Genomic DNA, 72,089 nt, shown 5'->3' on the forward strand with positions numbered 1-72,089 from the left:
AATGGAAAGTGGTTTTGAGCTGGTGCCGGTTGGAACGATAATCAAGAGTACAACAATATCATCTCTAATAGAAAAGCATCAAAAAGTTGGAAATTTCCCTCTATATTATGATATGAACTGGGGAAAATTGGTAACAAGAACTTTTGGAGCATCCCAGTGATTTTCATTAAACTGGACTGGATGCAGAGTTTGACCTTCAGAACGACAAAATTTTACATCGAAACTCTGCACCATTTTCAGAGAGGATGATGTCTGGATGTAAAGACACATTGTGGTTTCAAGGTAATTGGATAAACTGATAAACAACTTTTTGAAAATAATTGAACTTTTCCTATTGGATTGAATTTTTCCCCATGACGCGATTCAGAATTTTCTCTTCAGAATTTTAATTGTCTCTGTGGTTAGAATGCATCATTGTTGGAACGGTGCAATTTTTATCAACCCTTCTTCAAGCTATTAAACATATTGACTGAATACTTCATTGGAAAAAGGTCCTAAGAAACAAAACTAGGAACTGGTAACAAAGTAAGGAAGTTTTAATCAGAATCCAGCTTGCAACAAGTCGTAAACAAGTTACATATTTTCAAATGCAAACGAATCTTTGTTAATCCACAAAAACTGGTTAAAAATGAATCTCATCAAAATACCTCTTAATCTGAGAATAATTGCTTTAACTATTTGGGAAATTATCCACATCATTTGAAAGCTAATTTTATCTCAATATATTATGCACTGTTATATTTTCGATATTTTAGGAAAAAATTCATTCGGGTTTTCCATTCCATTGAGGTAGTTCAGCTAGAAGATTAAATGTGATGATGGGAGTAGGCAACTTTTGGTACTGGCTTTCATTATCTTAAAATCGATTATTCGAAATCAAGAGGTTATCAACATTCATAGTATCTGACATTCAATGGTTGGACGACCGTGAAAAGTGTTAAAGATATGTTTTGGGTAATCATCAAACCGTCAATTTTCATTTCAATATGGTTAGCAACAAGTGCTTATATTATTCAAAAGGTAACTTATCTTTTACAGTTAGAAATTTAAGGGACATTGATAAGGCTGGGTGATTTTGATACAGAGGGTCTGAAGTATAAGATGAATATTTTTGTCTAAGGCTTTATCAGGTTCTTTTGTCATCAATTTTTCAATAACTGTATTTCTTATAGGGAACACAGTGTGCCAGCAAAGTTTTGTTGGAGAACAATAAAATCGAAGTCGTTGCAAGATTCTGCAGAACCAATACTGGGGATTACACGCTAGATGTAACCAACGTAGCAAATTCGAGCTCTTCATCGTTGTTTACACCATTCAAAGGTGCAAAGTTTTCGAAAACGAAGGGCAACATTAAGTTCAATATTGAAATGTCATCTCCACATCAATGGCATTTTACCGATTTGGGACGTATTTCTAGAAGTATAAATCTGTATACAAGTTGTTTTGAGAATCCTTATATGACAAGGTGTGAATTATCCAGAAGAAATTGCCCAACCAATCAAACACATTATACAGATGATATAGTTTTCGAGGAAGATGATGGCAATGATAAGCTTTCTTTGGATTGTTTTCAATCAAGTTCTACTTCGTCTAATCGGAGTGCTCCACAAGGTCTTTCAACATATCCGAAATGTTGCCCTAAAGACAAAAACATCATTTGTCATGGATGCTCGCGTACTAAAGATAAAAACGTCAAAGTAACAATCTGTCCGAAAGGTTTCACTTGTTTTGGCAGAATCTCGCCAACAAGAAGGACTCGAAAATCAACTTTCATAACCAAGGATAGATCGATACAGATAAATTTCAAATCGAAATTATTGCTTTATAGAAAGAGAAGAAGTTCTGAAGCATACAATACAGAACAAGAACTTATTGATCTATACCATTTGAGGATAATGCAAAAGTGTTTTGATATTATTGCTAGAGAGTTTGCAAATTTAAATTTTTAACATAGCCAGCTCGAAGTTTATATGTGCATAATGCGACTTTTTATCATATTTTTTATGAAAGATTATTGTATTAACAATAATAATGTCTTATTAAATCCTAAGTTGACAGGCCCTGCGGAAGCGTGGAGGCTATGGAGGCTGAAGCCTCCCCACTCTTTTGAGCAAAATAGACTTTTTCTCCAATTCATAGCGAATTCTATCGCATTCTATCCCACCTCCACTTTTAGGGTGGTTCCTCAAGGCCTGGTTGAAAATTTTTCGATCACGCTTCTGATTTCGGTTGGTTAAGCACTCTATTGATGAATAAAAGCATCACATCAACAAAATATCATATCCTTAAAGATTTTTAGGGTTCTTTCCAATTATAGCACCATTATAATGAAATAACTAGAAAGGATTCCAAAACCAATTTTGAACAGCCTTCGCAGGGTCCTGATTATCACTTTTATGATCATATTGATTGTTGTAAGAAAAATAAGCAAATCACCAACCAATCGAGACGGACAGCTCTCTACTTAAGATAGATCTTTTCATAAATTACATCACGAACATCACTAGCCTCGGATTCAAACAATTACCATGGTGACCATGTCCCTTGATAAATTAAATGATCTTTTTATGAATAGAAAGTAGTTGTAATAAAATCTGCTGGGAGTTAATCACCATGGAAAGGTCTATTCTGGAAGAATATTACGTAATTGAAGAGCATGGTGATTTGCAGCACAATCAATAGTATCAGGATTAAAATTCAATCGTAAACATAAACATCAGAAATTAGAACAGAGTGTGGTGCGTGTAGAACATTGAGTTTCAAGCCAGAAGAGCTAGAGGCAAGACTCCTTGATGGGAAATGAAAATTTCTTTCTTCAATTTCTCTTGCCTGAGAAGGGTTAAAGTTTCGCCTCTAGCTCTTCGGGCTTGAAACTCAATGGTGTAGAATGGATGATCTGTTATGAGATTATTTTATTTTTGCTCGTACGGGAATATTTTTGTATTTCTGTATCAATCTGAATCGATTCTTCACCCAACGCCCATTTTTGGTGTAAACAAGGTAAAGTGAAGCAAAAAACATCGAACATAGTTTGAAAACAACACACCCTTGTGTTTGTTATTCTACAAGGGCGTAGCTATTTATATCCACCCACCTATTTTTCATTGCAATAGTTAGTAAGTAAGAAGAAGTAAGAAAAATCAATAATTGATACAGAAATATTTTGTATTGACACTCATACACTTCTTTTGAATTAAAGACAATATGATCAGATGAAGATTTCCCTGGTTGTGATAAATGGAAGGATTTGAAATTGAAAATCTTGCCAAGAGTTGATATGGAGAAGGTGTAAGAGATACTGTGGGCATAATTTTTTTTGATTTCTTCGAAATACAACCTGTCAATGCAATTATTATAAACAAAAATTTTTACTCTGACTGGCTGCAATAAAATTAAGCAACAGTTTATGGTGCATATTTTTAATTTTCAAAATTTTGGAAACATCTCTGTGTCACAGATCTGGTGGGACTTCTTCCATGGGAAAATTTGGACAAAAGTTAGTTCGTCCCCGGTGGGAAAATACCTGATGGGGGAAAACTTCGTCGGGGAAAATTTTCGTCGGGAAAAATTTTCGTCGGGGAAAAATATTCGTCACTTGCTGGTAGTTGGTAAACGCATTAAGACCGGGGAGATTTTCGTCAGGGTAAAATATTCGTCATTTGGCCAAAATTTCGTCACTTTTCCCCGACGAAGTTTTCCCCGATAAGGTATCCTACAATTTCAGCCCCACTTGGAAATCGGTTTTTGTTTGCATCCCTATTCGAAATTCAGTGTTTAAAAATTGCACTCCAAACCCATCCCCACTAGATTTTTTAAAATTCTTACCCCCATTGGGATTTCAATAGGATTCTTTATCACCTCTGAGGTGAAACGTTCCACCGGGGCTGTGAGACAGGGGTGTTTTTTTCTAGGGACGATCAAATTTCTATTCAGGGATTTCGATAAAAGTTTTTGGGAAAAGGCTGGCTTGTGAGATAAGGGTGTTTGAAAAGAAAGACAATGAAGAATACGGATACGGTTAGAACAAGGGTAGGGTTAGAAGGATGGTATCTTTCGTCCCCGGTAGAAAAAAACTCTGGAATTTTAGCCCTACTGGGAAATTGTCTTTCATTTCATCCCCATTCAAAATTCAATGTTTAAAAATTATACTCCAAAACAATCCCCACTGGATTTTTTAAGCTTGGAACAATAGAATATTTATCCTCATTGGAATTTCAATAGGAATTTTCATTCTCATTGAGGAAAAAAGTTTCACCGGGGCTCTAATACAGGGGTGTTTTCATGCATTGATTGATTACGTATAATAATATTTGTATAAAGTTGTAGTAAGAGATACGAGCTTGAAGAAAAGAAGTTTTATACTCGTGAAACTGAAAAAGGAAAATGATCAAGACACCGGGGGGAAAGGAATGTTGTAACATGATAAAGCATTTTAAATGAGCATCCGAGTTATCTCCTAAGTTAGCATGGATAAATTCAAACGAGACGAAAAAGGAGAACAAATATTTTTTCTAAATGGAACAGAAATTAAGACCGACTAAATACAAAGGGAGTAGTTTTCCCTACCCATAAAAATTCAAAAGTATTTGTTTTTCTCCTCCCCTACTGCTTGTTCCATTTACTTAGTTGTAATAATTCTATTACGATGTCGATTTCATTTTTATTCTTTTCATCTTTTCATTTTGATGTGTTTTTTGTGTCTTAATTTAGTTCAAAGCAAAGGTCTTTCGAAATCTCATGGAATGGGATAGAAATAATCCCACGTACCAACCACCAAGTTTTGGGTATATGGCTTACAATTAAAATAATGTTTTATGCTTTTCTGTTTCCTATCCCGTCTTTTATACACGTTTTTTTATAAGAGCAAACTTTATAAGAGCACGAGGCTTCGATGGCCAAGATATTAAAAACAAGTAAGCAACATTTTAAGGCTTTGGAGAAAATTTCTTAAAGGATTTCCGATTTCTTAAAGGATTGAACACAAATACTCCCAATGGTGAAATTGAGAACTTTTTAACCTTTACCACCCCTTTTGTCCAGAACTTTTATTCCCAGCACGTCTTGTGTTTTTTTGTCGAAATAACAGTTTTACGCTTTCTGTCATAACTTTTGATATATTAAACCGATTCACAAAAGTAAGCCCATTCTGGAAAGTCCAACTATCCTGCTTTCCAAAAATGTTTAAGAACATTTTTAGCCTTAAAACTCAAAAAGTAAAGAACGTCGTTATGCTTCAAAAATTTTGGATATTCTTATAAAAAAATGTGTATTTCCCATCCGTTATTAGTGCTAGGGAAAATATATTTAAAAATTCATTTCCTTCTACCATAAGGCTTGCTGGTCAGGTTACTTAATTTCTTTGCTATGAAAAAGTAAATGTCGATCATATGTTTGGATTTTCGTTAAAAGCTTAAGCCATTATCGCTAATGAACCAACAGTTTATTCGCTGTCAAATTTACTCATTTTTCATTATATGTTTTTCTAAAAAGTCCTTTTCAAGCTTTCGCTGTTCTTTATATAGCAATTTCAATTAAATAAGTTAAAACATATTAAGTAAGCCAGAAATGACAGCAGGATGCTTTGAGACTTCTTCAAAGCCAAAGGCCATCAATTCAAGTTTAATGTTCATTTTTTTTCATCAGTTTTTCTTTTGCTTCCTTTGGTATCGACTGGGCTTATAAAATGAAATTTGGTTTCCAGCTCGATAGGGAATTCTATGCGGATATAAAATGTTGAAGCAGTTTTAAAAGCATCCGGTTTTAAATTTTAGGAAGGGGACACACCCTATTTTTTATTAATGATATGTCTTGGTGATGGAAAGGATATGACCAGACTGTTTTTATGATAGTGTAAGCACGAAATTACTATATTGAGAAATCGAGAAAGTTTTCCAAGAATTTTTAAACATATTTGGATCCGATGAATGACTTTAATACACTCTTCCAGAGAAAAAGGATCAATTTAATTTATATTTTGTCCGTTTATTTACATCTCAAAAGTTTTACATTAATGCTTTATTCATTTTATAGTAGACTTGTTTGGCTGACCCTCGTGTTGTTGATCGTTCAGAAGTTCAGTTCAAGTGAAGTCAGGCTGGTGCTATTTTGGATTCTAACCATCTTAGACATTTTTACCTTCAACCTATTCCGTTTTTACAAAAATTGGATTTAGGATAGGCACTAGTGGGCTATAATTTCGTGGATCAGGGTCTGGAGGGATGGTAAGGACTTCCCAGACGTGCGCTACTTAACAGTCGGTTTTTTATGTTCCACCAGTGCACCGTAAGGGTATGTTTTGACCAATGCTGCACTATAAGGGTATATTTCTACCCGTACCAATAATATAATATACTATTGTCTAAATAACTCAAATAGGCTAAAACCAACTATCCGCTAATTTGAACATATCCCTGACTGCCGATAGATATGAAATAGAACGTTATTGTTTCCTGCTAAAACGCCAGTGGCCGTGGTTCTTATATATAGATCAGCCCCAAAATTTAGCCTTTGGTACAATCATGGTCAAAATTCATACAGAATTTAGCTTATTTCCTCTTTTTTCGAAATTTGGAGCTCGGACGAGAAAGTTGCTTTTGGGCTAATTGATAAATTTATTCGAGTATTTCAATTTGGGAGGGGTTTATTGACCTCCAGACCATATTCTCAGAAGTTTCAAATTCTTGCTTTAAAACACAAATACTAGATTTAAATCTTTAGTGGCTTTTTCACTTGTTGTTCATTTTTAAAATCTTTGTTTTTAAATCTGTTGAAAATCTGCTGTTTTGATAACATAGAGGCCTTTTCTATAAGAATAGACTTTATAAGAATGTCCATGGTGAAAATGGCCAAATATTAAGAATAATGCTAAGAATATCATCATCACGGAATTTTGCTACTCAAGCTAAGAATGCCATTTTTAGAGCATTTTCAATTATGAATTGTCAATTACCCCCAAGTAAGGGGTATGCTTTTATGCTTGAGACGTAATGTACTAAATATTAAATCTAGTCTGAATTAGGATCCTAACCTAAGAATGCTGTAAGAATATTTTAGGATGATTTTCTCCAAAAAGTTAAGAATATCCATGATGAAATGGATTTACACCATTCTTATAAAAATAAGACCGTGTAATAAACAGGAATTTTGTAATGCAGATAAACACATTACCACTCCCTTTTGCTACCAGAATGTAGTTAAAAATGAGATTTAGCCTTGCACAGTGATAGTTATACTATTTTGCTTGATTTCCTGCAAAAGAGATCGTCCAACCTTTGACATGCATATTGGACTGGAGATTGAAAACTTTTTCGGTTTAACTTTTCCCAAAGGTCTTAAAACAATATTGGCGATTTGGTAAAGATTCTTCAGCCAGTTAAGGATATGTGGGGATTTATAAAAAATATAATTTTATAGTTTTATGAAAGTTTCTTAATTAATTGGAATCATAGACATATCCCCAACGAACTCTAACTTATATCGTCTACAATTTAATCAACTTTCATTAATATTTAAATCTTCTCAAAATTAAAAAGTACCATACAACCTTGTTAAGTACTTGAAATTGAGCCTTCAAAAGAAACTATGGTGGTTTGAGTGTTCATCTATCTAAAATCCAAGTTTACGTCAAAAATGAGAAAATTAGAATTAAGAGCTCATGAAAATTAAGCCTTTTTTGAGTCTACCCCAGTGAGTAACATCACTAGAAATTCACCTCACTGGCAAAATTTTGTAAGTTGGGAAGATGCAGCGAAAATGCAGCAAAACTATCGGATGAAGAATAAAAGGATTATCATGATGAGAATATTAGTAGCGACAGAACATTTGTTTCGTCAGAATAAGTCTTCGAAATAAATATTTTCTCCATCCTTTTTTCTCCATTCGTACGGGATGAGCTGGAGTTTTTATAAGATACTTCACTAATTGGTCATTTGAAGTAATAGAGATGACGCGTTCTTTAGAAAAAGTAACAAAATTATTTTTACTACATGTTAACGACCAACCAAATCGAATAAGAGCTTGTAAAAACTCCAGCTTGTCCCATTGTTATGCTTACTTTTTTCCCATCGAAGAAAAAAAGTATATTATTGTTTTTGGGGCCATTTTTCAGTTACCTAGTAACTAAGGAATAAGGAATAAGGTGAAGATTTTCTTTTTTTCATTCTATCTTAAAAGCCCTTCTTACACCAGCCCTTACTTAGCGCCAACCTCTTTTACGCCAGCCCTTATTACACTAAAGCTTCAGTTTTTCCCATTTTTAGGGCGGCTCCAATTTTATTCCAATCCTTTACAGGCCTTTACGCCGTCCCCTTATTGCGCATGCAACGAAAAATAACGCCAATAAGCACCGGCGTATAAAGGGCCGATAAGGTCCATCTGACTTTCCAACCGTGTACGTTATATATAAACGTTGCTCCTTTTCGGCTGGGTGGTGGCGACATTTCATTTATTGAAAATATTTGAATAACGCATTTTTCAATTATGTAATCAGACGTATGTTTTTTCCAAATACAATCTGATAAGCTTTTATTTTTTGGTGGAATCGTTTTCATTTTAAAAGAAGAAGTTTGTATTTTAAAAATTTGTACGGACTTTTCAAGACTTTGATATTCATCTAGCCGTACTCCATTTATTTCTCAATGTTTTTAGATTAAATTACTGGTCTTTTCTACGCTAAATTTGTAAATTTGTTTTATTTGTCGGTTGTCAATTGTAAGGTGTTGGTTTTGGAATTCTTGGTTTTTTAGTTTGTCATTTTTGTTGATTTTTAGTTTCGCCACTGCGTTGATTTATCGGCTTGCCACTTTTGTCATTGAAGTTCTTGAGGTTTGAATGTTATTAACTTGAGCTTAACATGTGTTATTTTGTTAGCTTTTTTAGATAAATAAGAAACTACGAACGTAATTCTAACTGCTCTTATTATAATTTAGTTTGTAGTAGAAATATGATATTAGCCAGGTCAAAAGGATTGAGCTCAATGTCCCTTTTTCAAGGTTCGGAAATATCTTCCAGAGACGCAAATTTAGTTTTTTATCCTTTCTTCCACCTTTCGAGGTGGATTTTGAAAAATCATAAATGCTTACATTTGACAAAAACCAAATTTTTATATAGGGTCTAAATGATCGTCATCAGCGGCACGTCCCTGTGGGCCGTCAATTCCCCTCCTTTCCGGAGGTTTAGAATGTAGCTTGCAGAAAATTTTGACTAAAAATACTCCTCTTTCATTCGCAGTGTAGACATAATAAAAACAACAAAACAATGCGTTCTTTGCTGGCAGTGCTGTGTTTATCATTCATTGTTTGTGAGGCAGCATCTATTGTCAAAAAAGGTAACAATTTCTTTTACAACTAAGTAGAAAAACAATCTCACAAAAATTCCCAGGATCACTCAAATTTTTAGGATCAGACAATATTTGCTTCTTTACAAAATCATTGCTCTAAAAGTTATTTACAAAATATTGGAATGCTGGTCATTTCTGAGCATCAGATGCAATTAGATACTGTGAAAAAGTTAATTATATCTCGAACATTTCTTTCGCAGATGCTTCTGTTAAGAAAGAAGTTCAACCAGAAGAAGATATAGAACCGGCCGTTATTTACACCGAAGCTGTTGTGGATGAGAACGGAAATGTTCTCGAAAAAGACACGATCATCAAAGGTTCTAAAGGACGAATGTTCATCAACAAAGATACATACGACAAGGAGACTAGAAAGCGCAGTACCGATACTCTAGTCCAAGGGTCTGACGGCAAAGCCTCGATTTATAGTACTGACATCAATGGAAAGAAGGAGCTTGTTTTGGTTGAAGAACCAGACGGTAGCATTGATGCTGTCGACGAGAAAGAACTTGAAGAGGCTCTGGAAGAGGAGGAGGAAGAGGAAGAAGCAGGAATGAAAAAGAAACGTGAAAAATCTGGCCCTGGAATCCTTCTAAGAGGTCCTGGATCACGATTTATGTTCGGTCGAAAGCGTGAAGGCCCTGGAATTCTTTTACGAGGCCCAGGATCAAGATTCCTGTTTGGTAGAATGGTTGAAGGTGAAGATAAAACCAAGAAAGAGGCTGGTCCTGGAATTTTACTTCGTGGTCCAGGTAGTCGGTTTTTGTTTGGCCGTGACCAAAAGGAAAAGAAAGAAAAATCAAATGAAGAATCAAGCAAAGAAAAGAAAGAAGCAGGACCCGGAATCTTACTGAGGGGCCCTGGAAGTCGGTTCTTATTCGGCAGAGATGCAAAAGAGAGCCAAAAGAAAGAAGCAGGCCCTGGAATTTTGTTACGTGGTCCAGGAAGCCGTTTTTTATTTGGTCGGGATGCCAGTAAAGACACTACTAATGCTGAATTAAAAACACTGATCAAAAAAGCTTTATCAGAAGCTAAGGAGAAACAATCAAAATCGACAACAAAGAAGAGTGAATAGATCTTTTGTACTTATTATATCGTGATAATGTGTGAAATTAAGTTTCGAGTACCCATGTCCGTCACCAGGTAGCCCAAAGTTTTAAGTTTATTAAAGTCTATTCACGATAAGTGTGCACTCTTTTTTCATTTACCTATAACTTTTGAAGGAATTCTTCAATCTTTACAAATTTGGTATCATTGGAAAGATATTAGTGAGTGGAACAATTTGAAATAAAAAATCTTTAAATAAATTCTAAAAACAAAGATGAAAATGAAGAAGAAAAAAATGAAGATCTTGTAGAAAGGTGCTATAACTATCATTTTCACTGAAGTGAATCCTTGATTATCGAACATTATCACTGTGAAAAAATTTCTCAAAAATAATCATTCAATCAATAGATATCAAGCAAAGTTATAAGCTGATTGACGTCTAAAAACGCTGTTTTCTGCTGTTTTTTGGGGTCAACCACTTATTAACTTTGTATCATAACTATATATTGAATAAATATTTTAGTAAAATTTTTTTACAGTGATGATCTCCTAAGATCAAAGAATCTCTCCAGTGAAAATGAAAGTTATAGCACTTTTCTACAAGATCTTCATTTTTTTCTTCTTCATTTTCATCTTCGTTTTTAGAATTTTTTTAAAGATTTTTTTATTTCAAATTGTTCCACTCACAAATATCTCTCCAACGATACCAAACTTTTAAAGATTGAAGAATTCCTTCAAAAGTTATAGGTAAAAGAAAAAAGAGTGCACACTTATCGTGAACAGACTTTAGAAATACGCTAAGCTCTCCTCGCCAATGGATTGAAACTGCTCCGTTAAACCTTTATTCGAATTTGAAAAAAACAAACACATTTTTTAGAAACTCTAATTGGTATATCAGCAGATAATAAAATTTTGAATAACGAGCAAATTTTCCTCCAACTGTGGTATTTCACCCCTCCAGTTCAACCCTCAATCAAAAACTTTTCTTCAGGCTTCTGAAATAGGGATGTAAATTTATGTTGAAGGCAATCGAATTCGTCTCCGGGTAAGGTTCAAAATTTTCAATAGAACTTAGACAGTGAAAAAAAAACAACGTGAGAATTTAAGTTTTTTGAATCGACCATGTCTTAATGAAAAGACTAGTATCTGAGTTGATAAAATTTCTAGACTGGCTCTTTTAAGCTAAAATTCCTATTCCCTACATTATCGGCCTTTAGAACGCCTGTCCTGGTTAAACGCAAGTCGTTCTCGCACCGGTCTTTATTCCAAAACGAGTGAACATAATCAATAAAGACGGGCCGACAAAATTTATGCACACTTATTGAGTTCAGAAAGTGTCTTATTTTATTTCTTTGTCACTTAGTTTCAGAAACCCAAGTAAAGGAGAAACTTTTTGTTCCTTTCTACTTCACTGACTATATCCAGTAGTGTCACTATATTTAATTATCATCACTACTTAATTTTATGTACATAAATAAAGAATTATTTTAACCAAGAAAAATTGTATTTCATAAGATGTTGAAAATTCGTGCCGTTGCATATTACCTTACTCAGTTTTAAGAACCCTAAGATTGTGGAACTCGAAGCAGGAGAGATTTTCTTCGTCTAGAGAAGGAAATTAAAGGTCTAACTGAATAAAAACAGCCTTCCAAATCCAAGCAACAACGAATTTTCTTAAATAGGATGATATTCCAGGTTCTTACTTGCATTTGAGATGAGCGTGGAAGAGCGGGAAAGAGATACCTTTATAATGAATGTTAACCTAAAATCAGGTTTATCTCAGTTGGTTTGGCAATACAAGGGTGAATCATGGTACAAGTTTGAGCCCTAGTGGCTGCTACCGAAATCTCACTAACGTTCTTCTTGTAAAATGATTAAGGAGAATAGCGTATCTCAACGGTTTCTCAAAGAAATCGGCGACGAGATTTACAATAGCGAGGGTTTATTTTGACCGTAAAGTGCGATACCGTAGGCCTGTACATAACTTGCCAAAACAAACCATGCAAGTAAAATCTTATGTACAGGCCTACGATATCGTGAACGGTCTAAATAAACACTTGCTTAACCTCGCTATTAGTTAAGTCAGTTACCATGATTCAGTAAGCAGCCCAAGAAGGTTGTCTAATACCCATATCAATAATAAATTAACCTTAGATCAGATTGTGATTGTTTTCTGCCCACCACGCTGAAGCTCTATAGGGATGGGTGAAAACATAACAATCTGACGAATATACAATCTCGATTTCGGAAGGACCGCGCTCGTTTCAAAGGACTGAGAATGAAAACAATGTTGCGTGATTGTGTTTGAAAATAGGGCGCCATATCAGGAAAATTTAATTTTTGACTTTCTGGTGCACAACAAGATTCTTGTTGTAAAAATCTTTGCGCGAGGACCATTTTCCTTAGATGCTTAATTTTCAAATACCTTCAGAACTTTACCGTGCGCGTAAGAAAATTATGACCAGCTGTTATCAGGTTATGATAACTTACATTTATAGTTAGCACAAGCTACAACCTGGCCTAGGCAAAAAAAATAGTACCCTTCCAGTAGAAACAAGGAATTTCTCATCCCCATCACCATTCGGCTCATAATTTTTAGTAAACCCTCATACCGGTCATTAAAACAGCGATGTCATTTAGTTTAGCAAATAAATATTTTTTATTATATTTTAAAACAAATACATTTTTTCTTTTTCCACCGACTCGTAATATCACGAGCCAAGAAATAATCATGAAAAAATTAATGTTGTCTTCTTCAAATTTTGTTTTTTTTAAAGAGTTAACTAAAAAGTTCCAGCATGATTCCTAAAAGAATTTGAGTCTAATGATTTTTATAAAAGGAATTATCTCAGTGCTCAGTGAAATAAATTTCTAAATCCTCAAGGGCCAACATATCAGATCTTAAAAATAATTCATGTAACATATTTTACTTCCAAAGCCATACCAAGTATTGTAAAACAGTAAAGAAATTGATCTACATACTCTATACTATCCAACATTGAACGCCGATCGATTTTTCTTATGACATTAGGCAGAATAATTATTGTAAATCTTTTATCCAAAATCTATTCGCAATGGAATACGTGCAAAAGAATTAAAGACAATAGAATGATTAAAGATTCCATTCTATAATCCATTATTTTGAAAAAGCTAAATTACCTCTCCCAAAAGGATATGATTAAAGAAATCATTTCATAGAATTGGTTGTAAAAAATATCGAAAGAGAAAGACAGGAAAATCAACATTTGAATACACTTGGGAATACAATAAGCAGTATTGTTTGCTATATAAAAATGTTAAAAACTTTTAAGAGATATTAAGGTTGTGTGTACAGAGTGGAGTGGAGTTAAGAAATTAGAAGGGAGAAAACTGACTGCACTAGAACAATTTTTTTGCGAAAAGAAACATTTCTACAAAACATTTAACATTGCATTTATTGGCTCCTGTATTTGTCGCTGCTACTTTTAAATCTGATTTAAATCAAAATTCGAATCAGACATCAAACAAGTTTGAAGCAACCTTCGCAATCATATTATGGTAAGAACTTTTTTTTCACGATCTTGACATCTATAACGTTGTTTTGAGACATGCCAATAATGCAAATCTTAAACCATTCTCGTTCTTTTGAGTTTTGACAGTTTAGTTCATTTTACACTTGGTGGTTTTTGGCAACGGGAGGAAATTATGAGCTAGTTTTTGTCAGGTTTTTAAATGTTATCGAGTAACGGCTCGCAAAGTAAATGGGTAGGAAGATTTCGTTTTTTGAAATTTTTTACGATGGTGAAATCTCAGGGTGCAGGTTTTTTATAAGAACAAAAAACTATATAAAATCATTAGACTTCGAAGCACAAATTATTCAGAACAAGTTTTAGAGCTTCTTTGTAAAATACCTCCACCAATGGTGAAATTGGGAACATTTTAAAAACAATTTTAGATCATTAGTTAAGAACATCTTGAAGGCTTCAACAACTTTGAATGTACTTTTAAAAATGTGTCTTTTTCTTACATTGGACGATATTTCTTAGTGGGGCGTGGATCCTAACGTGCGTGTTTTCGTTAAGCTCTAGGACGGTAATACATTTCCGGGTGGGTGTTGATAGTCTACTAGTAAAAAAAATTATGATAAAAATAGTCGCCCAAATTTAATGCTGAGAGTTTGATCACGTTAAATAGTGCATTACAATCAAGGCCATAATATTTGAGAAAAAAGGGAGAAATTCCCCAGGAAGTTTTGAAAACACAATCAATTTTTAAGTAATTAAAGTAGGTTCGAAGAGTAGAGTTTTAACGCTAGACTTAGGAATAGTCCAATAAGGCTCAGAAATAGTCTTGAAGTCTGCCAACCCATCCCAAATGGAAATATTCGATTGGATTAAAGAGTCCAAAATTGACTTTCTCGCCGGAACTTTAAATCTTGAAAAACGTTAAAATAACCCAAATTCTCAATATTACAAACCATGATTGTAGTTATTTCTTTTGAAGAGAACATTTTCCGAGAAGATTTTTATCACCGCATTTTCTGGTATATTATTTTGGATTGGTGTTCAAAATGATTGCTTGATTGATAGTTTACATAAATTATGAATAGAATTTACGGTAAAGAATATTCGCCGGCTAAAAGTAACGGAATTCAAGGCAAATGCTGACATTTTTACTGAAAATTATTATTGCAGTTGTATAGCATCTGATCGCTCTCAATAGAACTTTTTTTTCTCCACAATAGAGTTCATCAGATGATTTGTACAGTGATCTTGTCAACGGTGATCTATGTCATCGGTTGAGTCGCTTGTTGGATCCTCTTGCTGGCCAAAAAGACAACAGTAAGTTCTGATTCCTTTATTGAAAAATATGTAGTCTTTTTAATAACCCTGTCTCACTGATCTATTGAGAATCGTTTAGAAAGTTGGGTCAAATAACTACTCATTCATTAAGAATGAGAGTTCAACAGCGGGTTCAATCAAAAACAATTTTTGGGGTATTGTTCAGGCATCTCTTTCCAAAAGTAGGATGAATTTTAATGTATACGTTCCAACAACTTCGTACGAGAAGCAAAATATAAGAAACCTTTATAATCTTATCAAGGTTGAAATAGAAACGACCCCTGTATCATTGGGTTACCAAATATATTCTTACAACTTACAACCCTTTCACATCAAATCTAAGGACCAGTAGTTAAGCTATTGATATTAAATAATGTTTCAAGGAAAACCAAGTCATTTATTTCACTGGTTTTCATTTCTAATATTCACACTTCTTCGTTGTAGAATCACCACCTTATCCTCAATATCGTCGAGGTTCTAGTTCCAGTCCACCAGAGTATCAACCGCAACCAAGCAACGTTGCAGTACATGATGTTTTCAGCTCCAAGACAACTCCACTAAAACGTGACATGTCCCCACTTTTGAAAACCGTACCACATCAAAAAGCTGACATCTCTCCACCGCCCCACTCACGCCTACTTTCTAACTCTTTCTCAAACCGCTCACCGCCTCAAGATCACTCACCACCGCCCTTCTCCAACAACAGCAGTCTAAACTCATCAAGCCTCAATTCTTCAGGGAACACATCTAGCCTCAATTCAAGCTTCAATTCTAGCCTTAATTCAAGTCATAACAGTAGTGGCGCCAGTAGTCAGGGCGCTGTTGACCGCCGCCCACCCCCGAGCATCATTCAACATAACCATAACAACGTTAACATAGAAACATTACCTTATGGCACGCAACAACAGCACAATTCCTACTCTTCCATCTACCAATCACCTCCTCTCTCCAGACCGGCAAGTCCCAAACGCAACTTGGAATTCGAGAATCTGTCAATGGCTCAACTTTCATCTCTGGCTCCGGTAAGAAAATCTATCTTAGTTTTTTCACGAGTTCCTTGGTTGGGCTTCTTGAAAAAGACTTTGTAAGTAAAAAGTTGCACTTCGTATAATGGGGTTTTAGAGGTTACCAAATCTACTTTTCTGACATTTTCAAGCGGAAGCCTTAAGTAAAATAAGGAACAAGTGGATAGGTCCTCCTGTATTCTAATTGCCAAGTGACAGGCATTTTGATTGTTCTTTTTCACGAACAAAACAATTTCTGAAAGCTTTCAAAACAGGGATAACGCTAGTCCTGTAGTTATTTTTTTTAAACTTGACATCTTAAAAACTCCTAACCAAATTCCATCTTTTTCTTTCAATAGTATGGATGTTACAATGCACCGACTCCTCTTTCTTATCCTCATCAATTTGCACCTTCTCCATTGACCCCAACACCACCGGCCACACCCGATTGCGGCCTCTTGTCGCCGATCTCTTCTAACAATGAAATGGACATGGCACGACGAAGTCTTCATTTGTCACCTTTGACTGGCCCCATTTCGCCGACTGGTCCACCACCAGGATACACACCAGCTGATTATGGTGAGATTCCAATTGCAAGCATTTTATTACATAACTTGTATTAAAATGATATTCCAATATCTTGTATCGAACTCCTATATCGATAGAACTGTACACTTTGTAAAGGTAGGCTACTTTGACGGTTAGCTGAATTAATGGAATACAAAATACCTTGTCTTTTAGATTTTTCAAAAGTGTATGAAGCGTTCAAATGACAGTTGCTAATTTCTTAATGCGTTTATAGATCTATATTATCTTTTGACCTTCCTTCGATATTCCAAAGGTATGGACAATGTGTTGATGGATCCTCGTTGGGCAACAATGAATCAATATTTGGGTGATTCTAGAGAAATCATGGAATTGGAGAGAAGAGCCCAAATGCAGATCAGTAAGTCAACCCTTCTTTTTCATACTTCTAAGTCTTACATTGTTATTGGTGACAAACGAGCTACTTTTGTTGAATTAGCTCTTTCTTTGCATCCATGTGATCCTAAAATCTTTTCGTGTGGAGACATCCTTATAGTACTTATAGCATGCAATGAACACTATTCGAAACAGGGATGTATAAGTGAGTGAGAGAAATGAATCAATTTCAACTTTTCTTGTCTCATAGCATCGAATGATCCAACGTACACGTGGAGCGGTCAATTACCAGCACGAAATTACAAGAATCCAATCTATTCCAATAAGATCTTCTTGGGTGGTGTTCCATGGGACATCACTGAAGGTAAAATATTATTACAGGACGTCTATCTAACGTCCACCTAGTACGTCCGTCCACGTCCTTTTAGTGTCCATTATATTCTAAAATGTTAGATGAACACTAAAACAACGCTGTGAGATCGAATTGATTGAGGGTTCGGTTTTTTCTCGAACCCAATCTGCATTTCTTCGAAAATCGTATCTTCGTTGGAACTACACGGTTATGAAGCCATCTCGTGTTAGTGACTTTAGGTTTCTCTCCGCATGACATATCTCATTCTTCGATTACTTTTTCTATTATCTTAACTTTCGTGATAATACTTGATTTCAAACGATGTATTTATTTTTCAGCTGGTCTTCAGCAAGCATTTCGTCCTTTCGGTCCCGTCAAAGTTGAATGGCCAATCAAAGAAGTCAAATCGGATAGAAACACACCCAAAGGAAGAGGTAAGCCTGATTGGCAGCATCGATTTGAATCACTGATAATTTGAAATGATTATATATAGTACCCCCTGTCTCAAGTTAATACTTACTATGAAAGTACTAAGCAAGTGGCTTAAAGTACTACCGACTTTGGCCTTCTTGAGAAATCTCGTCATATTTCACAGGATTCAACTAAGTTTACAAGTCATCGTGGAAACTGTTTCAGATTTCTTTCCTCTCTTTACAGCTACTCTTCGGGAGTATCCATCACGCTTAGAACAGCATTTTTAGGATCTCTTCAGTAGTACTTGTCTTTACTCGTTAGGAGAGCTATTCTTTGAAACTCATACTGCACGAAAAGTTTATTTTAGTTGTCAAATTCCATTGCGTTCATTTAGATTCCCTTTTTCTATTCTCTTCAGGTTATTGTTACTTGCTTTTCGAGAATGAGAAATCGGTCAAAGCATTGTTGGCAAATTGCACTCATGATTTTTCATCGGGCGGTGATTGGTACTTCAAAATCTCAAGTCGTCGAATGAGATGCAAGGAGGTAACATCCATCTCATAATTCTTATATTCAAAAAAGCTGAAATTGCAATATTTGATTCACACCCTAGCAAAAGCTGCAGTCTTTTTTAGCCCAATAGAGACTTTTTATTTTTCGTAAACTTTCTTTTTTCAAAAAGAATCAAACTAGTGTTTTAACTAGTATGGACTGGTCCAGCTGCTGCCTTATCGAAGGTCACTTCACTTTGGAATCATTTTGAAATTTTCCTTCGTTTCCCAACCTTAGGTACAAGTCATTCCATGGGTATTGACAGACAGCAATTTCGTTCGTATCTCGTCACAAAAGCTGGACCCAAACAGAACCATATTTGTTGGTGGTCTTCACGGAATGATGAACGCAGGTAAGCAGTATCCCTAAAAATGGCAACCCTGTTTCACATGAAAGTGTTTTCTCCTATAGGCACAACACTTAATTGCAACATCTGAAACGTTAAATTAATGTCCAAAGAAAGCTGTCTTAAGCTGAGAAGAGTTGAGTGAAATACCCGTCGTGTTCTGTGAAAGCTCTCTCACAACGTAATTGTTGGGTTTTTCTAGTGACTATAATGAAACTTATAGTAATCTTAAAATTTGGAACAGTCAATACAATATCAACCTTTTTCCTAATGTTTCTTTTACTAGTATCAGAGTGTTTTTGCCTGTTTGACATTATTTAAAATTGACTTTCTTAGAATCATTGTGTCAAATAATGAATGATCTATTCGACAATGTCATCTACGCTGGTATCGATACTGACAAACACAAATACCCCATTGGTAAGTTTCCATCACGCAATAACGTCAAAAAGACGTTCATTTAAACGTCAATTTGATGTCCAGAGCGTGTTATACTATCAAAGAAAAAATAATGTTTTAGTCACACCATATCTCTAAAGGTCCTAAAAATTATTCCTTATTTGTTCGGTTCAATTGGTCTTTGCTTGGCAATGACAAAATTTCTTTCATAATTGTTTATAAAATATTGGAAAATTTTCCTCTGGGCGTTGCTTTCCCCATAGCTAAAGATGGGGCTGTTTTCAAAGGGTTTTGATAAAGCTGCTGTAAGTCCAGCGAATCGCTGCGAATTTATGCTAGTAATTTCTCTTCTTCTTCTATCCAAGGTTCTGGTCGTGTCACTTTCAGCAGCCACCGAAGTTTTATGAAAGCTGTTCAAGCCGCCTTCATTGAGATTCGAACCACCAAGTTCACCAAAAAGGTAGAGTGCGCCAAATCGAATTATTATCTGGCTAGAATCAATTTTCACACTTATCATAAGACCATTATCCTTATAACATTTAGATCGCAGAGGTTCCTTTTCCTCTTTCCCTATATACTATCACTTTAGAGAAATTCGAATGAAAAACCTGAAAGCGCCCCATGGTTTTTATTCTGCTTAGATCGCTGAAACAGGATGTATAATAAAGATGAATCAGAAAGATTTCACAGATTGAAAATCCTTTACTTGTAGCCATAAGCCCCGAATTGTGATCGAGCCTTATTTTCGAAGAATTAAATTTTCGGCCATACTTTTCACCTAAAACGGATTAAAAAGAGGCTTTTTGCACTGAAGTATCGTGTCTTCCTAGGTAAATTAGTAACTTGATATATAGACCTTGAACATAGATTCCAACGTAGATATTTAAGTATTTAGACTTGAAATATTATGTGCTAACTCAATCTATGAATCTCTCTTTTTCCTGCAGGTGCAAATCGACCCATACCTTGAAGACTCGATGTGTAGCACGTGTCACATCAACCCAGGCCCCTTTTTTTGTCGTGATCCAATCTGTTTCAAATATTTCTGTCATTCATGTTGGAATTGGCATCACTCGTTAGATCAATTGAGAGTTCACAAACCAATGACCAGGCATAGCAAAACTGGAGGAAGTAAGGATTAAACGATGTTTTAACGTTCATTTAACGTTCTTTTTAAACTTAAGATGAACCCGGGGATGAACCTTGAAGCAATGTGTGATCAGTGAAATTTCAACTTTTGGTCCTTAAAGAGGCTCCTGAGTTCAAAACCATTAAGTGAAAAAAAATTTCTATGTAACTAAGAATATCCCTGATAAAAATAGCCCCTCGACGTTTTTTCAAAGCCAATTTTGATTACTTTCTATAGCTAGACTTTGAAAAAATCAATCAAAACTGTTTTTTTATGAACGAACCTTGCTTTCCCATTCTCTTGGTATCTTGAAATTCACTACCTTTTCTTTATAGTGCAATCGACATGGTCAAATTATCCTGGAGAGATCTCAATCCTTTACATGGGCCGTAACTGAAGCAGCCTTCAAAAGACACAACATGAATTTCACGAAACGGATAAAAGATAAGATGACTCCAGTTATTTAGTTGCTTTCAGTTAATAGTTATTTAGATTTAGCGTTTTTTAACATTTTGGTTCAGTCGAAAGAAAAATTATAAAATATATTTTTTAAAAACATGAGAAAATTTTATAAACCAAAAATATTTTGAAAAGATTTATTTACAGTTTGAGAATTTTCTTTAAATCTTAATTTTTAGATTTTCAACGATTTAGAATTTCAAGAATTTCAATTTTTCAAATAACATCTTTTCTGTACTAGGCAATTGACACAAAGTTAGTTTTCTTCTTTCAGAAGTCAAACAAGTTTTCCAAAGAGATTTATAGGCTCGATTGACTTCGCAGTATCTTCAACGATGTAGAAAACGTATTTTTCAAACTTCAAAAATCTGAAAGTCAGAAAGGAAACTTGTGAAAATTTCAATTTTGACCTTTTTTCTTCTGTTATTTTACACTATATTATATGTTGGTTTATTTTATTTTCATGATTTATTTTAATTCTCATATTATTAGATTCGAAGGTCCAAGGTTGAATTCTAAACCAATTTTTGGGAGAATTTTCCGACAGGCCTCAACCTCTTATATATTATCCGAAGAAACCTTTTAAAAAACAAACAACTTATTTTTATCATAAACTATTTTTCAACCATTTTTAAAAACCCCAAAAATATATTTTAATTTTTGTAACTTTTTTATATACTTAGGTTAGATTCCCAGAGTTAAAGCTTTAGTGCCAGACATTAGAGCAGTTTTTAAACATTTATATCAAACAATTTTTTCTATATCTTAGTTTTACATTTTTTATAAGCTCAATTTAGTAGAAGTAGTCAAACACGTTTACATTTTTTGAGTAGTTAGCTTCTTTAAATTATCGTGTTTCAGGCAAATGAAAATACCAAAAAAATTGATTATAACTTTTAAATGAAATTGTATTTTTTTTCTTTTGAACAAGGGACAGTTATAGGGCTTATTGTCTCTGGTTGTTCTTCAATAACTGTTTGAACGTAAAGCTGTTAAGGCAAGTTTGAGATTTAGCTGGGTGTGCAGTTTTCATAAAAAATATTTTCATAAGTATCACAAAGAAACTTTTTTTTAAATCATATACTGCACGTCAAAATTTCAGAATTTCCCAGTATACATTAAAATTCAGGCGTAAACTTTCGATCTTTCGATTTTTGAAAAAAAAAGTTTAACTTCTTTTTATCGCATGTTTAAGATAATGCTTGGATATTCTAGACCATAAAATTTAAGCATTACTGTGAAGAATATGCTAAAACTCAAAATTGAAAGCATCTTTATGAGTCATGCATTAAGCACAAGTTAACTGTATAATCAAAAATCAAACTAAAAACCAATTTGAAACATCTCATCATCCCAGATTTCTTAGATGACTAAGAAATCCTCAAACTTTAATTAAAAAAACTTTAGCATTAAAGGTCTTATTTGATTAATAAAAGCATTCTAGCTTAAGAGTTCCTCTTATACTTAAACAGCCCCTTCTCACAGACACTGGAAACCCTTCACTCGGAAAAATTGGCCTAGAAAATATCGTCCCCAGTGGATAATTATCATCGATTTGTTGTCCCTACTGAAAATAATCAAATAAATCAATCAATCCTCACTACAAAAAAATTCATACTTTTCCAATCCCCACTGAATTTTCTGACGTTAAAACAAAATAATCGAAATCCCCAGCCATAAAAGGTATGGGGTGATATTCCTCATCGAGTTTCAGTCCGTTATTTTAACCCAAGGGGGGGGGGCTGTTTCTGTTCGGGTTTGAAACTAATGTTAATAGCTCCTGAAATAATACTTTTTAGGATGATTTTTTTTGTAAATTCCTAACTTTTATTTAGCTTCAAGTTTTGAAATAAATTGACACCTAAAATTTTTTTGAAACATTTCCAATACAAATTCATTTTTTATGTCAAATATGTAATAGTTATCCCACGGTACCGAGTACAATATGGGATGTATTTTTTTAGTTCCGATAAACATTATTTTTACATACTCTTTTGATAATTTGTTGCAAGGATACTTGTATAGCGAAGCTTCGCTTTGAACGGTACGTACAATATGAAATACAGTATTTATGTACGCGTTTTTAGCCAATCAGATTGCTCATATTTTTCATGTTGATGATGAGTTGTTTAAAACGTAATTCATATTTACGATAAAATAAGCATTTTAGATCGGCATACCGGATAAGTGGGATGGGGGAACCTGGGAACCTAAAATGGGAACCTAAATGAACACCTGAAAAGTGGGATGGGGGAACCTAAGTGGGAACCTAAATGAACACCTGAAAAGTGGGATGGGGGAACCTAAGTGGGAACCTAAATGAACACCTGAAAAGTGGGATGGGGGAACCTAAGTGGGAACCTAAATGAACACCTGAAAAGTGGGATGGGGGAACCTAAGTGGGAACCTAAATGAAAACCTGAAAAGTGGGATGGGGGAACCTAAGTGGGAACCTAAATGAACACCGGAAAAGTGGGATGGGGGAACCTAAGTGGGAACCTAATTTTTTATTTTTTTTATTTTTTATTTTTTATTTTTATTTTTTTATAGCAATATATTTCGCACGTCTATTGACCTCCTATGAAACAGAACTTTTGATTTTACATTTTATAAAGTTTTTTCACCCTTTCTTTTATCAAACGCTCTTTGAAGACTTGTAAGGATTCAACAATATCTTCTTCTAGATCATTCCAAGGTTTCACACTTCTGTAAAAAAGAGAGTTGCTTTGGTAGCCTCTCATACCGTCATTAGCAAAGTTCCTTTGAAGCTCGTAATCATGCTGACGTCGTGGTCGTGTTCGAGGAGTAAATTTCTCTGATCTTATAGACTCGTCATAAATGTGGAGGTTCTTGAAAACTTCCACCATATCACCAACTTGCCGCCTGGTCTTTAGGCTAGGTAGATTGATGAGTCGTAGCCGATCTTCGTATGAGTAGTTTCTATAGCAACTAACTAGCCTTGTAGCTCTTCGTTGGACGCCCTCGATTGCATTGATATGTTTGATTAGCCTTGGAGACCATACTACATGTGCATATTCCAAATGGGGTCTGACAAATGCAATGAAAAGCGTTCGAAACATATCTGGTGAGAGAAATTCGAAGCTCCTGCTAATCAAGCCAACGATAGAGTTAGCTTTCTTGATTTTACTGAATATATGGGCTTCAAAGGTCAGGTCACTATCGATTATCACTCCTAGATCTTTTTCTTGGTCAACATGTTCTAGAACAGATCCTGATAGGGATGGACATATTTGATGTTCCAAAATTTACCCAGTGTTAAAACATGACACTTGTTCGGATGAAATTCTAAAAGCCGGACTGGCTTTGACCAAATTTTAAACCCTTAGAGTGCACTTATTCTCATTTTTGCTAATTTCCACCCTTACAGTGTACTTTGGGAAGCTTGGAAAAAAGGGCCGCACGTACGGTAGGTCGTTTACCTTGAGTGGATCTATGCTTATGTGTATTGAAACGTGGCAAGCCGTGCAATATGTTCTATTTTACTATCAAACATTTCTAATTAATGAAGTGTATTCACACGCTGTACTGTTTGGTTGGTACAGAAAGAAAAACGATCTAGAATCCGTTAAATGCTAAGCGACCCCAGCCCTGACCTGAAATTGGAGCTGCTAATAAAAAACAATGTGTATTGCATCAAGAGTGAACAAAAACTAGATCGTAAATAATGTTTTACTAGATTCTATATTCAAGCAAATTAGATCCGTGCAAAAGAAAGAAGAGGCTCTAAGTTATCCATCGAGCTATGAACGAACTTCTAATTCCTTCTAGATTTGAAGATATGACGGTTTAAAGTTTAAAGTTTAAAGTCAATTAAGTCAATTTACTAAAAAGAACCTTTCAAAAAGATGCACTATAAAACTGCTGATAAATAAACATGCTTTTTTGAGCTAATTGAATAAATAAATTCCCTTTGTTTTATTTTCAACATTATTGTTTGCGAACCGTAATGTAAAAAGTAAATAACTGGTGTTCTTATTATGATAAAAGGTTTTTTCTTTCCTTGCATATAAATTCTTTCTTATCTTTATGTATTTGTTTTTAAAGAAAAATAATAATAATAACAAATTAGGTTCCCACTTTAGGTTCCCGGGTTCCCCCATCCCACTTTTCAGGTAAAAAATATGTGCAAAATTTGAAAAGTAAACACAAATCGCCATTTTCAATAGACCTATTTATTTAAACATAAAGGAATTCTTCTTAAACTACGATAAGACTTGCTATCGAGCAAGTCTTATTTTTCGCTTATGTATTTGTTTTTAAAGAAAAATATTTCAATTCTATTAATAATTAAACAACTTAGGTTCCCACTTAGGTTCCCCCATCCCACTTTTCCGGTGTTCATTTAGGTTCCCACTTAGGTTCCCCCATCCCACTTTTCCGGTGTTCATTTAGGTTCCCACTTAGGTTCCCCCATCCCACTTTTCCGGTGTTCATTTAGGTTCCCACTTTAGGTTCCCAGGTTCCCCCATCCCACTTATCCGGTATGCCTTTTAGATCCAGGGAACTTTTTTCTAAAGCCTTTTTTGGAATACAAGTAGTTATTTATAAGAACAAAGGAAATTTTGCTCACTTTGGGCATGATAAGTGAAGTCATGAAATTTATCTTTTCTTTAAAGTTACCTTATACGACATATGACAAGGGTCCTGTGTGCCGAATTTCATCCAAAAAGACCGACTAGGTCAAAGTTTAAGGGGTGGCACAAGAACAGCCCTCACTAGTTATGAATCAGCCCTAAAAGCCTTGTATGGATAGGGTTAACCCACACTGGCTGAAAATATCCTAGTGGGTCTGTGAGAAGGGGGTGTACTCATGCACTTTATCGTTATGCTCAGAATCTTTGAAGTTAAGTCTCAGGGTAGTCCTAATTTTATTCGGAGCATAATTTCATAAAATTCATTTGCGATCGTTTTAGAAATATGATATTTTCTAAACTTACGTATACAGTATAATAAATGTTTTTATTTCGATATTCTGCCTGCTGAACAAATAGTGTCGGGTTAAAGAAGAATAAGAAGATGATACATCAACTCTGGAGTTCGATTTCAATATAAACTGTGTTCTTGTTCATCAGTTTGATTGAAATCTTCTTGGTGGAAAGAGCAACCTAAAGAACACCTTGAATTTTGACTTCTTTGAATAATTTGTTTTAAGGGCTCTGGCCATAGTCAAACGATCGAATGCGCAGATTTGTTATAAGTTGTTTTAAATTGTTTGCAAAAGATTGAAGTATCTAAAAACTTTCGGAAACATTTTCTAAATTGATGTTTCAAAAGTTATGACTCTCTTTGTGCAAAAAATTGGGATGAAAAATTAGTCAAAAGCCACTATTTTCAAGATTTTGAGACAATGAAGCTTTTACAAAAATTTTCCGAAAATGTATTGTTTGTTTGGTTAAAGATACACCATCTAGTGCAAAAATGTTTTCAAAATATTTTTTCTTCGCCGAAAATAAGCTCCTCAAAGTTGAAATACTTGTCTTCGTATAACATGCCATAGTTTTGTTGGTTACATCAGTCAGAAAACACATTGTAAACACGACAATTATGAAAAATTCACTATGGTCAGAGCCCTTAATTAAATGCTCTACGAATAGTTTTGTTAAATTACTTTAGGATTTATAGCTATTCTTGTCTGAATCCCACCACCGATCATCCATTTTGTAAGCAGTCCAGTTCCTATCACTCTGTTCTGAAAGGATGAAACAAATACTCCCCTTTGAAGTAATCAGGGTTGCTCAGAGTCTTCTGTTTGTTCGGTCTCTCTAATTCGTTCTTCAAGGGAAATTTGATTTGAGGTAGCGTATTGAATAGTAGAATTTTCATAGGCGTAGTGGTTTTTACGACACTGTAATCAATGTCCTTGTTTTATCAAAAGATAATGAATATGTCATAAACGTCTGCACTCCCTCATAAATTTTGCAGGGTATCTCGCTCACAGATATCCAAGCCCGAAGGGCTAGATAGGCAACTTTAAGCTTTCTCCCAAAAAAAGTGAAGCAAAAATTTGACTTTTTAAATTTCGTGCCGATGGATAGGATCTAGCATTTTAATTGTTTTCGGAGCGCGAGATCGTGGGCGGCAAACGCTATTTCACATCTCTCAAACCGGTGAAATTGCATATTTTAGTCACGTGACTTTGGTAGGAAATCCTTCCAAACTTCGGCTTCACTTTTCGATAAAAGCTGCAAATCTAGCCCTTAGGGCTTTCCACATATCTATGATCTCGCTACGCCTATGATTAGGTTATGAGAGAGATTCTTGTTGACGGTGACGAATAATGGAGCTTATCGAATAGTAGAATGTCGAATTAGAGATCGTTAACTGTACACCATTGCTATTTCCTCAATTCAGATTAAACAATAAAACAATGCAGTTTTGCTTGGCTCCAATTTTCGTTTGCCTCACCACCATTTTATCGTCGAGCTTTTCAACCACCATCGACAAACGAGACATAGTCGACCTATCACAGAATACAGGGTGTACCATCAGGGCTTATATACTGTGTCACCGAGTTTTGAATGTAGAAGCATTCTTTCAGTGCACGGAGAGAAAATTAACAGATTGTCGAATGATGGATAAACATTGTGATATCAAAACAGTTATTCATAAAACACAAAAAATGTGTTACGGGATTGGTTTTCGAAGCATTTGCAGAGATGTTCATTACAGCTACGAAAAGTGCCTTTATCCCACAAGACACGCTTGATCCCACAAAACACACTTTATCCCACAAGACATATTTAATAAACTTTGGTTTTCAGAAATTATATTTTTGTTGGTAATAGATGTTTATAACTTTATTGTAAGAAACTTGTACTTTTATCTCACCCCTGCATAAATAAGAGCTTGAAATTATATTCTATGTTTTTTATATCTATCCGCAGACACGTGTTTCATCCTTCCCAATATTCATCAGTGCGACTTGGATAAGCGAGTATAGACTGCTGTATTCAATTTGGGCTTTGCATAATCGCATATAAAAATCCAAAATCTGGCTTAAAAATGCTTGAAGGGTACTTATCCTAAAAAAATTATGGAAATTCCAAAAAACCGTAAAATTCCAGTCAAAAACAGCCAAAATCAAAACATTTAGAGTTGATGTTTAAAAAGTTGATGTATAATAGTACAAAGCGTACTTAGCTCAAGGTTAATCAATATCAACTTTTAATTACAATTCTATCTAAAACTTGATACTCAGAATCAAGTGTTATTTACAAAGTAATTTAAATTCAATCGAGAAAACAAACGCCGTGAATAAAGGTGTGACAGTTTCAGCAAGTAGTGGGCCTCCATTGCTTGATTTCTTTTTTAAATTCCTCTACACGTTTTTAAGTTTTTTGAAGTCATTAGGAAGGGTAGCCCAGATGTTAGTTCCTAAGAAAGCTAAAGAGGATTTTCCATTTATTGGCACAGCACGCAGTGGAATGGGACTTTAAAACACAACTGGTCGAACAAATTTGACTTTGTCGGAGCCTATGAAGAATCCAGGCTAAGAACTGCATATCTGAGGCTTACTATTGTGCGCATGCGTAAGAAAATAAAAACCACATACAATTAATACCTCTGATTGATAATTCCTATGATTGATATTAAATTCAAATTAAAGGAATGGGGACACGAGAAATTTTTCTCGCGTTGGTGCAATGCAACATTCTCCAACCCAACAACCTCTGAAACGCTTTATCGTGTCACCTCACTACAAATAAAAGTGAAACCACTTTTGTCCCTGCGACGATGGAGCATACTTGATTCTTGAAATCGTTTATGTTAACCTTTACTCTCAACAATGCCAAAAACTTTCTATTTGTAACATTTTAGTTATTTTCTAAGAATATCAATTACACAATCTTTTTATAAAACAAACTATATGAGATCAATTGGCATCAATAAAAAGTTTAACAAGTTAAAAGTTTTCAAGCTTTTCATGGACTATGAAGCGCAGTCAATTTTTAAGGAAACTTGCACAAAAATATTCACAAATTGGTAAAATATTGGTAAACATTTGAAAAACCTTTCCAGGGTAATATGAAAACTTCAGAACTTCCGAAGGCCGTTTTTCAAAGAAAAATAATTTCTGATATATTTGGCTTTGGAGATATATCGAGTGCTTTCCATGAAAATGTTCATTTAATTGATTAAACATCCAAAAGCTTCAAAAAATTTAGATGTTCTTATAAAAAGCGTGTAAGTAAAGAGGATACTGCCATTTTATATCTGAACAAGATCTTTTTGGGCGATTTATCTGTTTTCTTTCCTTCGTTAAAATATAAACTAGCAATTAGCTGTCGCTATGAATGCCCCGCTGATAGCAGATATTAGCCCAGAGGAATTTAGCCATGAAGAGAGCAAGGGAATCATAATCAGACTGTAAATTGGTGAAATGAGTCTTCATAGAAAGTGCTCAATGTTACTAGAGCTGTTTAAAGTTAAGAAACACGAGCCGATGCGGTTAAAATTTCCTCAATAAGATCCATACATAACGAAGTGTTAATCTACACTTTCTGATGCAAAGTAAGTGACCTGAATAAAACCATTACTGTACAGGTTTCGCAACATGTTAAGAGCTAGAATGATATCAAAGTTGATTTTCTTCAATCACCAGATAAAAATATTTTGAAAACCCAAACATAAGAATGTGTACTGTGAAACTGAAAGTGCTTCCCTCCCATAAAGAAAGCATAATGCAGATTAAAGGTGAATTCCAAAATGAAATTGAATGCATTCATTTGATTTGAAATTTAAAAAGTAAGTAACTTTGGACTGGTGGCATACTGTAGATATAATCTATTTGTATCAAAGGTTACTGAAAATTATCTGAAAAACTTTAACAATGTTTATACGTGTTTCTGCAAAAAGTTTTCAGTTAGCTTGAATAAAATTTCTTCATGGTTACTAAAGATATAAATTTGATAGACGTTTTTTTTTTAATAAGGAACACGTTTATAAGGAACTCGAGGCTGAAAATGGTTCAAAAAATAAGGAATTGTTAAGGAACTGCTCAGGCTGAGAATAAGTGAATTTGAAAATAATGTACCTTATTGGGACTAATTTGACCAAATTTTGATCTTTCAAGGGGCAAAAAGTTCAAAATTTCCTATGTAGTAAGGAACTTTGAGACTGAAATTCTCTGTAAAAATAAGGAACTCCAGGCTCAGAGCGAAGTTAAGGTTCCTTATAAAAAAAAAACGTGTAGTTGCTCTCAAAATTGGCAGTTGAATCAGATAATTTTAATAAAGGTATTAATTTTCAGGGATTAAATTTGTCGGATTTCACAGCCTTTGTTCTTATTTACAAAAAGACCATAAAATAAAAATCCTAAGAAAATCTGAAAAGGGGCCTTCAGCAAAAATTGGTCACCATGAAAATATTAAAATAACATCTAATCCGCCACTGTGTACACAATTTTTTTCTATCGCTGTAATCCACTTCCACTTCCACTTCCTGGCAAGCAAGAAAGCGGAGATTCTTCAACGAAATGACTGTTATTTCAGACACCGTGTCCTGTTGTAACCACCGTCAACATGGTTAAAAACTTTTCACTTCACAGGTGGGTACAACATTGTGTTTGTATTTCATTGGACGTCTGGTTCTAAAAAGTCAAAAAGTTTGTTCAGTTTTGATTTGAGCAAAGTACGCTCCTACGTTTAACATCAACACGGTACAGTGTGCAGTGGTGGTATTAGTAGAGAGAGTGTTCAGTGTTCGAGTCTGTTCATAATATGTGACAAAACAATTCAAATTGAAATTACTCCAATAGTGTGTGTAATAATAAGCTTTTCTTAGAAGCTTGAAATGTTTTGTCCCAGTCTGGAATTCAGGTAACTAAAGCTGAAAATCTTTGGCGTACATAGACATCAAAGTACCGTTCTGGCACAGTGGCATAAACATCGTGCTTTATAAATTGTAGATACTTTTTCATACGCTTATGTATTTTGTACTGTACTGACAATGACGATAGTCGAAAAGCTTTTACAATAAATTGAACAAATTTTTGTTTTCTTGATTTTTATCGAACATTACTTTGCATGGCATTAATCATTCATCATGGCATAAACATCATTTTCAAAGTTTGCTAAAACTTCAATATTGGCGTAAAAAATTATTCACAAAATAGCATCAAATATATACTCCATAATCCATCGTTTTTTCGGCTTTTGTTCCGCTTCTGTTTACATTTTTCTGCTCGCTGCTTCGCTGCTCCCCATGCTCAACCATTTTTTTGCTGTAACACTGTGCTTCAAATGTCCACGAGAATTAATCAGTTCCATGTTAGTCATAGTATATTCTCATTGGCATGTCTCACTCACTAAATCTTCTGTAAGAAACTCAATGTTGGTATCATCAGTTTTTAGCACGTTTTGGCGCAAGGATTACTCTTTGAAAAATTACTTTCGGCGCATGCAATATCCATATATAGGGTACTGGGTTCAGTAGGGTTTCGGTAGAGCAGCGTATAACAGTTAGGGAAACCATCCAGGATCCTGCCATTCTATAAACCAGCAAAAACTAAATGACACTTGTAAACTTAAGTTTCTTACCATTTTTCATCGAAAACAACCAAAAACATTGCTACTTCCCAAAGCCGGAGACCAAAACAAATCATCTTCCAAGATTATGGCGCCCTTTTGGATCTATTGTTAAGACCATCTAAAATGGTGGAAAGAGTTGCGGAAAGACAGAGGCGCCCGCTGCTTCAATGGGTGGTAACGCCAAAACGCCCAATATGATCTTCCAACAGAAGGCGAGTTAGTTGCCGCGCGAGTTACGTCATGCACTCCACCGCAGTGCACAACGAAGCGTGTTTCAATGAGTATCATTAATTATAAGAATATCTTATGTGCTTACCTTCAGTAAACTTTGAGTGCTTCATTGAAAATGAAGAAGGTAAGAAGATAAAAAATGCGCTGGATAATTTTCATTGTAACAGTTAGGTCAATCATCGCAGAAAGTTTGAAAAAGTTTTTCCGACGCAAAAAATAATTTCAGCCAATTAAAAGCACAGTGTGCTTATACTTACTATGTTTGCTACATCGTCTAGGCTAAAAAAAATGCGAAGAGACACGAACGCCGTTTTTTAATGAGTGATGTTATGATCTTTTTGATTGCAGCCGCGTACAGGAACTCGCCAAATGTTCCTAACTGTATAAAACTGTCCAGACACTGTCAGACTGTGTGTGTAAAACCACACTGTCATTCATTGTACATTGATTGAAGATGTCATCCATTTCTTCTGACGACAATCGTATAAGGTTTGATCCAATATCAGTAGTTTGATAGTTATTCATTCAGCAGCAAACAATGTCCCTCAACTAAATCCAGTTTTAGTTTTGAGCAACTACGTTAAAAAGATATTAACCAAGCAAAAATCAGAGCTGTTTGTTGTTTGTGAAACCTTTAAACTGTGTAGACTGGCAGTGCAAACGGGACTTTCGATTTCTCGCTTTCACAAGTGCTCTGTGTAAAATGCACGAAAGTTAAAAAAAATATCACGAAAAAAATCTGAAGAAACAACATGAACATGAATCATGAATATTTTTCTGGCGAGCAAGTCCGCTACGTGAAGCAACAAAAGCCCCTGCGGGGCAAAAATTAAATTAAAGGGGTATGTATAGAAGTAAATGTTATAACACTGCCATCTAAAATGGATTATTATTGAGTAACCTCATTAATGTGATAGAAATTTAGGTAGAAATTTTGAAACATATAATCAATTATCGTCATAAGTTTGACCTCTAATTTTCGCTTGGATATTTTTTCCACATATATAGAAAGGCTGCAAAGATACTTTTGTCTTCATTCACTTTCGTTTACTGTTGAAAACATAACAAAGTTTTAGCTATACTCTCAAACCACGTATAACTGTCGGTTAAGCCAATCAGCTTTCGGGCTGACATCAGCATGTATTTCAGAGTATACCATGGAAGTACCAGCAACTCCGACCCCTACTATAAGTATAGCGCTATTCCCTTTAAACTCCTTTTATTCGCATATATTACCAAAAAAGCAAAAGAAAATTTAAATATTGTGAACATAATATGAAAAATCAGATATCAGATATTGTATTGTAACATTTTGGCAGAAATTACCAAATTTAACCACCAGCAGGATCTTCACTGCCGGTTTCTTCTTTCATCAACAATCATGAGATTTGTCGTGCATCTCATGATGGAATTACAAGGATGGTGAACAATAATTGTTGAAAATCCTCTCATGACAATGATGATGTTCTTCCACTCAAAACCGAAAATTAAATGGTAGTCACCAATCAATAAAATGTTTCCGTCTACGAGATATTGATATGGACTTTCACCTTCATTGAAATCGTTTTTACGTTCCCCATACCTTTTCCATTTCAATTTCATCTTATTCAATGTTTGAAGGTGATCCTCCTTGCATCCAAAATGAGATATAGATATCACTAGCACTCCATCTTTTGTTATTTTTCTCCCTCATTTCTTTGATGGCATCTTCAAACGAGCCGGAATGATAGGGTTTCTCTCCGTCAGGGTGGTTTTGTGGTGGAAGTACTAAATCCTCTTTATAGCCCGAACTTTTCCTTCTTCAAAGCGTAATGCCACTTTCACTATACTTTGACAGTTTCTTAAATTCACGTCAAGTTCGAATTTCATGAAATGGTCATACCGTGGAGGATATATCTTTTCACCTGATAACATTTCGAGATGACTGTATACATTTGATGCAACCCAAACCACATCAACGTATTGTTTGACTCTCATTATCATTCTTTTCGTTTTATTATCGGTAATCGAACATTCATCGATGAATAATGCGTTGATGTTTTTCGTTCGAATCCTCTTCATCAGCTTTTCAATTTCATCTTCTTGTTCCTCTTTATCGAACTATTTGTAAGAAAGAAAAATTCTATTTTAACCCTATTCGTACTAGGGAGGTTTCTGCTCGGGGGTGAAACTAATGTTAATAGCTCCTGAATAAAAGAGCTTTTGGCATGAAATTTTCTGTTAATTCCTACAATCACCCTTGAAATATATTGAGTGTATTTTAACGTTTTTCAGAATTTAAAGTTCGGGCGAGAATTGCTATTTTAGTACTTTCACTTTCTTCCATTGAATATATCGATTTTAGAGGGGTTTGGTGGCTTCTAGGCTATATTCCAAGCCTCATTCGAGCAAGTTTTAGCTTTTAAATCCTGAGATCCTAAGGTCTAAGTTTTAAGTATCATGTTAAAACTCAGAGTTAAAACTCTACTTTCCAACTGTAGTTTAAGGCTCTTTAAAATCAATTGTGGTGTTCAAAATTACACCGGGAACTCCCCTTTGTTTCAAATATTTAGTGGATGATTTTAACTTTTGTTCAATTAAAAAAAAAATTGACAACAAAATTTTTCACCCCTTGAGCATGATGACATTTCTGATAGTAAGGTGGCACAAAACTTGACACATTTCCAATACGAATTCATTTTCTATGTCAAATATATCGTTTAAACCGTAATTAATTGAACATTTAGGATAAAATAAGCATTTTGGACTCCGGGAAGTTTTTTCTAAAGCCTTTGTTAGAATGCAATACTATTTATAAGAACAAAGGAAATTTTCGGTTATTACTCACTTTGTGCATGATAAGTAACGTCATCGAAAAAGTTTCTGTGGTACAGGAACAGCCCCCCTAGTTTTGAACACCTCTAAAAGACTAGTATGAAAAGGGTTAAGTTTATCTCTTCAAAAAACAAGTTTAATTATGCGAGGTTGTAAAAAATGTCACGGAAAAGTGCACGACGAAATCAAAATTTCGCGCGTTTCTCACTTTTTTAATAACATCAGTAACATCAGTTTTTTGCACGTATTTGATTCGAAAAAGATAATTGAAAAAGAAAAATTATGAATAGTTGACAACAAGTCTTAAAAAATTAGCATTTTTTCCTTTTTTTATTTGGTTAGATTTAGAAAAAGATTCAAAATTAGATTCAAAATGCAACTTACTAATGCGGTGTATCCATAGACGTCAACTCCATGTTCGTTTCCCAATTCATCTTTCAATCCCCATTCAAGAAGGGTTTCTAAATCATAAGTTCTGTGAATGACATACATAACACGTCCTTTGTATTCCGTCATTTCACTCAATTGTTTTGCTTTCTCCTGTAGGATGGGGGAGTAAAAGATTATGGTATTAAATTCAGAAGTGTCTATCTTCATGATGGGAAGTTGACGCTGACTGTAAAAGAGTATGTTGTCAGTGGTACAGACGGTATCGATGGCTTTTGAGATATACTCCGCCTAGTTTGATGTTGTGATGGGTGCTGTTTTTGAAGCGTGAATTGCAAACACAATTATTCTTAGGAGGTCTTTAACTTGATTTACTGCTGGGATGAAAGGTATTCCAGAGGGAACGGTCGGATAACCAACATTTCAAATCTGTTTCATCGTCAATGTAATGTTGATTGTTGAAGAAAAGGTCACCCCTTTCAACACAAATAACTGGATGATAAGTCCAGCCATGTCCCAACTGATCACCTAATTTCTCCTTTGTCAGTTTATGGTATTTATTCAACTGATCGAAAGCTTTCCCAGTAAGTGTCCGTTTGATTTCGACGCCTATGATTAATTTCTTGATCCACGAAGCATTTTTCTATTGTCTATTGGTGCGAAAAAAGGAATGGGACGTTTATAGTGGGATGAAGCGGACAAAGAAATGTCCGCGCGACTACGGTCGAAAAGGTCTATGTCAGAAAACACTTTCATTAAGGCTCTGTTGATAGAACTTATTGATCTACAAGTAACAAATTTAACTTTTTAATGTGAATTTATTTTGTATAATTTTAATTAAAAAATATTCACTGAATGATTTAGGCTGCTTACAGACTTTTATCGCCCTTTTGATAAATATCGAAGAAGATTGCTTTTTCCCGTAAATTATCGCAATAGTCTGGGATTAGGGTTTTTTTAATCAATCAAGCAATCAAGTAAAATAATGATAATTAATTTCCATTCCATTTCTTAAGGATATTTAATTAGATTCATAAGACTAGTATTTAGCACTCTAGACATTACATCTGTGAAAAACTGAATATCTTCTCGTCTCATTTAAAATGTTGGATAGAAACAAAATATATAGGAAAGTTCTTGTTTCCTTAAATTTCACTGTAGAAAAAATGGCGAATTTCATCATTGCATTGCGTTTCATCCTTTTCATAAGCTTTTCAACTTGTGACACAAAAACCATATCATCAAATGTGAAAAAAGATCTGGACAGAAATACAGGGTGTGTTACAATAGCATTCGTAACATGTCATGGCCAAAAATCTTTGAAAGATTTCTTCAAATGTTCACGAAAAGTGTGAAGTAACACCACAAGGAGATGGAGGAAGCCTGTCAACTTGCGACACCGAAGATGTTCGTGATACAGCAAGAATGTGTTTTGATGAAATACATTGCCAGGATATTGATTTCACTTATCTCAAATGCAAGGAAAAGTGACGATCAAAGCAACGTCGACATATTTATGGAGGAATATTTCATCAAGGGAAATACTAATCAAGCTACGTAAACCTTTATTGGTTAATGTGCTATTCCATTTTTAAACTATACAGGGGTATTGATAAACTTTTCCAGGGGGTTCAAATCGTTGATTTTTCAAGTGGGTTTTATTCAGTTTTTAGATTGAATGTTTCCAGGGTTTCCAGAGGGTTCTCTCGTCATAAAATGACATCAATAGTCCGTTTATTTTTCAGCCTCTTTTCACAAAATTTCAACTTCAACGGAGTTCTAGCGCAGATTTCCAGGAGATGACTTGTTATTCAATTTTTTAGGAGAGGTGGTCTGGGAGAGAGTTCGTCAATACCATACCCCTATATGAGTTTTTTTTTGGAAATACGAAGACAAGATTTGAAGTTGTTGTAAATGAACGAGCATCAAATCAGGAACTGAAATCTTAAATGACTCAAACATTTCCTTAGTTTTCACTGTATTGAAGTATGTTTTTCAGGATGAGAGAATATAAATGATGACGTTTCTGAAACCTTTTGAGATACTTGCTTAGCGAGCTTATGTATGTATTGAAAAATTCACTTTTCTGACCCGTAAAATCCCAAGTGTTGATTTGTCGTCGTCCACAGCCACTCAGGATCCAAACAGTCACAGGATCCAAACAGATTAGAAACTAACCCTCTCTATCGTAGAAAGCACAGATCCATAAACTCGCTATTCATGAAGGAAGTGCATCTGGCTACGGCTCCTCTTTACCTACTTTTGAAGCATAAATTAACAAACTATCTTAGTATCTTAGTATACTATTTGACTATTTTAGCAGGCGCTAGAAGTGAGAAAAAAATATATCATTTAATTATTTTAGATCTTAAAAACACTAGTTACTTATTTTGACGTTCACTTAATTGTGCTAAGCCCACTTAGGCATAAACAGCCACCTGCTACCGTGAAAAGCACAGACCGAAATCATATATCGACCTTTGCCGACCAATCCCAAGAAATCAAATGGGAAACGAGGAAGCTGTGGGAAACAAACAAAACTCTGTTGTATACTCGCTAAGCCTTCTGGGCCGACTTGGATTATTTTTAATCAAAATGAATTACAAAATTCAATTTATGGAGATTTTCACATTGTTTAAGAGAATCGAGGGCGGAAGGATATACACCCCAGTTAGTAAGACATTAAGATTTAAGACATGCTTGCAAGACTCTATAAAACAATGGTGATTTATCAAAATTTGCTATAATATACTACTAAACAAAAATCGAGGAACCTCAAAATTGACTAACATACCGAAAATATTTTGGAAAAATAACTGGGAAAGAGCCCCTTCAAAAGATGATTGTTTTAATATGAATCTGTAATAATCTTTAATCGCTAATAATTCTTTGAAGAGAGGGGTAAATATAAGAATTTGGTGTTAAAAAGTTAAGTACACGCTTTTTTTTTCATAAGAATGGTGTAAATCCATTTCATCATGGATATTCTTAACTTTTTTGGGAAAATTATCCTAAAATATTCTTACAGCATTCTTAGGTTAGGATCCTAATTCAGACTAGATTTAACATTTAGTACATACGTCTCAAAATTCCACGATGGTGATATTCTTAGCATATTCTTAATTTTTTGGTCATTTTCATCATGGACATTCTTATAAAAAAAAGCGTGTATGAAAAACTCAGAACTTTCGATACCTTTGACTGTCCGATGTGGTTTACGTGGGGGCGTACGGTATTTCGAAATTGCGGAAATTGACTCTTTTTTCTTCGGAATTTCAAAAATCGGGCAAAATTCCTTCGGCATTTCGGAATGCTGAAATTGTTTCGGTATCGGAAATCCATGTTTTGCATGTTTTTGCAAGTTTTGCTTCGGAATTTCGGCATCGGTATTATAAAGTTTTTATTCCCCTTTTCGGAATTCATACATGAAAAATCAAACTTGATGAAAAATTAGCCAAAACGATGAAAAATAATCGGTACCTGAATTGCAAGTATTTTTCTACGGAATCTCGGAAATTTTAACAAAATTATTTGCTATTTCGGAAATCGCAAACCCCGTACGCCCTCTCCCAATTACAGTTAAGATTTCATTTGATATGATTATTTTTGTAATCTTCGTAAAGAAAATTAAGGCGAATAATATTTGCAGTCCTACTCAAAAACGAAAATGAAATATCTATGTACATGTGTTTTATATAAACTCATTAATGTTTAGAAAATACTCAATTACTGGGACCCATTCATGATAATAATAGTAAAAGTTTACAATCTAAACCCTACAAGGATTGGATTGGCCACAGAGCTTCAAAGAATACTTGAGTATTCACAGAAAGTTAAAAAGAATATGCACAAATGAGTGAATCAAAAATACTGCTGTGAACCATGTGAATATCCACTTCTTGAATTGGTAAAAATTTCTCAATTTTTTGCAAGTTTCCTAAAAAATATTATCTATATAAAACTCTTAAAGACTGTTAACGGCAATGTTTTAAATATGATATGATATGCAAAGACTATAAAGGTTCCAGATAGAAATAATCTTCTTGCTGGGCGAGTACACACTCCTGTGTCACTGATCCGGTGGACCCCCCAACCCAGTGGAAAAATAGGTAAAAAATCGTCCCCGGTGGAAAAAATACCCTACATTTTCAACCCCACTGGTAAATTGCCCTATGATTATATCCCCATTGAAAATTGAATGGAAAAAATTGGACTTCAAAACCATCCCTGCTGGAATTTTTGAGTTAGAAACAATGGATTTTTGTCCCCATTGGGATTTCGATAGAAATTTTCACCCCCACTGAGGGAAAAGGTTCTACCAACCGGTGAGTACCCAGCTGGCACAAAACGTTGTTTCGACGTTTATATAACGTTCACAACGTCCATATAACGTTAAATAATAGTTAAAACAACGTTGTGTGTCAGCTGGGAAGGGCTTTATTGATCTCCATTCTTAAGTGAAAGTCTCATTTTGAATTTGATAGCCGAAAAAAATATTGAATCAATATTGTTAACGTAGATTGTCAACAACTTTAAAAAGGAATATGTGAAATCAATCATTACACTAACAAAAATATTTTTTACAAATCCCCTGCGCAGAATTTAATCACTTTTAGATTAACATAGAATGCTAAAGTTTCTTATTTTATGGTAAAATTTAAAATAAGCATTGTTCGAGGGGGCAGACACTACCAGAAAAGCTCAGAAAGCAAAACATGCAATCTTCCACACCCCACACTTGTTCCGTACATTCCAGGCATTCCTGACAACTATCAAAAGCAAAATCACAAAAAGGATTATCCTTCATTTTATTCTCTTCACCAGCTCCATTACCAACAGTATTCACTTGAGGCCTTAAAAGGTTTGGAATCTCTTTGAAATATAATTCCAGAAGTGGTTTCAGAGCCTTGAATACAACATTTGGTAAGTGTACTATTTTAGAGCCAGCACTTGTAGAGTTATGATGTCCTGGTGCCCGATTGATTAAACTTTTGGTTTTAGTTTGAAGATATTGGAGGAATGGGACGAAAGCATTAAACATGTCCTCTGGCACAGCAATGTCATCACCAAGCATCGAAGGATGAATGACTTCATGTGCTATTGCTTTCTTTGTTGTAACTTTCGTTGTCTTCTTCTTCTCTGACGCCAAAGCTTCTTTCGATTTGGTGCTGATAGCATTTGAAGAGACTTCGTGAAGAATAGTGAGCAACATCGCCATCAAAATGAACTGAAATAGAAAAAATGTTCGATAACATTTAGAATATAGATTTTATTTTGAACTAATGCTAATGTCACGTAAGGATGACAAATATTTCACAAAAACCATTCACTTTATTTCTTAACTTTTTGTCACAGGATTCTGAATTTTGTAAGTTCTCTACATTAAAATAGCACCTAGTAGTAATAGTACGCTTACAGCTTTTACCCCTAAACTGATGGGCGTGTGCTCTTTAGTTTTATTTTTTTTTAACTTTAGATTTTAATATACTTTTGACCTTATACGTAATTTTTATGCGAAGTTTACGAAAAGCAATTAGATTTTTGAGAAAAAAGACTCTGTAAGGATCCCCTTTTTATCAAAGCAGTCATTGAAGGATCAGGATTTAGAAGCCCGTAAATCATTTACCCAGCTTTCCTCGACCCTTATTTCCCCCTCACCGGGTGTCAGTGTGAAAAAATACGCCATCGTCTTAGCCCTACTGGCACATAAGCGTTGTTTTAACGTTCATCTAACGTTTTTTGAACGTCAGAGACGTCAGATTGCTTGTTATGACATTCTGTGTCACCTAGGAGCTGACTCTAGATCTAAATATTTCCCGGTTTACAAGATTAACCCCCGGGAAAGGGGGATACTTGGGCAGAAAGGATGGAACTTTTTTCAAAAATACGAGTCCATTTTTTGAACTTCAGCTGCACACCCCTATGGTCGACAATGGTAAGCAGGGGATTCACCGGATTCACCCTTGTTTTTTTAAACACTGCGGTTTGTATAGCATCGTCACCCCTGTCTCATACCCGGTAAAATTTGACTTAGCTTTTGTCCCCACTAGGATAAATACGCTATAATTTTCTCCATTGCGGTTTCGATAGTGGTTTTTACCCCCACTACGGGAAAAAGTTCAACCAGGGCTGTGAAATGGAGGTGTGTCATCCAAAGGCATAGTACCTCTGAAAGACATTATGCTTTTTTATCTCAAAAATCTTAAATACATTTTACTCATTTTTTTACTGAAGATGAAGGAATACGTACCTTATACATATTTTCTCTGTTTTTCCGTTTGACACGAGCTACGTGTTGCTTTATTTGTTATACTGCTTGAGTGAAGATTTCGAATTGATTTTTGAAGTATAAATTTGCCCCTATTTATACGGAACACTTTTGTCTAAAAATAGCCTTTAGTACGCATCTACGTTGGCGGGAAGCTGTATATTTAGTGGTTTTGAAGAATGTAGGGGCCGTGTAAATTGTAAAGCGTGGTTAACTTTGGGTAACAGTTTTTATGACCACAACATAATTGAGCATTTTATGTAAATTTGTCTAGTCGTCTAACTACTGTATTTAACATTTAAACCTGCTGTCAATCATTTCGGAAATCATGCAAAATAAAATTGATTGTCAAATGTCACTAAATTCTCTACTTTAACGGTCTCTTTTCACAGCCTGATAGGACCTACTCCCACTAAAAAAAAGGCAAAAATATCGTCCCCAGTGGAATATTATTATCGAATTTTTGTCCCCGTCCCCATTTTGTCCTGGTCATTAGATTCGCAGGCCAAGAATACACCTGTAGAAATATATTCAAGAGCAGCCACCGGCTTGGATAGTATGAAACCTCTGTGTTCTCAAGGTCCCTTTCTCCTGGAAAAAAAACTATCCGTTCTGTATCATGGGCTCTGATTTGTTCTGGGAAAAAATGGGCCACTCCAGGAAAATCTGTTCTCTAGAAATATTATGCTCTTTGAAAAATATAAAAGCTATTCTTTAAGAAAGTTAAAATGCTCCTACAAATGAGACCTTTTAAGAAAATTATGAAGCTCCCGACATCTGGTTGTGTTTTTCACAATTTAACTCCTGGATTTTTTGAACAGATTGTCGGCTGGAAAATTGAATGTGTTTTTCCTTAATGGATTTTACCTGGGTGTTTTGAGGAAGGCCTCACCTAGATTTATCCATAGAATTTACTCTCCTGGAAAAAAAGAACAAATATTTCAAAAAAATCCGCCGGCGGCTGCTCTTGTATATTCAGCACGCATAGAGTGGAAACGAAAGTAACCATAGCAATTAACGAAAATTATAAATTAAAACGCGAGCCGATCAAATTTCAATCAATAAACTTAAAGAAATATTAGATACTATTATTTCCAAAGTAACATGCAGATTGGTCAACTTTTCTGTTAGCATGTTTTCGATATCATTCTTGATGAGATCGCGGTTTTTGATCAGTTCTTTTTTGAGTTTTTTGATGTCGTCGTCCTTCTTAGCAATCTCTTTTTGCATCGTGTTTCCTCCAATTTTACTTTTTAAAGATCTTTTTATTCGCACGCAATACACATTTTCGACCGTAGCCGCCAATTGACGTGCGGGCAATTTTTTTGTCAGTTTTACCACCCTAAAACCGCCCCAGTCTTTTCGCACCTAAAGACAATAGAAAAAAGTGTAAAAAAGGATTGGAACGAGTTTGGATGGTAAATTAAATAGTAAAGAGTGGCACACGCCTGACTGCGTTACTACGGTCGAAAAGTTGTTTTGTGACATAGATATTGGTTGTTATAGGTTTAACAAAGGTTTGTAGTTGGTAAAGTAGCAATTGTGTGCACTCATAAGCTCTGGCATTTTAGTCGATTTTGATCTTCATCATCCACACACCTAACAAGGGTGCATTTGTATTGCTTTTGTATTTTCTGGTTCAATTGGTGGATCTGGAGTGCTTTTGTCGGGATTTTTGTTCATATTTAGCAAATTTTGGTACTTTCTTTGAGTTTCCACCATTTTTTGGAAGGGCGCTGCAAACTTGTCTTAACTAAGTGACGTCAAATAAAAAGAACACAAATTCTAGGGGATCTAGGGCACTCCTAATGGTAATCCTTACCCTAAGTTAGCATTTTGGATGATCCCCTCGGATTCTATCAAACTTCAACCTTCAAGGTTGTCTGAAAGTGAAATATACATGGTTGATCTTCGCATTTCCTTGAAAAAAATGGCCATTTACCAGGTTGTGTTTTTTACCAAATAGAACATACAACGAGTATGTGATCGTATTTATGAATGAAAATTTAATGATTTTTTCTTTCTCTTAGGCAATTCCTGGTTAGCCGAACTCTAGAGTAATCAAGTGAGATTTGCCATGAATGTCGGCTGCTTCAGATACCAAAAATTACTTTCGAATCACGGAAAGATAAAATGTGGCGCTTCTGGTTAATTTATATCGGCTGACTATGTACAAAAACAAAGACATTAAAAAGTAATCATTTCTTTATGGTTTCACCTTCACAGCGTAAAGGTTATTTTGCGGCAGACATTCAGACGCCGAAAATAGACAATGTTGATTGCTTTTTAAAATGTTCATTGTTTTAAAGGGATGACGGGAAAAACACCCTGAAAGTACTGAAAATGTCGTAAGAATTGTTTACGCGCTGAAAACAACGACCTGAACAAACACCAGGTTTTTCTTGCGGTTTTCTGAAAGACGGAGCCTTTTCAAGTGTACTGACGCAGATTCGATTTTTTCGCACTGCAAGGGCTTTAAAAGTTTAAAGTGACGTCAAAAATTCGAATGCTTGGAGCCCGAAAACCTAGGCTCCAAACATTCAAAAAAGTCGCAAAGTAAAATATAAAAACGCAGGTGGCGTTCAGTAGAGGTTATGGAAACAAAAGAATTCGTCTACGGTGCGTTAAAGCCGTGAGTGTGCAATGCGATTGTTTTTTATTGTCTTGTACGTCGCATTAGCCTATACTAGACGTCACCCGCGTTTTTTCTACGCAATTAACGTCTATTCCACTTTGCGAGTTTTTCGAATGTTTTGAGCCGGGGTTTTCGGGCTCTAAACATTCGATTTTTTGACGTCACTTTTAACTTTCGAAGCTCCTGCAGTAGCAAAAATATCGAATTTGCGTCAAAACACTTAATTTTTCGAAAATCGTTAAAGTGGAACTCACTAAGAAACGAGATAAAAAATCCCGGTTTTTAGTGAGGTGCTCGCTAACGTCGCATTTGCTTGCAAAAAAAGGAAGTGCGCGCTGGAGAAAAAGGTTCATTCTATATGTAATGAGATAAACAGCACAATTCCCTCTGCTATATTTTTATATAGGGGATGCTAATAGTGTATGAAATTCCCGTACGAGAGTTAACCAATAAATTTGGGGTTACCTGTTTTACTTTTCTTAAAAAGTTTTAGAAATCCAATGATTGTATTAATCATTTAAATTTTTAATTTAAATTTAATGAAATTCAAAGACCTATTATTTGAAACTTATCAATTAAGTTCATCAAGTTTCAACAACTTCAAAACACAAAGTTGGGCGGCTAACTCTCGAACGGGAATTTAATACATGCTACATATCCCCTAAATCAAACATGATGGATGTGTAAAGTTTTAGTTTTAGGGCGTTACGGTTCTGTCAACTGCATTTGCCCACGTGGATGCGTGCAGCCTAGTAACGAGATAGCTTTCCCTCTATCCAACAAACCATATCTTCCTGTTTATCAATATCTTATAATATCGGAGTTTCACTTTCACTTTCGGATGAAGTCTATGTTTTTCTATGTATTTCTATTTTTTTGACATGTGGATTAGGGTTTAATCCACGACCTTACGCACTGTAGCAAAACGAATGACCCGCCTGCCTGCTGCAATATGTACTCTTTCTAATTTGAAATCTAAAAATGATCCAATCGATTAAAGAGAAATTTGTTTTTGGTTTGACCTTATAACTTGCCAAGACGATTAGTAAAACGATCAATAGTTATTATTGGCAAGGTAGAAGTGTATTATCTTACTTGTGTTTTCCCAGCTGAAACGGTGGTCAAAATGAAGTCTTTCTAACATCCATAACATACAAATAACATACAGTTGACCCTCTCTAATTCGATCTTCAAGGGATCGAAGAATTTTCTTTGAATCAGAGAAAGATTCGATTTACAGAAAGTTTTTTATACTAATTTCTAGCTGAGGGGACAAATATTTTTGTTCGAATTATAGACAGATTCGGATAGTAGAGGTTCGAGTCAGATAGAGAGTCCACTGTAGCATCAATGCTGAAATAATTTCTTGAAACTTTTTCTTTGAATACGATTTTAGTGCCAAAATAATGGCTTTCCAACGTCAGTAATATCCAATGCTTCCACACCAAAGTGCATCCAAGGCTTTAGAACGTTTTTTATAGACGCCAGAGACTAACCAATATGAAGAATATATGACCCTTTGAAGGAGTTTAATTTTCAATTTTCGCAATTTTACAATCGCGGTCAAAATATATTGGGAATTTTGGTTAATTCTTCGCTTTTAGCAATTTAAAATTCGGGCGAAAAAGTCGCTTTTTGGCAAATTAATAAATTCATTCGAATATTTTAATTCAGGAGGGGTTTATAGACTTCCTAGCTATATCCTGAGCCCTATTGGACCATTCTTGGACTTTTAGTTCCTCAGATCCTAAGGTCTTAAGTCTAGCATTAAAACTCAGAGTTAAAACTCTACCCGCCCAACCTAATTTAGAGCACTTCCAAATCGTTTGTGATTGTAAAATTTCGTGGGAATTTCTCTTTTTTCTCAAATACTATGACTTTGACTGTAGGACCCTTATAGAAAGTGTATTGTTTTTTATGGTCTAGTACCTACTTTTAAGGGTGTGAAAAGAGACACTTATGTCTCACGCATATCCGGCACCTATTTTGCCTGAAATGCAATCTCATGAATCCTCTCCCAGGATTGATCTTAGAGTTTTAGACTTTTAGAGCTCTTGCAATAGAGTAGTAGTATTTACTCCGCTCCCTTACATGGCATGGTTCATCCTGGCGAAGACGTATTCAATTTTTAAGGGAATCATATGATCTAATATACTGACCCCGTTCAAAATCAAGGTTGAAATAAAAAAAGAGAAAATTACTTTGGAGTAATGAAAAGTCTCAAAAAAGGAAACCGCAACCAAGACTAAACTTAGAATTTGAACTTTCACCTTTGTGATCTTATATTGATCTGCCTTATTGCTATGGAAATAAAGTAGAAATGAGTTCCTTTTAAAGTGGTATCAATCTAGATTGAATTTGTTTAAAGATTTTGCAATTCCTGTTATTCACTTTGTCCAAATAATGAGGCTGCTAAAAAAACTTCAGAACAACGTTTGACGTTTAATAGATTATATTCCCATGGCGGATTGGCGGCCGCCCACGCCAAAGCTTTGTAAAGGATCGAGAAAATTTTCCATTGGAGAAGTATGATTGTCGACCTTTGGGATGTGCTGCATCCCCAGTCGGGTTCAACTACCCGTGTTCGACCTGCGAAGAGTTAGTTAAGTGTAGTTAATTCCCGTGATAAACAAAGAGGAGTGCTAACAAACAAAGTAGGGGTGGTACAGTTATTTTCGGTTGGGGCTAAAAACGGAAAAATAGGTCGTTTTTTGATAGTTAAGGTTAGGGTTTGTCGTTCTTTTTGTCGCTTTTTTATAGTTATTTGTCGTTGGGGGGCTTATTTAAATTAAATAATCGTTGAAGATAAGATAATATTCATGGCTAGGAGAACCCGGACGACAAGGCCCCAAAAGCCTGCTCTGTTCTTTAATATTAGTGACTACCCTTCCCTGGAAGCTATACCCCTTTTATTTTTCTTAATCTATTCACAATTAGCACGTAAGCCATTGGATGGAAAATTAAATTATATGCTAGATTTTCCCACTGACCTTTTCCAAGGGTATCGCAGCTGAATCTTAAATTCAGACATAAGAAAAGCAATGTACTTTTGCACTTTTGCACTTTTTGTCCACAGTTGGAAAATACTTATTTCTGCCCCACTGCCCCATCTTATGAGATTTTTTAACCTTGGAGCAATAGAATTTTCATCCATGTTTGGGGAAAGTTCAACCGGCCTGTGAGGCAGGGGTGTGCTTTTTAAATCAGTCTTTCAGAAACATACTAAAACTGTACGTACAGTAAGGGATCTAGATTTCAACTAAAAATTAATTGATGGCTGCACAAATGGTGGGTTTCGAAATCAAAATTGCAAATTTTGGACAAGTTCCAGAAACGTCATTAATCATTTTAATTGCTTTACAGTAAGTGGTAGAGGATATTAAAAGATTAGTGGCATGCGGCGATACTTAATTTCTACCCACGATGAAAAATAGAATTTTACTCACGTTCCAACAATTACAAAGTTAAACCGATTTTGATATTATTACCACGAATTTTAATCATTTTAATGATGTTTCTGCGAGGATGATTTTTTTCACTTGATGGTAAAGTAAAATTACTCCAAGAAATGATGTGACTGTTGGCTACGGTCTTTTAAACACGAAATTTGCCAGATGTCTACATAATAAAACTTTTCCAAGACCCCCATGCTGACAGCATCAGTCAGCAACACACTCGAACGGTAGTATGATAGCCAGTGTCAACTTTTCTGACTGGTACTAAAATGAACAGGTCCCCAGCTGGTACGCAACGTTGTTTCAACGTTTATTTAATGTTCATAACGTCCATATATTAAGAGGTTTGTTTTTTTATAGATTCGAAATAAAATTAGCCACACCCCTGTATTCTAAATTAGCAAGCTACACCCCTGTATCTTAAGGTAAAAGGTGATCTTAATAAATTGGCTCCCGCAATATTTTCAAAGCAAAATAAAGCGGGTTCTGCAACGAGGAGCCTAAAAAAGGTTTAAAATTTTGCTTTTATCTAATTTCAAGAACCTTTAAGCGGCAAAATAAATCAATAAAATGGGAATCAATTATGAAAAATGACAAGAACATTCGAACGTGCCTAAGGAAATTTAAGCCTTATTTACACTTCAACTCAAAAGTGGAAAATGAACGGTGGGACGCTTATTCGGGACCTTAAAGTAAGGTCGTACGAATTTGTTGGCAAATGACGGTTCGAGCTGGAAAGCACTTAAGGTAAATGACAAACCATAGGTTCAGCTGTTAAGTTGTTTATACACAGACCCAATATCTTTCGTTGCCGTAGAGGGTCTGTTGTTATTGTCTTTTCTCATTTCAGATTTTTCAAACCGACCACTGCGATGGAATGCGGCTGAGAGAGAGAGGATACGACGAGAGAAGTGTCGTTACTTAACGTTAGTTAAGGGTCCTTTTTCCTAGCTTTGAAAATTGCACTGTAAAAGGGTCGAAATAAGCAAATATCAGAAAAATTGCCCCCTGATGAGTGTAAAATTTGGAAAATCTGACCATACTTTGCCATAGTCAAAAGGTTTAAATATAAAATGCACCGTAAGGGTCAAATCTATTCAAATTTTGCTAAATTTTCTCGGCACTGTAAATGTCAAATTTCAAAGGACTAAATTTGGGCCACATATACAATTGTTTTTAATCGAGTGCCCCCCCCCCCATCTTTCTGATTTTAAGGATGCCGAAAACTTCATCAACGGGTTTCCAAGTTTTATGGCCAGACGGCTTCATTAACGATGAAATAAATAGTTATATTTATACTGAGACGATTAATTTGTCTGAGATGAACAATTTTGATTCAAGAGTTTTTTAAAGGCTACAGAGTCAGCCCTAACCCTCAGAGAATCTCATGTTCTTGATTCATGAAAAGAAAAGTCATCATCTCTCAAAATTGCAGCCCAGCTCTTTTTCCCATACTTTTTGATGCCGCTCAATAGATACTCATCTTCATCTTGCGTGAATTTGACATTTTTCGATACTTTCTTGTTTGTCTCCTTCTGTGCTGCCACTTTTTTTATCGAAACATCTTTGCTTATCATGTCCTTTATTGCATGAGTAGTGAACTGTGTTGTGTTGACAGGTGAGCAACCATCGGTAACGTTTGTTATTTGCATTTCAATATCTGCTGACGTATCTAAGGTTTCTGTCCCAGTGTCTGTTGGAGAAGTGGGGGGCGTACGAGATTTCGGTATTGCGGAAATGGGCTTGTTTTTGTGCGGAATTTCGGTAATCACATCAAAACACTTCGGTATTTCGGAATCCAAAAAGACTTCGGTTTCGGAAAAATGACTTTTTTTACTGCGGAAATTCGGTCTGAAGAGCTTTAGTTTCGGTTTTTCGGTATCCGATTGTGTGCTTCGGAAATAATACTGAGGTTAAGCATACCAGGATAATCGCGATGACGGACGAAAAAACACGAAGTTTGATTGGTTGAAATTCAGTAGCCTGTTTAATTTTCATGGTCGTGATTTTACCAATTTGGGACTTAACCTCAATTATTTCTATCCACAAAAGACGCTTTCTGAATCAATGACGTCAAGCACAAGCGCGCGCTAGATCCTAGCGGCGTTCGCGTGCACATATGATGGGTATAGGTATGTTACTTTTTGCCGTGGAATCGAATGTTCTTGGACGGGAAAGTCCGTCCAAGATTTTCTCTTCGGCGCAGCTCATTTTGCCGTGACTTTGGACAAGCTGCACTCCATCGCGTGTGCTTTTTTCGTTTTTTAAGAAGTCGCTGCATTGCTTCGATCGGTAAAGTTCAAATAGATTTTCGAACTTTCGAATTTTGTAATTCGAATTTTGTGATTCGAATTTTGAAATTTTTTTGAGAGAGAACCAAAATCATTTGTTTTGAAAAGTTGAAACCGAACGAAAAAGAAACAGTATCAGTGGATGGAGGAGAAAAGAAGATGGAAATCCTTTTTTTGCATCAACAGCAGCAGAGTTGTTGGGTTATTTCCATAACAGGATTGAAGAATCCCAGAGACTGTAAACATTGAGAATGAAAATTATCAAATCAGATTAGATCCTATCCTACCTAGAACCATAAGTGCTGCAATCCAATGATGATTGAAAGGAAGACGAACTTGTACTTTTTGTATGCTTTGGGATGGCAACGAATATCTTTTGGATATGGCATGAAACCAGGAAGAATTTATTTTGTTTATTCCTGGCCTATTCCAGTGGAAAGAAGAACTGTTTGTTTGTTATTGTTTTTATTGGCTGTTCGATGTGGTCTCTCTATCTGGTCGCTAGTTTGAAAATATTTCATTAATAAAATGGTGGAAAGTAAATTGACATATGATTGAAAGTAAAGTGAAATTTGATTGTATTCGATTCGAAAGTTTGCTGGGAATGGAAATGAAAAACTTTCTTCACAGCTGTCTTCACCAGTGACATAGACAAGTCTTGACAATTCTGGACAATTGCCAAAACTTGACACTATTTTCATGATATTATTCTACAATTTTTACATTATAATGTGAAGAGTTTGGTCCTGTATAATCAGAGTTAAAACTACTAATTAATTTTGAGATCTCGAGCAGATTTTAGATTTGAATTTCTCAACTTTGGAAACTAGATAGTAAGCCAGTAAAATGTGGAGGTTTTGCTTCGAATTGTGAGAGGAATCTACCTAAATTTTATTAGTTTTATCTAACTTTCCTATAAATTTATATTTTTAAAATGTTATAGTCATTGACATAGTTTTATTACAACTTTAGAACTTTGCTAAATTTTATGGTAAATACATTAATGATATATTTCTATTATTTGTACCTCTTAATCCTGAAATTGCACGAGATCGACTCATTTCCATCAAATGATAGTCTTGGAATCCTCATTATTTTTTATTTTACATCCCTGTTTCAAAAACTGGCTATGGCTAGTGTTGAGAGTTTTCTTTTATTTGATTTTGGTTGCTTTTCTCTACAACTTACAAGGAAGAAAACCTTTTGAAGAAGTGGGATTATCTCATTACCTTTCTAAATTAAGAGCCTGTTGACAATACCATTAATTGGAGCTGCTTGAAGACCTTTGGAAACTTTTTTGCTTCTATAGTTCTTTCGTTATAATAGGGGGGGGGTATCAAAATAATTTCAAAACAAAACATTTTCAGCTCACCAAACTCCATCCCGATCCCGAGAATTCTTTTGTTTTGATTTTAATGCACGGAACTCAAAAATTGAGACTAGATTGAACATCAACGCACATCCTCTCCTACCTATTCGATTACATTTTTATGGCGTTAATATTTTACTGAGAGTCAAATCATCACCTATCATTCGGAACGATGAAAATCCAGTTCTATAACAGGGTTCCCAGCGGTCTCTATTTTTTATTTTTTTTAAAGTCAACACACTTTGACTATTGTAAAGCTGGCCGGGTTATTTTTGTAATCGTCAGCCGTGCAAAATTACTCGAATCTGATTGGTTTAGAGGAGTGCGATTAATCGTTAATTGCACTCTTACCACTTTTTGCACTCTTCGAAGATCAAATTTTCCCTTTTTCTAAAAAAAACTATGATTTACTAATGATTATTTACTGACGATTACCTCGGAATCGTATGTTTTGTCGTGCAATTAACGATTAATCACTTGTAACAAAGGAGAAAATACCGTAATTTGCACTCGTCCTTCGGGCTCGTGCAAATTACTATTTTCTCTTTTGTTACTCGTGATTAATCGTTAATTGCACTCCAAACCATACGATTACTAGTACAAATAATTATTTTACTACAACACGAAAAATTTGACGTTTTTGGTCAGGAAAGAGTATTCTCTTTCCATTCTAGGTCAGGGAAAACTACTCTTCTCAACACTTTTTTTAGGGAAAAAGGGTGGATTCTAAAGCAAAAGTCAAGGTAAATTTTTCGCGCTCGCTTCGCTCGCATTATCTTTTACAAACTTCCTTTATTGAGGTAGGGGATTAAACTGAAATTTATATCCTCTGGTCTCTGTGTCGTACCACCTCTTTGCAGCGTGCGGTGTCCGCGGGGTGTAATAGTTGTACTGTATGTGGCAAAAATATTCTTTTCCCACAGTTTCTTCCTTTTTTTATTCAAGTTTTTCTTTAAGTGAAAATTATCTACCGAAAAATTCCGGTATCGGAATTAGTGAAATATTTTTGCGGAATATCGGAAATCAGGTCAAAAATGCTCGGAATTTCGGAAATCAGAAACCCCGTACGCCCCCCCCCCGGAGAACACATGTTTTGAACTCTCTTTAAGATGCTCTCGACTTCGGTACATTGAGATTCAACATCTACATCTGCAGGGAAAATGGAGAGGATCTGGTCATGTTATCAGAAGAAGGTCCTGCCACCTGCTTATCGACGTGTTGTGCGGTAGGAAATAAGGATGTTTTGGTTGAGGCTGTCAAGTCACAATATACGTCCAATACAGAGTTTTGGTGCTTTTTCCTTGCTGAACCAAGCAGCTTTTCCATACACTGCCGTCCTTCTATCGCCACTTTCCTTGACTGCTTTAATTTGTAATAGGTTTTTGCCTCTGCTGAACTGTGCTTTTAATCTTCAGAAATGATTTGTTGTTCCTGCAGGGATAACTTGTCTGAACTGGTTGTCTCTACGATTTGCCTATAACGGGTTGGATGTATGTATTTTCCAATTGCTTCATGTACAAGAATAGTCATTGCTGATGTTAATGATTGGTATTGGTTACCTGTAGTAGAAACCAGCAAGTAATCACACGTCGGATTAGTCAACGGTCGTACAAGGTCAATATATACATCAAGAATGGCAATAACATCTGTTGTCAGAATCAAGGTGTCGAATAGATAAGTGGCAGTTTAAATTCTCTTTGGTCTATGAAACCATCATTCGTCTTTGCTTTTTCAATCATTGAGAGTGTTAGAAACTGGAACGTCATCGGTCTACTGCATTTTACACGTAAGAAAAGAAAAGTTGTGATGAATCGAGTACAAAAGGTTATCTCGTTTTTGCTCGGTAAAGGGCTTTGAGATCGACATTTTTGAATGATATCATTGAAGCGCAGTATATGGAACGGTATCACTTGCTCCATTTCCTCTAAAGTTGCCCAACTCTCTCGACCTATCAATGTTTCTAAATCGAAATTCCTTGTACTGTCTAAACGTTTCTTTTTCCGTAGATTCTCTCTTGCCCTTCTCAAATAGACGTCGGTGACGGTGAAACACCTTAATTTAGTGTCGTTAACACCCATCGATTTACGAAAGTCCATCAGATCTGCAATAGACTTTACGTAGTTCAGTGATCCAGAAGAAGTCATTTTCCACTCCTCTTCCAATACCTTTTTTGCCTAAGTGCCCCCCCCCAGGAGAATAAGGGTATATAAGGCAGAATAAGCAAGTGAACCTCGTGTTATAAGACGGAATAAGAAAATCTTAAAAATGTCAATGACAAAAGTTCAGATCCGGAGTGTAATAAGGGGTAATAAGGGTATATAAGGTAGCATAAGCAAGCAAACCTCTTGTAATAAGACGGAATAAGAAAATCTTAAGAATCTCAATGACCAAAGTTTAGTTCCGGAGTGTAATAAGGGGTAATAAAGGTATATAAGGCAGCATAAGCAAGCGAACCTCGTGTAATAAGACGGAATAAGAAAATCTCAAAATCATAGTCCAGATCCGAAGTGTAATAAGGGATAGTAAGGGTATATAAGGTAGAATAAGCAAGCTAACCTCATGTAATGAGACGGAATAAGAAAATCTTAAAAATCTTAATGACCAAAGTTCAGATCCGAAGTGTCATAAGGGGTAATAAGTGTATATAAGGCAGAATAAGCAAACGAACCTCGTGTAATAAGACGGAATAAGAAAATCTTAAGAATCTCAATTACCAAAGTTTTAGTCCGGAGTGTATAAGGGGTAGTAAAGGTATAAAGGTAGCATAAGCAAGCGAACCTCGTGTAATAAGACGGAAAAGGAAAATTTCAAAATCATAGTCCAGATCCGAAGTGTAATAAGGGGTAATAAGGGTATATAAGGCATAATAAGCAAACGAACCTCGTGTAATAAGAATGAATAAGAAAATCTTAAAAATCTCAATGACCAAAGTTCAGATCCTAAGTGTCATAAGGGGTAATAAGGGTATATAAGGTAGCATAAGCAAGCAAACCTCTTGTAATAAGACGGAATAAGAAAATCTTAAGAATCTCAATGACCAAAGTTTAGTTCCGGAGTGTAATAAGGGGTAATAAAGGTATATAAGGCAGCATAAGCAAGCGAACCTCGTGTAATAAGACGGAATAAGAAAATCTCAAAATCATAGTCCAGATCCGAAGTGTAATAAGGGATAGTAAGGGTATATAAGGTAGAATAAGCAAGCTAACCTCATGTAATGAGACGGAATAAGAAAATCTTAAAAATCTTAATGACCAAAGTTCAGATCCGAAGTGTCATAAGGGGTAATAAGTGTATATAAGGCAGAATAAGCAAACGAACCTCGTGTAATAAGACGGAATAAGAAAATCTTAAGAATCTCAATGACCAAAGTTTAGATCCGGAGTGTAATAAGGGGTAGTAAAGGTATATAAGGTAGCATAAGCAAGCGAACCTCGTGTAATAAGACGGAAAAGGAAAATTTCAAAATCATAGTCCAGATCCGAAGTGTAATAAGGGGTAATAAGGGTATATAAGGCATAATAAGCAAACGAACCTCGTGTAATAAGACGGAATAAGAAAATCTTAAAAATCTTAATGACCAAAGTTCAGATCATAAGTGTCATCAGGGGTAATAATAGACTGGAGTCGTTTATAATGCGTGTAATACTAATAATACCAATACTACTAATAATAATACGGGATTTAGTTTGTATAAACGACTGGAAGAATCCGGTGTTCCAGCCTTATAGATACCCCGGCTAGCTACGCAGAAACTTGCGTAGCGAGAAAACAATTTATCAAGCAACAACAAACTCTCAAATCGAAATAAACTCAAATGAAAAACTTTAAATACACAAATCCACACAAATTCTTTTTCTGAAGAATTATTTTGAGCAGGAAAAAATTATAATTGCAATATTGACACTTTTCTTTTGTTTGGAGTTAGTGCACAAAGGTTTCTAGAAGACTAAAATTGTTCCATTCATTACCTTTTGCTTTATTTCTACTATGTATAAATTAGTCGTCTAGCTTGCTAGACTAGGGTAATAAGGGTATATAAGGCAGAATAAGCAAACGAACCTCGTGTAATAGGACGGAATAAGAAAATCTTAAGAATCTCAATGACCAAAGTTTAGTTCCGGAGTGTAATAAGGGGTAATAAAGGTATATAAGGCAGCATAAGCAAGCGAACCTCGTGTAATAAGACGGAATAAGAAAATCTCAAAATCATAGTCCAGATCCGAAGTGTAATAAGGGGTAATAAGGGTATATAAGGTAGAATAAGCAAGCTAACCTCATGTAATGAGACGGAATAAGAAAATCTTAAAAATCTTAATGACCAAAGTTCAGATCCGAAGTGTCATAAGGGGTAATAAGGGTATATAAGGCAGAATATGCAAGCGAACCTCGTGTAATAAGACGGAATAAGAAAATCTTAAGAATCTCAATGACCAAAGTTTAGTTCCGGAGTGTAATAAGGGGTAATAAAGGTATATAAGGTAGCATAAGCAAGCGAACCTCGTGTAATAAGACGGAATAAGAAAATTTCAAAATCATAGTCCAGATCCGAAGTGTAATAAGGGGTAATAAGGGTATATAAGGTAGAATAAGCAAGCTAACCTCATGTAATAGGACGGAATAAGAAAATCTTAAAAATCTTAATGACCAAAGTTCAGATCCGAAGTGTCATAAGGGGTAATAAGTGTATATAAGGCAGAATAAGCAAGCGAACCTCGTGTAATAAGACGGGATAAGAAAATCTTAAGAATCTCAATGACCAAAGTTTAGTTCCGGAGTGTAATAAGGGGTAATAAAGGTATATAAGGTAGCATAAGCAAGCGAACCTCGTGTAATAAGACGGCGACCGTAGTGCAGTGGTAGAGCATCCTGCTACGGTGCGCAAGGTTGTGGGTTCAACCCCCAGCCGGGTCATACCAAAGATTCCCAAAATGGTACTTGATGCCTCTCTGCTAGATGCTCAGCAATTAAGAGAAGGATCAAGGATAAGTGGAGCAATCCAGGGAGAAAGAGTGGCGCCCTCCCCTACCTTCGGGTAGACAGCTATCGAAAGAGGAGCCTTCGGGTCACCTCCGACTGCGGTCGCAGACTTACTTAATAAGACGGAATAAGAAAATTTCAAAATCATAGTCCAGATCCGAAGTGTAATAAGGGGTAATAAGGGTATATAAGGCAGAATAAGCAAGCTAACCTCGTGTAATAAGACGAAATAAGAAATCCAGCTTGCACACAGTGTTGTTTCAACGTTCAGTTAATGTTATTTGAACGTCAAGTTCATAACGTCCATTTAACTTTATTTGGACGTCAAAACAACGTTGTGTACCAGCTGGGAAATCTAAAAACATCAAAGACCATAATGAAGATTCCAAGAGTAATAAGGGTAAATAAGGGTATATAAGACAGAAGAAACAAGCTAAACTAATGTAATTAGTAAACAGTAATAACAAATTTTTGTTTCGTGGAGGTAAAGGACTATATTCAAATCAGTAATAAGTGTTTTTTTTATGACCCGGGGGAGTTTTATTTTATTTTTAAATCAAAAGTAAAGATGTTCAAAGTATTCCCTCTCGAAACATCGTTAAAAACGTACCTTTCAATAGACGTAACGCAAATAATTCTCTCATAGTCAAGAGGAACGAAGTGTTCAAAAACGTTAACGACTGAGTTATTCCCTGTGGGGAGGAAACATGAATATTCTCCGCGATAGAGAAGAAAATATTCCCTTTGCGCGAAGGATAATGTATACTATACTAAAATGAACATTTCACGTATGTTTTATTTACCACTTTGGTTTTTAATTAAATAACGATTTGTGTCAAGAGAATGCATCACTTTAGACGTTTGAAAGTGATCCAAAGGGAATACATTGAGAAACTTTCAGAAATAATTCTCATTTTGTTCAACAATGACCAATTACGATACGTAATTGATGTTCCTTTGATGGATACCCCTTATGTTGTTTGGTCCTTCTCTTTTGGGAATTGATGCATAAGTATTTATTAGTAAAAATCAAAAAAAATTACCAACGATTCCCAAGAGAACGATAAATTAGCAGCTTTTTTTGTTGTCAAATGTGATTTTTTGAAACGTAAAAATTGTAAATTTTGTGTGTGGTGTGTGTATAAAAGGATATGCTATAAGGTATGTTATTTTAATTTGATATGTATAAATCCTTTGCATAATCGGAAAAGAAGATTTTTGATAGGGCAGGTCTAAAACGCCTAATACTTACTACTTAATACTTTCTACCTAATTCTTAATACTGACTACCTAATCCGTTTTGATACTTTACAGGCCAGAACTTCCAGGCTCTCCTTCGCCAATTCGAAATCTCTATTCTAAAAAAATGGTTTCGAGGAATTTGAATGTGTCATCTAAAAGAATATTTAAATAAATATTTAATAAATATTTAGATATTAAATATTTTCTTCGCCTCATATAAGTACAAAGCAAAAGCAAATCTTAGTTTTTTTCCTTTTACTGCTCTCTCTTATGACTTTGATTTAATTATAAGAACACGTGTGCAATATCTAAACAGATATTCTTATACACCAATGTCTTCTTTTTAAAAGATCCAAATGGTTAAAACGTTATTTAAACGTTCTTTGAGATTAAATATAGTTAGGTCATTTAATTGTATCCTTTTGTATTTATCTGCATCATATCGAGTAGTAGGGCTTTATGACCCCCTTTATCATCTCACCTGATTCTTATTGTTATAAATAAAACTAATGGAATGAGCAGCGAAAATTTTTCTCCTACGAAAAAGTGTGTCTCGACAAAATGTGTGTAGTCTGTAACTTTATAGAAAAAGCGCGGGAAAATGAAGTGAAGAGAAAAAAGAGAGAAAATATTTTCATGTCTTCAAAACGCTATAGACAAAAACTTAAATTTTTTTAACACCAAATTTCAGATTTGGTCATAATTGGCATGCTGATTATTTTAAAGGTATTTTCGAGCAATTTTGAGGCATATACAGTTAATATTAAGTATTAAGTAGTAAGTATTAGGTAGTAGGTATTAGGCGTTTTTAGACCTGCCCATTTTTGATATAAAAATGTCTATCAAAACTTTTTTAAGGGCTCTGGAATCTTTGGCAATTTCATGGTGTTAACGTCTTTTAACTTCTCAACCAATCAAAATGAAGAATTTCAAAAAAAGCTTTCTCTACTTTCACTGAAAATTTATCAAATTTTGTGAGATATTTTTGTGTTTGATAAAGTGTGTGTCGTTAGATTTTTAATTTTAGAAAACTGATTTGGATTTTTTTGTATCTTTTTTTATATTCTTATGTATTTTCTTTTTTTAGATAAAAAATGATGGAGTTAAATAAGTATCATAACTTCAAGGAAAATTATAATGTCCTGAATCACAAACCCAAACCTTGAAGGTCTTCGAAACATGATGTTGGATTGATTTTCAATGAAGACGAACTAGCGATGTATCAAATGAATTTTCCAGCTTATTTGCGCAAGGATGAATTCTAAGAATTGACTTATTTTTTTTATTATTTGAAAACTTTATAGGTGGTTGAAATGCTGCATTGGAAATTAATTGGTTGAACACTATGCTGTTGTGACCTGTCATTTTCGACTGGTAGAAAACATGATGCAATACTGTAGTAAAAAACTTTTAATAACCATTAAAAGTCAAACTTAACCAACAAAACCAACACATATTTAGCTTCGCTCATAAAACCAAACCAAAACAATTTCGGGAAAAGGCTCTCCGAGTCACTTATCGAGATAACTTTTCTCCTTATGAAGAGCTTCTGAAGCGTGGCTATCATGTTACCATTGTTCGTCAGAGGACCTTCAAGTCTCATGCGTAGGTCTTTAAATCTCTAAGTAAATCTAAGTTTCATGTGGGAGTTTTTCAAGATCTTAGATATTCCTTATAAATTACGAAGATGTTCTCTTCTAGAACTTCCTGATGTTCATGGTAAATTTATGGCATCCATACGCTCGGTTTGATATCATGGAATGACGTGTCAGTTGATAATAAATTAGCAGACTCTCTTGAAGAGTTTGAACAAGTTTATTGATTACTTAAGAATTTCACAAAAGAAAATGAAATTCCCTGCAACTGCAGGTTGTGCCGTGATCCCGGGGGGGGGCACTGGGTTTGCAGACTGACGGTATGTGCGGGCCAAAAATTGGCTTTTAAATTTGCACCCTTACAGTGCAGCAAAAATCAGTGATAATCATACCCTTAGAGTGCATTTCCCCCTAAATTTTCGATCCCTTTCGTGCAAAGAATGGTCAAAATTCTAGCATTTTTGGTCAAAATATCTAGATTTTTCAAGAATTTTCTGAAATTTCTACCCTTACAGTGCATCTCTAGTTTTTCCGACCCTTACAGTGCATTTTAAACATATTGGAAAAGGTACCCTTAGGACCCGCACATACCCGTCAGTCCTTTTACCCAGCTGCCCCCCCCCCCCCCCGGGGCCGTGATACAAAATCTATTAGGGGTTGGTGTTCAGTAGCATTTGCTATTTCATTGTAATTTTATCTTAACCCTAGCTGTCATTTTTTGCAACCAACGTGAAATAAAGAAACAATACAATAGAATTTACAATCACACTCGTTTTAACTTTTAAATTCTTCCAATTGCTTACACGATGTTGGTAAGATTTTGTAATTTTCAACATTCAAATTTTACAAATCTTTGCATTGTTCTTCACAAGAGTGTGCACAACTCCGCAAATTTGTGCAGAAATGTGCAAGATTGTGCAAGATCTTCTATAAGAACTTACAAAAGAATGTAAAATCTTGTGACAAAATCTTTCAAAAAATTGTAAATTTTTGTAAAATCTTTCCAAGATTTTTGACCAGGGTAGTCTTTTGCTCTCCTAGCCCTTTTTGTTTTTTATTTTGTTAATAATTATCCTCTGTAGTTAGTTTTTTTTCTTCTTTTTTTAGTCATTACTGTGTTCATATTGTTTAGCTTATTTGGGGTTCCTTCCTCCTGACAGTATGATCTGTGGTCCTTTTGCGAGAGGCTAGGAACCTTTAGATTTGTAATATTTGTTCGTGTTACCTATACTATAGATAAAAACAAAACACACATCCTCCTCGATGACACACCAATGAAACTTCATCCGGTCAGATTCGACGAAATCAACGGTGATATGATCAGACAATCGTCATTGAGGACAAAATATGGTGCAGGCTCTTCAGGACTGGATGGCGACGCATCCTTTGTTTGAACAGCCTTAAGACCGAATCAAACTATTTATGCACGTCTGTAGCTGAAATGACCAAACGTCTATGCACCACTATCCAATCAGATGGATCTCTTGAAGCCTTCCTTTCCAGCCGGCTGGATCCCCTTGAACAAAAACCCAGGCTTGCGACCGATCGGTATCGGCGAAACACTACGGAGAATCACCAGCAAGACAGTATCAAGATTGCTCAAACAAGACATACTGATTCCATCGGTTCATGTGCCGACCAAGATGCAGGTTGTGAAGCCGCTGTTCACGCCCTCAGAGAGATATTCAACAAAGACGAGTGTGAAGCCGTGATGTTAGTTGATGCATCAAACGCCTTCAACGCAGTCAACCATGAAGCATTCTTACACAACGTAAAAGTCATCTGCCCCTCAATCGCAATATTTGCCTCCAATTGCTATAATACGCCGTCCAGACTCTTCGTCCTCGGTGGTGTCGAAATTCTATCATCCGAAGGCACCATGCAGAGTGATCCCATTGCCGGCCTGCTCTACGCTATCGCAACAATTCTCTTAGCCGCTAGCGAGATATGTAACACCAACACTCGAGCAGCAGGATATGCTGACGACATATTCGGAGGCGGTACGATTCGTGGGTTCAAGCAAATGTGGGATACGATACTTCGCTGGGGCCCTAAATATGGCTACTTCCAACGCACAAACAAAACTTGGATCATCGTCAAACCACAGCATCTTGAACAAGCCCAAAAAGAATTCAAAGACACAAACATCCACATCACTACTGACTGAAGGAAAAAACACCTCGGAGCTGCCATCGGTTCAGACGAGTACCACGACGAGTTCATCACTAAGAAGATCATCACCTGGATCGGGGAAATTGAGTTATTGTCAGAGATCGCAAAAAATCTCCCCTCAAGAAGTCTAAACTTGCTTCACGGCAGGTTACAAACACAAGTTAAACTTCACCATGAGAGCCATCCCCAACATTCAACACCACCTCCAAAAAACTAGATGAAATCATCACTACCTAGTTCTCATCACAGCCATCACAGGAGGAATCCATCCTAACAACGTAGAGCGCTAGTTATTTACCCTCCATCCAAGCCTTGGTGGTTTGGGAATTCAAAGTTCAGCATCTGGCCAAATCCGAATTCCGAAACTCAGAATTGCTCAGACCCAACAGAAGAACATTCTCAACAAGAAGAAAACGACATCGACAAAGATGAAATCAAGAAATTGAAAGCGTCATTCAAATTCAAACGCACGCAGTCTCATTGACAGAAGCTGGAAAACATCAAGGGCCAATCGCCAGACGAGATGAAAAGTTCCTCAAAATCAACTGCGAGCCTGGATCATCCCTCTGGTTATCGACACTCCCTATTCAAGACGAAGGTTTCCAGCTCGACAAGCAATTCTTATCTTCTGGGACCTGATCAAGATCTGCTAGGGTCACCAAGTTAATTTTTACCAAACGTTTGTGTATGTGGATTTTCGTTTAACTTGGACCACGCGCGTCCGTTACTGCGTCCCTCCTGGCACAAGTCTGCAAAGACGTGAACGTTGAGCCAGCGTTGACTCCACTGTCAGAGAGAGAGATTTGAAATGAAAATCTACCAACACTCAAGACAATGCCTGTCTTGATATTGCTCCCTAAGGGATTTTGGATTCCTGGCCAAAAGCATTTTTTGACGTAAGGGTTTTCAACCCAATCGCCAAACGGTTCAGGAACTCCAGCATCTCGCAAGCATGCGATGTCAATGAAAGGGAAAAGAAACGCACGTACAGCTCCGGTATCTTAATAGTCGAACACGGGTCATTTCACGCCAATCGTTCTCACCACCATGGGCGGCATGGGGAGAGAGACAAAATGTTTTTATAAGAGACTCAGTGAACTTCTGTCTGAAAAACGTGACAAAAACCTGTCAGTCACAACGACTTGGGTAAGAAGAAAGGTGAACTTTGCACTATTGAGTTCGGTCGTCTTGTGCCTCCGCGGCAGCAGAACTCCATGGAACAAAGACCACCTCTCCTCTTCACTCACAAAAAGTTCGAGTGACTGTGAGGTGATTTGTGCTTTTTAATTTCTTTATTGAAAAATTTCTAAATTATTACTATATTGACTACACGTTTTTTTTTTTATTAGAACACCTAAAATTTGGCTGAGCCTGGATGTGCTTATTTTTTTAGCAATTTTCAGCCTAAAATGTTCTTAAACGCGTTCTTAATTTTTCGGACTACTTTAAATCGACAACATCATGCAAAATAAAAAGCACTTAAGGTTGGTAAAATTTGCACAATATTTGACTCTCGATTTTAGAAAATCCATCACTAAGTTTGGTTAAAACTGCTTGAAAAGAGGAAAAAATTGTAGTTTCTTGTCATTTTTTTCCAAACTGAGGCTGGGCATGTTCTTACGATGTTCTTAATTTTTCGACGAATTTCAGCCTAAATGTTCTTATAAACTGGGTTCTAATAAAGAAAAAAAACGTGTACTTTAGAGAATTTTCGACGCAAATTGAGTTGAAGGTCTTGGATAGCTAAAAATTGATCGATTTCTAAGTCGTACATAGGTCTTTGATCGTTAAATCAGGTCTTGGATAGCTAAATAAGGTCTTTGATAGCTAGATTTTGCGTTAAAAAAGTTTTGGAGGTCTTTGGTCGCTATTGAAGGTCTTTGATCGCTATTTGACTTGAGGTCTTTGATCGCTTACGGAAAAAAAATTTGCACCGGGACTGCGGCTCCGGACTAGTATTTTTTTTTACATAGATGTTCTTTTCTTTTCAAACATCTTTTGGAAGTATCTATTAGGTAAAATTTGAATATTTTGAAATTATTATATAATAATATGAGAATTGTGTTAAGGGCAAAACCTTTTGAAAAAATAATAGATTACCTGTGTCTGTATACTCTTACGGCTATGTGAAGCCCGTGATAGACGGAGATGTCTCTTATATTAAATGCTGGGCTAGAGTTACAGAAATTTTTCATAAACTCATTTAGTATAGGAAGATTCCATTTATGAAAAATTCAACATATGTTTTTATGGGCTTGACCTGAGGGGGGCAGATTTATCATTTTTTTGTGGTGACGTCATAAAGACTGAAATTATGACGTCACATGCAAAATAACTCGTGAATTCCGGGCCCCGCCGGTACAGGCAAGGTAATACCCGGACAAGATCAAAAAAGATGATATTTAGATGATAATGCTTGTTCAGCATATTTCTTGTCTCTGTCTGTCAGATATAAAAGAAAATTTGTGACCTTCTAATTTGTTGGGAAGACGAGACATTACGCAATGCTTCTGAAACAGATGCTTGAAATATTTTATTTTGCTGAAGTTTGAATAATTTTTTTGCAGAGCAAGCGTTGCGTTTTTTGATCGACCAAAGTTTTAGTCGTGTTAATTCTAATTTTCAAAGCTGCCTCACCAACTAAATAGCCATGGAAGATCCAGGACAAAGGTTAAAGAGTTTGGTTGCCAAAGCTAATGATTTCAATGTTGATGGAAAGATTCCAGCTGTCAGATATCTCCGATCTAGCAAAGAAATGGAAAAACAGGTAAGCCATAACCAGACCGTACTTCGATAATCGATAATCAAATTTATTGATCAGTCCATCACAAAGTGCCATATAAACAAAACTCAACATCCTTACAAAAGTTGTCTTTTTGATTTTCCAAACATTCATCTTAAGGCATTCATTCATGTCCACAATAATTTATGGCGGCAAGGCGACAATCTAAAATAGCAACTCCAGAAGATTTTTCAAGTTTTAATTTTTTTTTCAAAATCTATCCTATCTTGTAGAGCTTTGAAAAAGAAAGAAAATGAGGGGTCATAGGCCTCCAGAGAATTAGTGGTTGTAAAGATATTCAAATTTTAGTGTCAAAAATTTGACTAAAAATGTCAAAAAAAAGGTTAGGAAAATAGCTTGGAAAAATTCGAAAAATGTGTCAAAAAAGAAAAAAAAAGAAATTTTCCAGTCATCAGTCGGGTGTTTAAGATAAAAACTGCAATTATTGCTCTTTTCGGAAATTATTGCCGAAAACGGCAATTTTTTTAACGATGAAATGCTGAATCAGCAGAAAAATAAAAAAGTAAATAAATGAAAATTGCCGTTTTCGGCAATTATTGCCGTTTTTGCAAATAAAAGTTGATTTTATTATTGAACACGTGGTATTTGACACCCTCGCGATAAGTAGGCCCACTGTGTCTGGTTTAGTTTTGTTTTCAACTGGTTTTTGTTGGAAATGCAGATAGCAAAATCGAGTCATATGTAAACAAATTTACAACGGGGGTTTTGTTATCTCTTTCTGGCTGTGTTTCGGCATCGATGCAGGATCTTTTAACATATTATTTTAGAACTTTTCATGTTATTGAGCAAAGAAAAATTGAAAAAATCACTTTTAAAAATCCGAAAAACCTTTTTCGCGATGCAATTTTACTATTTCCAAACACCTCTGACATCTTTGCCCTTAAAAGGACAACACATTTTGCTGATTCAGCATTTCATCGTTAAAAAATTTTCGGCAATAATTTTCGAAAAGAGCAATAATTGCAGTTTTTATCTTAAACACCCGACTGGTCATGCTTCTTAAATTTTGCATATCTCTTTTTCTAGTGTAGCTAGAGACCTCAAATTTGGAGGGAGAATTCTTGACTGAGAGTCAAGTAAACGATATAGCGCTTTCGCAGCATTAATCTTTGATAAGCATTTTGGCGGGACGCTAGTGTGGCTAACTGATAAAACATCTTCAAATCCAGTCGGTCGGTAGTAAATTTTGTCGGGTTTTTTAAATCTAATAAATCCCGAAGAATCAAGTTGGCAATCAACAGGACCCTGCCGACGCACCGGTAGGGTGTGCACTCGTTGGGATTTTTTGCGCGGAACGAGGTTGAAGAATTTTAAAAAATGAACTTCAATGCATTAGTACCTGTTAGTACTTACCTTTAAATCATCCAAATCTGTTCATTCTTTTTTTAAATCAATCAGTAATTATCAGGGAAACAAGTAAAAAAAACTGCATCTATTTTCTTTCCAAAGATATTGATGTTTTTGAGACTGTTCATCTAACATTTCCAGATCATCTAAAAAGAACGACAAATAACTATTAAAAAGCGACAAAAAGAACGACAAATTTTTAAAGAACGACAAATTTCATATTTCGCCATCCACAACCCCGACCGAAAGTGACTGTTCCACCCCTAGAGATTCATTCCTCTTTGATTGTCACGGGAATTAACTGCTTGTGGTTGAAAAGAACGGCAAATTACGCATGCGTATTAGTGTCTATTTGGGTGAGCTGGAAACATTACATGAACTAACTCTTTTCTACGTCAAGGTGAAAACACGACTTAGCGCTGACCACGGCACCCACATGGAAACAAATGGCTGTTGCTATTGAGCTGGTTCATCTTTTCAATCGCGGTCTTTTCTATAAACCCAGGGTAAGATGAGGCTACAATCTATCACATTGTGCTTTATTTGAAAATCTACAGGCCGTCTGGAATTAAAAAAAATAGAAGAAATTGTGATTTTTCAACAAGATTGGGGATTTTTTCATTTAAGCACCATACACCATCTGAAAGCTGAGGATTTCAGCTTTCTAGTGGTGAAATTTGTTTTAGCTATCATTTCCAGCTCATTAGCAATAAGCTAAAGTTTAACAGTCATTGGGCCGATTTTCAGACCGCATCGGCAAAACTCCCTACACCCCGCCACACGGAAGGCTAGATTTCATCCGCCATTTTTGGCGCAATTTTTTGGTGCTTCCGAAAATTATTTCTTGCTGGCGTGGTGTAAGGAGACGATTCTTTGAAAAGGTGATTTTTTTGTGTTTTGAAAATGGAATAACTTTGGGAATACTTAACCAATTCTAATAAATGACCCCTCATTTTTCTCACAAAGGTAAGGACTTTCAAATAAAATTAGTTTGGTTTCTAAAAATTGAAGGGAAATTTTGGCCTGTCCACCCTAGCACCGGACTGTCCGGGGTAATAGCAGAAAAGACATGCTTTTCTTGCCGCCATCTTGTTTTAGAATGAGAATTATTTTTGGTTCCAGTTCACACAGTCTTTTTTTCATCCAATCAGATCGCGTGATTTCACTTTCGCTTTTTCTAGTCCAATAAGACTGCGGGATCTGAGTCATGTGACATCTCTATTGAAAAACCCACGTGGAATAAAATAGAAATACAGGGGGTCACACTACTGGCTACAGGAACTGAAAGCAAACAATTAAGGCCAATATGTTTGGTTTTTCTGAAGGACAAAAGGTATAGGAAGCCTTACTGAAGGAGGGATAAGGCTGGGATTATTTAAAAGAAATTAACAAAAAAAGGCACTTTTTTGGGTGATAATTAAGATTTTACTTAGGAACTTTAATTCTCTTACCCCCATCCCAGGTCGCCTTGATATGAGCGAGGGAACCATGTTGGCCACCCCTACTGAAAATTTCAGATCAAAACAAACAAGGAATTAATTCCTGTAACTCGATGAAAATTGGAAAAAGTTGGTTTTTGACTGTTTCTGATCCTAAAGTGCTATTTTTTGGTAAAAGCTAAATCTTGTAGGGTCATTTTTCAAAAAAGATTTGCCAAAATTGATTTTCGCATTTTGTGCCTGATATTTCCTTAAAGTAATTCAAAAATCAAAAATTCATTAGAGGGGGGTGCCCAGTGCACGAACGCCAAACTTATTTTTTCACTTTTCTCACTTACTTTTGGTTTTTACATAAATCCTTTTTTACCATCTCGTAAACAAGTCATTCTTTCAGTTTGTATTCACTCCATTTGCAGGCTTCTTCTTGGAATAATAAGTCCTTGAAGCAAGCACTATTCGGACCCAGTCCGCGAACGAGAAACCAGTGTGCAAACTATCTTTTGAAAGAAAAAAATTAGAGCTCTGCTCGCAGGTAATACTTTAACTCTCCTTCAAGACGATACAGGGGTATTTGAACTTTTCAAAAGCACGCGCTTTTTTACTAAAAAAGCGTCTTTTTTATAAGAACTTTAGTGTTTTACTAACCTGTTTATTTTTGTAAATATTTTCTTGTCATCCATTTTTTTGTTTTCTTTTTCAAGTTTTGCTCATTGAAAAGCGCGGCAATGTAGTGTCTTCTTTTTTAATTGAGAACGCCAGCTGTCGAATGTTTTGACGTTGCAATGTCTTCATTTTGAATATGGTGTTGGATCATTCGAATTTCGTGATTTTTTTACTTGGCCTCGTTCAAAATTGGTTTGGTGTTGTTCTAGTGCTCCGTTAATTTTAATATTTGGACAGATTGCAAGGGATAGTTTGAGGGTTCGGATGCACAAAGGAAGTTCTATAGAAGTTTGTTTTTGGTTGTATTTTTCAAGTTCAAAGACGTTCGTTCGTGCACTGGGGCTGTTCGTGCACTGGGGCTGTTCGTGCACTGGTAACTTGACTTTACATACTAAAACGCCCCCGTCTTTTACTCTCGTCTAATTTCCGATCTCTGGACGTGCATAAAACGCCCGTCCGCCCAATATCCACCCAATCATCTTAAATTCACTTCAATTGTCCTTTGACTTTCAAAAAATAGTATTTAAAAACTATGAATTTATAATAATTACAAAAAACAGAAAGTTTAATACTTCATTGGTGAAAATTCAATAAATTCCTAGTTTCAATTTTCAGTGTGTGTTTTTCTAGCGCTTCGTTTATCGCGCAACACACAAACTTTCTCGGCCGCTTGTAATAATTATGCATTGCCAAATTTGGTTCTCCATTGTCAAGTCAGGATCGATGGTGATGTCACCTAAGCATAAAAAAAAGGATTTTACAGATTTATGCATATATTAGTTTGCAAGATATTCTATTCGCCATGCGAGCGCACTTTCAGTAGACTAGTTGGAATACCTTTTTTTACTCGCTGGATTGATGGTAACTTTTCATCTTCATTATTTTTAAAATGAAGCACAACCCAAAAAAAACGAAACTTCAGAAAGTTGCGTATTTCCAGTGAGCAGATGATTCTGACAATTAACGAAATTGGTGATGATGATCATTTTTCGGTCATGCAAATGTCTCGTATTGGGGGTTCTAGTCTTGACCCCTAAGCCTATGCGAGATTGAAGCGTTTGGGTAAACGAGATGAAACTCAAAAAAAGCTGGTGTTTTGAAGTGCTTCCGTGTGATCGAAATATCGCTCTTTGTGACACAAAATGCGGGGTATTTATGGGACATCTTTGAAATATATTCTAGCTAGGAGTCACATCTACTAAATTCAAGGAAAAGTAATAAATCTTATGTAAAGGTCATACTATGATTAATACTTTCAGAGTAATGCCCAAAATAAGTCAAATTGTCCTGTAATTACCCAGTTTGCAGAGAGTGGCACGTTTTCCTGAGATCTTGAGTGCACAAGTTGGAAAAAGTCAAGTGCAGGTGCAAAATTTGAGGTTTTCAGGTGCAAGTGCAGACGGTTTTTTAACACCAAGGGCAGAGTTTGCTATTTTCTCCTTAAGTGCAGCTAGTTTTTAGCAATTTTTTACCTTTTTGGGCCAATTTCCTAGATAGGTGCACCTTGTCCGGACCAAAATTTATCAGACGTGTGCTCCTCTTTCAGTGTGGAACTTGGTATTTCCGAATTTTTCCTCGAGTGCAGCCTTGCCATACTCTGCAAACTGGGTAATTACCCCAGATGACTGAAATGGCGAAATGCACAATCGATTTAGGCAAATTTCTTTTGAAAAATGATTTTACTATAGTTTTTTATTGCATGAAGCAAGGTAAGGGAGGTTCTTTAGAAGATGCTTTGTTGGCTTTGTTGACTTTATGTGAACTTGTCTTAACAATTCTCTTAAAGCCGAATTATCGATATTTAAACTGGGGTTAAAATTCCAAAAAACTTAGTTGTTAAAACCAATCACCAAAACAATACACAGCGCACGCTCCGTCAGTTGATTGTTTTATTTGACAAAAGAATTAATTTGTATTAGTTTTGCAAGATCAGCAAGTGCAGCTTCATATATCCAGATGAGATAGAGTTTTTATAAGATACTTAGTAGTTAGTCATAGTGGGCAACACCCCTCCAACCCCCACCTGAAAAAGGTCACCCCCACCTACATAGGGTTACCCCCACCTGAAATCTCATATCAGCCCAACCCCCACCTTTTTCAGCAACCTCGCCGGTAGAAAGGGGCTACACCATACTCCAACTCATATGTGCAAAACGGTGCAATCGAATCACACCTTCGAATTTGGAGGTCTTGTTCCTTTTAGGAACACTAAAGATCCCAGTTAAAAGTCCTGAGGACTACAAACTGGAAAGGAAAAGACTGGAGAAAAAATGAACTCTTTTTAATCTTCAGAACTTATGACAGTCATTTGTTTATATTTTTATCTAGTATAGTATGTGGAAAGTTGAAAAAGACAAAAAAGTACAAAATCAAACGAAGTTAAATACAGAAAACTTGACAACCCCCACCTGAAAAATGTTACCCCCACCTACATAGGGTTACCCCCACCTGAAATTTCTCATCAACCCAACCCCCACCTATTTTTAAAAATCTGAAAATCCTCAACCCCCCCCCCCCTGAATCCAGGGGGGGGTGCCCACTATGTTAGTAATTAGTCATATGAAGTAATAAAAATGCCACGTTCTTTAGAAAAAGTAAGAAAATCGTTTTATTACAGGTTAATGACCAACCAAATCAAACTAGAGCTTTTGAAAACTTCATCTTGTCCCCACATATTATCTATGTAAAAGATTGACTTTATAAAGTAAATGGGATTAAATGTTTTCCATCATCGTTTCAGGCCACCACTTATTCTGCTGAAGATGAGTACGAGAACGGATTCTTGCTTTTTATGAAGATGATTACGTAAGCTTTTTTCGTTCTTTAAACATGTTTAGGCTGGTGATAGAAAAGAGTTTAACCCCCAGTGGAGTGGTTTTTTCTGAGGATGAATTTATTTAGTGATATTTTCATGGTACCCACTTGGATTTTCCTCGCCTTCTTAGAGACCTATAGATTTTTTATTAGTCCATTCATATCCCTGCATATCTCAGAGGACACCTCTCCGGACAAAAATTAAATTATCAACGTGGTAGGGGTATAATATCGGTGGGTGTGTTCCCCTTTATTGACAAGCTTTTTTCCACTGGTTCTTGGTGTTGGAACCAAATTTCGCCACAAAATAAGAATATGTTATGTGAGTCCCAGGACTTATGTTGGAGATGCTTGGGTAAAATCACCTTGAAATGTGCAGGGCGGTTGACTGTTTTTAACTCTCTTTTTTTTTACTGAACAACATTTTTTAGTACATTTTCTGCGATTTAGATGCACCATTGCAATGTCTCACACAGACCCAACAGATGATTGGTTGAAAGTATTGGTATTGACTGAGTTCATGTCCCTTTTCAACCAATCAGCTATTAGGTTCGTGATGTAATGTCAGAAGGCATATCATGAATTAAGTGAATAATGTAAGATTGGGATGAAGGATGGACCAGCAATAATCTATCATGTTGCTAATTGAACGCGAATCTTTATCATCATTTTCTTTTTCATTTGTTTTAGGCTGTTAGTTGAGAAATTACCAAAACATCCAACGTACAAGAATTTGTCGGTCGATCAACGCAAAGAATCTAAACAGGTTAGTTTGTTACTGTTTGTTAAAAAGGATAATCAGATGGTTTGGAATATTTAGCCTGCAGAAACCTTCTGTGATTCTTAACAAAGCGCTCTTAAGTATTTCTGTCTAAGTCTTTTCCAAGAGTCGAATTTTGATAATTTGAAATTTCTTAAAATCAGTTCCCACGCGGTTTGTATGTTGAAATTCTATTGTTTTCTTACTAAAAAGTCAAAAACTTGTAATTTGAATACCTCGACTTTAAAATATTTAGGCAAAAATATTTTGAGGCTATGTATACTCAGGACAATCGAATAATTTCACATACCCAATACCATAGAAACCTTTAAACCTTCTGATTATCTCTATATTTGTTGACATTAGGTGACACTATAACTGGCCACTCTTCCATGCGAAATGTGTAAGCCGTTAGCCTTTCTTGTGTGAAAATATAATTTGTTGAGGCCGGATATTGCTTCTATTCTTTTGGCACTGAAATCCTCTATTCTCAATCCTCTCAATGATCTCTTGTCCGAACAGTGAGGAGCTGCGTTTTTTCCTATTTAACCACTTTGACCCTTTAAACTTGTCCATAATCTAATTTACTTTCCATCCATGGCAGAACGTCAAAACAACGTTTGTCGTAATGGGGTGGGAGGTTTGTTTCGACGCATCTCGTGTACTTGAAATTGGTTTACCTCTTTCCTCCCTTCTAGAGATGCAAGAAAGCGTTCACAGAAGCAGAAAAATTGAAAACTCATGTTAAAAAGAAATACGAAGCAGAATATAAACTCTGGCAAAATGCTGAAGAACAGGTTTGTTAAGAACCCTCTCTCGCCTGATAGACAATCCTGTTTTGACGTTATGTTTTGTGTTATATTTATTTATGCGCTAATGTTTATATCTCACGTTTATAGTAGCGTTACTGGACAACTCTCATAGTTTCTACCCCCCTACATTTAGGGGGGTCTTGGGTTTTAATGATCCAAAAGCAAGGGGGGTGTTAAAAGTATGACTTTCCTAAGGGGGGGTTGCCAGTTAAGGGGGTCTTCTTAGATAAAGGGGATCTTCCTTGAATTATGCGAAATTTCAATTTTTTTCTTTTCCAATAAATTTTGCGTGCGGCACTGTTAGTTAATTTTTTTTCTTTCCTTCTTTATTGAAGTCTAACCTAATCAGTCATCTAACCTAATTATGACTCTTGTACAATCGTTTCATTTATACTGATTTTCTAAGGGGGGTGTGAAATTTTAAATGAATTTCCTAAGGGGGGGTTAGCACTTAAGGGGGGGGGGGGTCCTCTTACCTAAGGGGAGGTCTTGACCCCTCTAGAAACTATGACTCTGCAATTTCTTTTCAACAGTATTCGAAGTTCTCCCGTCTCAGTCTAATGTTAACCTCAGAGAAGCAGAAATAGTCGTTTCCCTCTCGGAATTTATAAAATTTTGGAATTTGAAATTTGAAACCTCCTTAACCTCTACGTAATCATGGAAGATTAACTATGGTACAGACTGATAG

General features: G+C 35.6%; 4 protein-coding genes across 4 annotated transcripts in view; 3 read left to right on the top strand and 1 right to left on the bottom strand.

Moving 5' to 3' along the window:
- The first annotated feature begins 9,232 nt into the window (after positions 1-9,232).
- On the top strand, positions 9,233-10,426 carry LOC136809074 (uncharacterized). Its single transcript, XM_067065653.1, has 2 exons — positions 9,233-9,325; positions 9,538-10,426. The coding sequence occupies exons 1-2, from the start codon at positions 9,256-9,258 to the stop codon at positions 10,407-10,409; spliced, it is 942 nt and encodes a 313-aa protein (XP_066921754.1). The 5' UTR covers positions 9,233-9,255; the 3' UTR covers positions 10,410-10,426.
- Positions 10,427-13,701: 3,275 nt separating this feature from the next.
- On the top strand, positions 13,702-21,670 carry LOC136809076 (cytoplasmic polyadenylation element-binding protein 1-like). The gene is made up of 13 exons (XM_067065654.1): positions 13,702-13,918; positions 15,105-15,201; positions 15,646-16,223; positions 16,565-16,784; positions 17,047-17,151; positions 17,377-17,490; positions 17,817-17,912; positions 18,311-18,438; positions 18,682-18,796; positions 19,127-19,210; positions 19,555-19,649; positions 20,137-20,320; positions 20,654-21,670. The coding sequence occupies exons 1-13, from the start codon at positions 13,916-13,918 to the stop codon at positions 20,713-20,715; spliced, it is 1,881 nt and encodes a 626-aa protein (XP_066921755.1). The 5' UTR covers positions 13,702-13,915; the 3' UTR covers positions 20,716-21,670.
- A 17,638-nt stretch (positions 21,671-39,308) lies between these two features.
- On the bottom strand, positions 39,309-41,089 carry LOC136809098 (uncharacterized). Its single transcript, XM_067065676.1, has 2 exons — positions 41,010-41,089; positions 39,309-39,986 (listed from the first exon to the last, which is right to left on the bottom strand). Exons 1-2 carry the CDS (start codon positions 41,016-41,018, stop codon positions 39,417-39,419), a joined length of 579 nt encoding a protein of 192 aa, XP_066921777.1. The 5' UTR covers positions 41,019-41,089; the 3' UTR covers positions 39,309-39,416.
- Positions 41,090-63,319: 22,230 nt separating this feature from the next.
- LOC136809077 (STAM-binding protein-like) overlaps positions 63,320-72,089 on the top strand; it is a 15,750-nt gene continuing 6,980 nt past the window's right edge. The window contains exons 1-4 of the mRNA XM_067065655.1: positions 63,320-63,530; positions 69,756-69,820; positions 70,520-70,595; positions 71,288-71,386. Of these exons, the coding sequence (XP_066921756.1) occupies positions 63,414-63,530; positions 69,756-69,820; positions 70,520-70,595; positions 71,288-71,386 (357 nt within the window). The 5' untranslated portion in view covers positions 63,320-63,413. The remainder of the gene's footprint in view (positions 63,531-69,755; positions 69,821-70,519; positions 70,596-71,287; positions 71,387-72,089) is intronic.

The sequence above is a fragment of the Clytia hemisphaerica genome, unplaced genomic scaffold (assembly GCF_902728285.1).
Source record: "Clytia hemisphaerica strain Z4C2 unplaced genomic scaffold, Clytia hemisphaerica genome assembly, whole genome shotgun sequence".
Taxonomy (NCBI): Eukaryota; Metazoa; Cnidaria; class Hydrozoa; order Leptothecata; family Clytiidae; genus Clytia; species Clytia hemisphaerica.

Excerpts from the sequence above, each read along its gene's own strand:
- LOC136809074 (XM_067065653.1), top strand. The coding sequence starts at position 9,256 with ATGCGTTCTTTGCTGGCAGTGCTGTGTTTATCATTCATTGTTTGTGAG. Across the intron at positions 9,326-9,537 it reads AGCATCTATTGTCAAAAAAG|ATGCTTCTGTTAAGAAAGAA; the intron begins GTAACAATTTCT and ends TTTCTTTCGCAG.
- LOC136809076 (XM_067065654.1), top strand. Across the intron at positions 17,913-18,310 it reads AAACACACCCAAAGGAAGAG|GTTATTGTTACTTGCTTTTC; the intron begins GTAAGCCTGATT and ends TATTCTCTTCAG. Across the intron at positions 19,211-19,554 it reads CAAACACAAATACCCCATTG|GTTCTGGTCGTGTCACTTTC; the intron begins GTAAGTTTCCAT and ends CTTCTATCCAAG.